Below are 72089 nucleotides of genomic sequence, written 5' to 3'. Positions count from 1 at the left end.
GATCACCCAAACCCTCTTTGCCGCATTTTTTAATTTTTATCAGTAACAAAACAGCATCTAAAGAATGTTACGTTTACTTGAAGTAGTTAAAAAGCCAGTATCAACGGAGATAAATAACCAGTATGAACAAAAAACCAGATGAACCGGAGCACATATTTCACGATCCACCCCAGCAGGGAGCACGTGTTCCACATGTGTATGTCAAGGTTGACTATCAAATAACGAATATCATGGTGGCAAAGTGTGAGATAGAACTGTATTGTCTGCCTGTTGTGCAAGTGGGACACAAGTTGTTTTGTGGTTTCTGATGACTGAGACACGCGACAGGCAACATGAGACATTACTGCACGACTGGTTATCTTGAACGGCCCAGAGTATGTACCAACAGTCATTGAACCAATTAGGTCACGATAGGTTCACATTGCAAAAATGCGGTCACAGTGTTTCACATTGCACCAACCAAGCCACTATGATATTCACATTGCGACAACACGGATTCTGTGTGATTATCATTGCGATAAACATATGTTACATTTATCGCCATGTGAACCGTTCGAGATCTTTCTCGTGTCTCCGTGATTATGCTGTGATGTGGTAACGGATGTTGCAATAGTGTAGTAAGGGAGATCTACACATATATATTTTGTGAGAAATACATATTTCATGGACTATCAGTATCACTGTGTTTTGACGTGGAATTAACAGCAGCTGTAGGCTGGAGATAAACAGAAATGGGGAAATGGACTAACGCTTAGTCTCTAAAAATTTATAATTTTGATGAAAACAAAGTAGTCTCGTGAGAAGGTAGATTCAGAACATGAGGAAATTCTACACTCGTTCATTTAGGGCTTTTGCATTACAGAATGGCTGGGCGCAAGGGAAAATAATATGGTTCAGGGATTGTGATATAGACAGCTGGTGTTCAGCGTTTATTGCAGTGCAGTGAACAGTGGAGAAATGTATTTCGTTGGTCCTGACGCAATTACCTTTGTTGGACGAAGACTTCTAACAATACTTATTGTCCGTAGCCTTAATTCACGATAGGCCAACCACATGGGTGTATCCTATCAGGTGCCTATGCTGACATTGACAAGGTACACACATGTATGCAACACTATGCTGACATTGACAAGGTACACACATGTATGCAACACTATGCTGACATTGACAAGGTACACACATGTATGCAACACTATGCTGACATTGACAAGGTACACACATGTATGCAACACTATGCTGACATTGACAAGGTACACACATGTATGCAACACTATGCTGACATTGACAAGGTACACACATGTATGCAACACTATGCTGACATTGACAAGGTACACACATATATGCAACACTATGCTGACATTGACAAGGTACACACATGTATGCAACACTATGCTGACATTGACAAGGTACACACATGTATGCAACACTATGCTGACATTGACAAGGTACACACATATATGCAACACTATGCTGACATTGACAAGGTACACACATGTATGCAACACTATGCTGACATTGACAAGGTACACACATGTATGCAACACTATGCTGACATTGACAAGGTACACACATGTATGCAACACTATGCTGACATTGACAAGGTACACACATGTATGCAACACTATGCTGACATTGACAAGGTACACACATGTATGCAACACTATGCTGACATTGACAAGGTACACACATGTATGCAACACTATGCTGACATTGACAAGGTACACACATGTATGCAACACTATGCTGACATTGACAAGGTACACACATGTATGCAACACTATGTTGACACTAATAAGTTACACACACGTATGCTACAGTGGTTGAGCAGACACGAGTACACTATGGTTAGTTATAGTGTCCGACTTCAGTTTATATAAATTATAAATTACATTAATGAATGAAACATAATTGCTAAAATCATTGTCTTTAACACAGGTTAATCATCTTTGGTTAATCCTTTAATGATGGAGAATTAATCGTTGCTATTTAAGTACGATTATTGTTTACTTGTATATATATAGCGGCGAAGCATCATTCGTAAGGGAATCTACAAATGTATAGATATACATATGTATTGCTTTAAGCAGCCGTAAAAGCATTTCTATGAGGTCCATATATCTATATCCATATATCTGTACTGTATTAAGCTGTTCTTGAACCTCCGCAGTGGGAAACCCTGGTCGAAATATGGGTGATGCAATGACTGGCGCTATCTGATACATTGTAGCTTCAGGGCGATAGCGTATGTGTTTCTTGCATCATGCATGAGAGATTACCAGATAAAATGAGGTGTGTGTGTGTGTGTGTGTGTGTGTGTAGGTTATACTCCTATTTGTCTCACATCCATTGGTTATACCCCTATTTGTCTCACACCCATTGGTTATACCCCTATTTGTCTCACACCCATTGGTTATACCCCTATTTGTCTCACACCCATTGGTTATACCCCTATTTGTCTCACACCCATTGGTTATACCCCTATTTGTCACACACACATTGGTTATACCCCTATTTGTCACACACCCATTGGTTATACCCCTATTTGTCACACACACATTGGTTATATCCCTATTTGTCTCACACCCACTGGTTATACCCCTATTTGTCACACACCCATTTGTTATACCCCTATTTGTCACACACCCATTGGTTATACCCCTATTTGTCTCACACCCATTGGTTATACCCCTATTTGTCTCACACCAATTGGTTATACCCCTATTTGTCTCACACTCATTGGTTATACCCCTATTTGTCACACAGCCATTGGTTATATCCCTATTTGTCACAAACCCATTGGTTATACCCCTATTTGTCACACACCCATTGGTTATACCCCTATTTGTCACACACCCATTGGTTATACCCCATTTGTCTCACACGCATTGGTTATACCCCTATTTGTCACACAGCCATTGGTTATACCCCTATTTGTCCCACACGCATTGGTTATACCCCTATTTGTCACACACCCATTGGTTATACCCCTATTTGTCTCACACCCATTGGTTATACCCCTATTTGTCACACACCGATTGGTTATATCCCTATTTGTCACACACCCATTGGTTATACCCCTATTTGTCACACAGCCATTGGTTATACCCCATTTGTCTCACACCCATTGGTTATACCCCTATTTGTCACACAGCCATTGGTTATACCACTATTTGTCACACACGCATTGGTTATACCCCTATTTGTCACACACCCATTGGTTATACCCCTATTTGTCTCACGCCCATTTTTTATACCCCTATTTGTCACACACCCATTGGTTATACCCCCATTTGTCTCACACCCATTGGTTATACCCCTATTTGTCTCACACCCATTGGTTATACCCCTATTTGTCTCAAACCCATTGGTTATACCCCTATTTGTCACACACCCATTGATATATACCCTTTTTTGTCACACACCCATTGGTTTTGTCCCTTTTTGTCACACACCCATTGGTTTTGTCCCTTTTTGTCTTACACCCATCGAGCATACCCCTAAAGCCTTGTTTATACCCGCTTCTATATTGGGTCGGCCTGTATATTGCAAGAGGTGGTCAGTTTTCAATTAACACTTGCGGCAGTTGGTTCAGATGACTAATTCCTCCCAGGTTCATAGTCTTGTTTTCAATAATGACTTACCACTTGACACATCCATAGATACAAAGAAGAGATAATCAGATGACGTTGCACAAACCCTTACAGTGCGATATGGAATCCTACAAGGGACATTGTCGCCTTGTCGCACTTTCAAAGTCAAGCAAACGGTTACATATGCACGACAACTTGACCAATTGTAGCTTTGTCGCGATGTCGTGTTTTGGTTAATTGTTTGCGTGATTTTGTAAGGGGGGCAACGCGTCAATGTCCCTTCTAGGGACGTTAGTATGGTGTGACAGAGCAGGGCATAATATATTGTGTCATACAGAGGTCATACACTAGTTGTTTTTGATTCCGGTCTGGTATGTCTGAGCTACAAGACTGATGAATGTTTCCTGCAAGCACTGGACCTCCATCGAGAAGACCTATATCAGAAGACGCACAACAATCACTGACTTTAAACAGAATGCAAGAGAACGCAACCAACCGTCTGTCAAGAAGATCCTGATCAGGCGGGATTTGTCAGTACCATGCAGACCCGTGAAGATCCGTCAGAATAGGTCTTCAGCAACCAATGCTTGCCGTAAGAGGCGACTATGCTTGTCGTAAGAGGCGACTAGCGGGATCGGGTGGTCAGGCTCGCTGACTTGGTTGATGCATGTCAGCATATCCCAATTGATACTCATGATGTCATTCACTGGATTCTCTGTTCCAGACTCGATTATTTACAGACCGCCGTCATACAGCTGGAATATTGCTGAGCACGGCGTAACAATTAACACACAAACAGTAGCATGCATCAGAGGGCGGGAGAAACAGCCCTCCCTACATTCAGTTTGAGGGAGGATCAGGAGGAATGGACCAATACAGGGTATTTATCGTCATTCACAGCATGATCAACACTTTACCACCACACACGACAACTATTTCCTCGACTTACCCACACTCTACAGGATGTGTACAAGGACCATTTTGACTAGCCGGACCAATTTTTCTAATCAATATTAAAAAATCTCGCAACGTTTTCATAAATATTATTTTATTATATATAATGATAACAGCGACTAAAATAAGCGATCTGCGAGTCTCTGATTTAAACAAGCCGACAGCATGCCGAAAGCGAAGTGACCAATCCATAATGACGGATATCGTAGCCCGAATATTAAAATGTTGCATTGGTAAAGGGAAACGAAATTGACATTGAATAAATCTTGCAAGTGCCTTTTCTGTACAGGCAGTTACATTTCAAAATGAAAATCCTGTGTTTGCTTTCAGATTCGAAGTTTGAAAGTAAATATACGAGGTCATTCTTCCAGGAAAATTCATGTACAAGGAAATCAAAAACGGAATTGTCAGACTGAATGATATAGCATCGGCTCCACGTGGAATTCCTGGGCAAACTGATGAAGCTGACTTTTGACTACACTGCATATGTGACGCCTATCTTGTGACTGTATTAACGAAATCATCCATGCGTTACAACATTATATTGCAATTGTGCTTGAGACCTGTCAAACTGCTATGTTTATTACTATACAAATTGCCATCAGAAATTGACGTATATAAACAAACAGCAAACGTTTCTTCTAACAATCAACATGAATCCCTATTCTGCCTGTGCCAGCTGTCCACTACTTACTGGACCGACCCGCGAAGATCCGGGGTAGAAAAGGTCTTCAGCAACCCATTATTGTCGTAAAAGGCGACAGTTCTTGTTGAAAGAGGCGACTAACAGGATCGGGTGGTCAGGCTCGCTGACTTGGTTGATGCATGTCATCGTATCCCAGTTGCATGGATCGATGCTAATGATGTTTATCACTGGATTGTCTGGTCCAGACTCGATTATTTACAGACCGCCGTTATATAGCTGGAATATTGCTGGGTGCGGCGTTAAACAACAAACAAACAAACAAACAATCAGACTTCCTGGAGCAGTCCGTGTACCTGTATGTAGCAGGCCTGGATTAGGCACTACGTGAAGCAGGAACTGGCGTGTGACTAAAGGCAGGGTACCGCCCGTATTCTCATCAAGGAAATGGAACACAGCCAGAACTGCAGAACAAATACAATATAATAACCATTTCCAAAAGATTGCTTATTTGTCCGTTTATTTTTGCAATTTTGATTCCCTGGAAATTAAAGCAAACACGTCTAGCCTAACTACCGGTCAGGGGGGCGGTGGTAGCCTAGTGGTTAAAGCGTTCGCTCGTCACGCCAAGACCCGGGTTCGATTCCCCACATGGGTACAATGTGTGAAGCCCATTTCTGATGTCCCCCTCCGTGACATTGCTGGAATAGTGCTAAAAGCGGCGTAAAACCATACTCACTCACAACTACCGGTCAGAAATTGTGTGCAGAGGCCCCTCCCACCTGGGAATGTTAACCAGGGCCCCGTCCACAAGTCCATCTTATAACGGTACAGTACGACATCATAACTCCATCAGGCCTTAAAACCGCGAAGCATGCTGGTCCAATGTTTGAAAGTGACGTGGAGATTTAAAACCCCAAAACATTGACAAACATTAAAACAGTTTGAATTTTTTTAGGAAAAAATATGTTTATTATTACACATCAAACTTTATTAATATCATTTTAAGTCATGTCCTGTATATTTCCATTATGTTCTTCAATACAAATATACTGTTATGTTTCGGGTACGAAGCGCAGAATTGTTCAGGTTAGCAGGGCGTACATACAATACAAGCTAATGTATTTTTTCCTGTCTTATTTTCAGTCCAAAGATTTGCAGTTTTACGGCTTCAACTCGTCTACGTTGTTGTCGACAGTGATGCAGTCAAGTTCGTATGCATCCAGTAGGTCTTCGTCGAAGATGTCGCCACACAAACATGCCCTGGTTTTCTTGACGGATGCGTTGACAGCAAACACCGTCTCGTACAAGACGCCAGCTGCGAGAGCGCCCAGGATGGGTCCCAACCAGAAAACCTGCAATGGCAAGGTCAGGTTACATCACGGTTCGAGGTGAGGTGAAATGGGGTTTAACGTCGCGTCCAATATTATTGCACTTATATAGTGACGTGCATGTACGTTTGTGTGTTTGTGTGGCTGCTTGTACTAGTCCGGACTGATGCCGATTTATAGTGCTAGCTCACTGAGATACGATGCCGCAGTTTAACATGAATACCCCACTCAGACACAGTATACTGACTCCGAGCCGACCAGTCCTTGTTTTAGCCCCTTAATGCCGAGCGCCAGACAGGGTAACAACAAGTACCATCTTTTAACGTCTTTTGGTCGTAATTTAAACTCTACTACTTGATGGTGACAAGTTCATAACACTTCTACCAACACATTGGTCAACCTCTCTATTGCTGACAATAACAATCTTTCAAAAGCGTTCAAACCGTTTTTATAGCATGCGTGTGGAGGAATCTCCAAATTTGACGCATCAGTGAATAAATTTATGTCAATGCAATTCCCTATTTTCATTTGTACCATATATTCCCGTGCTTTTTCAGGTGAACACTTGACTTGCCTGTGCATGCTTTTGCGACGGGTGCCACTGGTGGGGCAGGATACACACACCTATTCACAAAGTCCTACTGTCGTCACTATTTAATAGTGATTCATTAACACATATTCAAGATATAGTGCAACGGGTTCTGCTTTCAGAACTTTCTCAAAATAATGGAAATGTTTTTGTCGCGGTTATATATTATAGCTTGAATGTTCCGAATGGCCGTAGATTGAATGTTTTAACGTTTCGACATTTCAAAGACATTAGTGGTATGCAGAAAGCTCAATCGATGATGGTCGTCTTGTCTCGACAGGAGAGGGGGTGCCCAGTCGTTTCAAATTAACTGTACGTGTGCATAGTTGCGTCCCTTAGACGTGCCAGAATCCGATGATCGTTGTACAGAATCCTGAGTATGACCCTGTTGGTTGATTGCGTTCACCAAAGTGGTAACGATAAGATCTACATCGATTTGGGCTTTCTCTCACATTAAACTGACGTGCCGTGATTACTGATATTCAAAACGGCGTTTAAACTCACTCACTCACTCACACCACAGGTCAAAGGTTAATGAGAAGGACGAGGCACCATGATCCACGTTGTGCTGCCTACGTCAAGTGAACGTCGAGACCTTAGAAACTGGGATACTGTCTATATATGTCATAAGCGTGGTCACAGTGATGAGTGAGTGAGTGAGTATGGTTTTACGCCGCTTTTAGCAATATTCCAGCAATATCACGGCGGGGGACACCAGAAATGGGCTTCACACATTGTACCCATGTCGGGAATCGAACCCGGGTCTTCGGCGTGACGAGCGAACGTTTAACCACTAGGCTACCCGACCGCCCCTACAGTAGATGAAGATGCAGATGAACAAGGATTAGCTATTCGGTGGATGTGCAGTATTAGTTGAGTTCTAATCCTATACGTGGATTTAAACCTTCGGTATGTTCATCGTGGAGTTCGCATGAACCACTCACCCAATGGTGATCCCAAACTCCCATGACAACCACGGGTCCCAAACTCCTTGCAGGGTTCATGCTCGCCCCAGTGTACTGGATCTACAATAGAAAAAGCGCCAACACACTGCTCATAGTTGAAAACGGATTCCAAATAGGGAATACTAGAAACTGCAGAGGCGTAACTGTTGGCTGCATGATAACCCGATACAGGTATCCAGTAGACAGGCGCCCAGTTAACCAGTAACCCCACTGTCTGGCTTAGTAATTAACAATACATGTGTAACAGGGAGTGGCATCCCACAGACGACATCCTTACCTTGTCAGTTTGCTGTCAGGGTTAACCTCTTTGGTCATGTGGACAAGGCGTCCGACCTCGGATCAGAAGGTCCGTGGTTCGAATCCTATCACGGGAATCGGAAATTTCATGGCCGGTACATTGGCGCCAACATGGGCTGAGCATGTTCATAATAAATTTGAGCAAAATAAGCCTCAGTACCCTACTATGCGGCCCGGGACGTGCCTTCTGTTGATGGAGGAGTATGTAGCAGGGCGTGGAGTCATCCCATAGATGACATCCTTACCTTGTCAGCTTGCTGACGGGGATATCTTAACCCATTGTTATGTATTTTAATGACTTATGTATGTTGTACATAAGGCTAGACAAATGACCTGTCTGCCTGAAGGCGCGGGGCAATGTCACTCGGAATGACACAATGCCTCTACACAGAAACTACCTGTCAAAGGGAATTCAGTATAAGTGGGAGTTGTGGTGACAACTTTCCCCCTTGATCACCCATGATGACCCACTACCCGATTAAAAAGATGGGTCATTTTTGTTGACCAAGCTCGAACAATACAGGGAGTTGTCTCCCTTCGTGAGCCATCCGGTGGCTCCCCTGTCAGTCTACTACATCTTTGACTAACGCTTGGGTACGCCAGAAACCTATGATTGTGGGTTCGAATCCCGGTTCGCCCCGATTATGTTTCTAGGTTTGTCAGCACCATACCCGTGCTCGTGGGTTTCACCGAAGTGGTAAACGTCTGAGACCTGCATTACTTCGGGCTTTCCTCCCACATTAAGCTGACACGCCGTGATATAACTGGAATACTGTTAAAAGGGGCGTTAAACCCAACTCACTAACTATAGTCTCTGAAAAAATATCATTTTGATAGAAACAGATAACTTCCTTCAGATAGGGCTTCTGCATTACAGTCACTGTCACAGTGACTGTGAGACAGATTATCTACACTCAGTGGTGTATACACGGTCGTTCCAATACATGAACGCAAGTAATGTGGCACTGTAGTACAGCTGGATGTCTTTACCTTGACCCTTATCCTGGATATACATATACCGACGTCACAGTACTTTAGGTATTGTATTATACCTCAATTGGGCCCTAACCATGGATACTGTATACATATATTCTTTTACTCACTCGTTGTGGTTGATTAATGTCCTACGATGTTAATTGTACAGTTTGTGATTAAATTTTGTGGCAGAAATAACATTCTAAGGATAATGGCTGCAGCTGGACGAGAACACCCAGCATTACTTACAGGCTGTTCAGTGCACAGTGCATGGTGACCTCCTTTGAATTCTTGCAATGTGAAACAAAATGTGAAGCACGGTTAACTGGAGAGACTGATCAATTTTAACCAGATCAATTTTAACGGTTTATGACGATCTGTACCACAATCTCTCCAAGTTTATATTTCATTTTTGCATATAAACTCTGTGAAAACTTCTGTGATTGAGAAACGTGAAACACTGCCTCTGCAATGTGAATCACTCGCCATGATGTAGTAACCCACATGTGCAAACCGTAACAACAGGAATGACACTAATCTCTGAAGACAGTTATTTCATATTTTGAAATGAATACAAATAAAAGCAACATACTCACCGCCCAAGGAATGTCCATGGTCACCACAAAACCGATACTCAGGGCCTTGGAGCCGGGATGGTCAGTTATACGGGAGTCTATCGTAGCATAGATGGCAAGGACTAACATAAAGGTAGCGAGGATCTCCACCCCCACTCCTTGCCACAGGCTGATCCTTGGGGACACCAGGGTGATTCCTAGCATGCCACGCCGGTCTTGGGGGGTCAGTCCATAGAGAATGTAGGCGCCCACTATAGCACCGACACACTGTATAGCACAATAGAACATGCACTTCATCAACGTCATCTTCCTGGTCAAGCATAGTGTCAGGGTCACACACGGGTTGATCTGGGCACCACTAACGTGACCAAGTGACCAGATGATCGTTGCGACTGTCAGGCCGAACGCGATGGCTATTGACGGTACCGTCGGTGCTAACTGGGGTTCCAGCGTTACGGCGGAGCCGCAACCGAAGATTACCAACAGGGCGGACCCGAGGAACTCTGCGGTCAGTTCTTGAAAGAATTTGGACCTCTTCATATCTTCCGTACTGAACAAACTCCTGACACGACCTGAACACGATCGCCGGTAGTCTGTACTCCTCTGTGTTAACGCGCTGATCACGTGTTGAACTTCACGTTTTTCCATGGTAACGTATTAGTATATCTGTTGGTAAAGTTTGACACGCCACCCGAAATTGCCAGCATATACATGTGTGAATGCCCACATCGGGGTTTTATACTGTGGTGTTGCACACGACCCTACCCGCCAGGTGCGTGAAGGGGTGTGAGTGTCGGGTAACCCCACCCGTGAATAGTGGACAGGGATAATTAGTGAATATGTGCGTTAATAAATATACAGAGTAACATTATACAAGTATCATATTCTTACTTCAAGTTGATATCTTTGGGTTATGTACACCGTGGAATGAGTGACTCGCTGGACTTAAAGATTCACGCATCAATGAGTAGCAGATCGAGATGAATGAATCACTCGTGTTTCACTTGTTTTCAGTTCCTGATTCACATGGCAGTGACGTCAGTGGCGGACAGTCACGAGTGGTTCTCCTCAGTTTGTCCACAAAACTAAGCTGTTTCGCTGATATGGGGAAATAGTTATAACGTATCCATTTTCTACAGTCATCATTTGGAAGAGAAGTGAGGTGGGGTGAGGTGAGTTTAGTTCGGTGAAATAGGGATTAACGTCGCGTTCAGCATTATTGCACTTATATAGCGATGTAAGTGTGTGTTTGTGTGTGTGTGCCTCTGTGTTTGTGTGCGTAGGTGTGTGTGCGTACGTGTGTGTGTGTGTGTATGTGTGCGCGTGCGTGCGTGCTTGCGTGTGTGTGTGTGTGTGTGTGTGTGTGTGTGTGCTTGCTCTAATCCACTAAATCTAATTAAGTATCATGTTTTAACGATCGAACCCCAACCTTACGCCTTCCGGGTGGACGCTCTACCACGTGACCTGATGCTCATGCAGTGGAAGGGGTGTATTTGAACGTTAAGATGTCATTAAGTGACCATACATTTAGTGTCAGTATTTCCAATACCCTCCGTGTATCTCAAGAAGAGTCTATATACATTTACCATATCCCATACGTATTTTGAACTGTATAGTTGATTAGTGTTAATAAACCTTGGCTAAAGCTGGGGACCCGTCAGTTCTGGTATCTATGACAACATGTACTGGTGACATGTATTGGTTTGGCCCAATCTCATTAAATCGGATCTTACTTCTCTCTGTCGCTAATCTGATCCGATTTTAATGAGATTGTGGTTTGGCTACGTGTTGACTTGGACGATAAAGGCTTCATCCATACGTCAGGTCGGTAAGATGGCCCTTTGACAACACTGCTTTGTTTCGCTCAAACATCTGCCAGTCGTGGATGTTAAAGTAGCTCGTGAAGATCCGGGGTAGAATAGGTCTTCAGCAACCCATGCTTGCCGTAACAGGTTACTATGCTTGTGGTAAGGGGCGACTAACGGGATCGGGATCGTTATATAACTGGAATATTGCTGAGGGCGGCGTTAAGCAACGAACAAACAAAACTAAAGTAGCTGAGTGGTTAAACGCTGGTTCGTCCAAGCCGAGCACACACACACACACACACACACACACACACACACACACACACACACACACACACACACACACACACACACACACACACACACACACACACACACACACACACACACACACACACACACACACACACACACACACACACACACACACACACAACACACACACACACACACACACACACACACACACTCGCAACCATAGCATCGTTTTGGAAGTGGCCTCACCACCCGATCACTCCTATCTGTCACTTATCACAGAACTACACCCCAAGAGAGAGTTGGGGGGCACGGGTGACCCAGTCGTCTAAAGCGCCGCGATTCGCTGTGCAGAGTTGCGTCCCTTGGGCACGCCAGAAACCTATGATTGTGGGTTCGAATCCCGGTTCGCCCCGATTATGTTTCCAGGTTTGTCAGCTCGTCGGTTTCACCGAAGTGGTAAACGTCTGAGACCTACATCACTTCGGGCTTTCCTCCCACATTAAGCTGACACGCCGCGATATAATTGGAATACCGTTAAAAGCGGCGTTAAACCCAACTCACTCACTCACCCCAGAGAGAGTAGTTTGATTGAATGGCTGTTTTTAGCATCGTGCTGTTCGAATCGGATTCACAACATAGCGATTGGATCCAGGGTTCTTATTTCAATATTCACTTACTCACTGACTGGGACACAGGTGGCCCAGGTGTCTAAGACGCCGCAATTAGCTGTGCAGAGTTGCGTCCCTTGGACACGCCAGAAACATATGATCGGTTTGTCGGCACCGTACCTGTGCTCGTGGGTTTCATCAGAGTGGTAAACGTCCGAGGCTATCACTTGCGGATTTCTTCCCACATTAAGCTGTCACTGGACATAACTGGAATACTGTTGAAAGCAGTGTTAAACGCAACTCACCCACTGGCTTGTTTTCTCTGCTGTTGTGTAGCGCATCGATAACGCTGTGTGGCCATTTCTTGTTTTAATATAACATTAAAAACCGTGAAACCATATCGAGAGAGAGACACAATGTAACAGTGAGTGAGTGAGTGAGTTAAAATTTAAAGTCACAGCGGCATTATTTCAGCCATATCGTGACTTGAGCAAGTTATGTATTTATATAATATATTAAGACCTGTCGTCGAAGGACAGTACAACAACTAGCAAAATATCACAGATTATAATTGTAAAACTAGTTAGAGAATAATAAAATAATCAGATTATAACAGACACAATATAAAAAAGGGGCTGTAGATCGCCAGCAACCAAAGTTAGGCCACCATACTAGGGACCATGGGGACTTACGGTACTTCTGCTACCTACATGGTACCCCAGCAGGATTTACACCATCCCTCTGGCCACTGGCGATGATCAGAAAGATTAGCCAAAGAGGTAAAATCAACAAAAATACTACGATTAAAATCACAGAGAAATGAAATGATACGTTGAAGGATACCGGACTTACGTACCTTCCCAGGGGGACACAATGTAACAGACGAGTGAGTGAGTGAGTGAGTGAGTGAGTGAGTGAGTGAGTAAGTGAGTGAGTGAGCATGGTTTAACGCCGCATTTGTTTAGCAATATTCCAGCAATATCACGGCAGGGGACACCAGGCTTCACACATTGTACCCATGTGGATAATCGAACCTGGGCTCTCGGCGTGACGAGCGAACGCTCAAACCACAAGGCTACCCCACCGCCCCATGTAACAGACGAACGTAATACAGAACAAACGCATGGGAGGTTTCTGTGAGATTTATTGATAATCCTATGACGTATATGGTCACACATAGAAACGGTGATCTCGACCCTACAAGGTAGCACTAACTACAGGCGGTTCCTATAGTAACACAGATTGTTAGGAGGAACATAATACGTTGCTATGGTAACATTATACTGGATAAATAAGGTTGCTATGGCAACACTAGCGCTTACCGTATAACTTTGGTTTGTACAAAGTGTTTAAAAGTTATTGCACCAAACACAATATGCACCGTATTCAGCATAGTCTAGGAAACGCATGCCTTATATTGACGAGGCTAGCACTACACTGCGATTGTCATAGTACCACAGTAACAAAAGCTGTGTCTTTTCAGTAAACTCTTAAAAATCCGGGGCCCCGTTCCACAAAGCGGTCTTAGCACTAAGACGATCTTGAGTCCAATACGTTAACATGACAACCGTAGCGGTAAGATCGCTAGCCAACAGGGCCAACTTCCGCGCCCTTAAGGAGCAATACAGGTAGTTGGCAAGCTTGCACAGGTGCAGTATGAAATTTCTTCAAGTGCTGTTCGTTTGTCATTCGAGAGATTTCATGTGTCTAACGACTTGATCATTGCACTTAATGCCTGAATATTTACTATTCGGAAGCTTCTATAAAGCCTACAAAAATCAAATTCATCAACAACAAAAAAGAAAACTTTTAATTGTTCAGTAACTCGGCCAATATATATTAAAATAAATGCACCCTTCATACAAAAAATGGGATATAATATGAATATAGACATATCGAGTAGAGACCATAATTGTCAGAAGACGTAAATGTGTCATTGTTAATACTTCCATGTTGCATACTGATTTCGTGATGTCCCTAATAAGACGGGGAACAAATAAGGCCGTTCGAGTTATGTCCCTTTGTCCATGGCCCGCAAAAAATCCCCCCCCCCCCCCCCCCATACACTTCTCCATTTCACCCAGCAAGCTCTTTTGTGAACACAGAAATGAGTAAGCGGTGGTTCAAAACATGACACACTGATGCGGAGTGGCATTTCTTTTCTGTAAAACATATTCCAGTTACAAACATATTCATTCTTGATTTAGACCGGACGCGTCATGCTTGCGCGATGTATAGTGTAGACTGGCTGGCTGTACAATGGTATCTACGTACTGTTCCGCTCTTACCATCGTACTGATTTTATTCAAGACAACAAGAAAGTTATTGCGACTTGCCACCCCCCCCCCCCCCCCCCCCCACACACACACACACACACACACCCACCCCCCTCCTGCAGCAGTATTCTAAATATAGTATATGAATTGCGACTCGTTCGTGTTTATAGCCAACACTTAGCAAATACATTTCAATCAAAATATTCTGGTATACTTCAATGTCATTTTGGAATTTTGGAGAGATATGGGAGTCTGATTGAAATGAAATCCGTATTCGTATCAGCATTGGACATGAGAGTGAGCTACACTTTTACATCACATCGGCCATAATGCAGTCATGTGAACTCAAACGTAACTCACTGACTGATAGTACGTTCCTGTAAAATGGATACGTAACAATTTCCTACCTGTAAATTTCGGAAAGTGTAAACGGGGCAGTACGTAGCTACAAAAGTAGCAGTTAAGGTTAGACGTGAGAGAACGCCGGGATGTGGCGGCACGACCGACAGTCTGTTCTACACCTCCACCGGGGGGTCGTCGTGGTTCGACTTACCCCCCTCACCCTCCCCCGCACCCGCCTCCGCGTCCTTCAGGTTAATCGTCTCCACGTCATCCTCCTCCAGGATACGGATCTTCAGCTTCTGGGCCTCGTACTTCTCGTCATCGTAGGAGCTCGACAACATGCATGCCTTTGCTTTCGTCATCGAAGCGTTGACGGCGAACACGTGCTCGTAGATGAGACCGGCTGCCACGCCCCCTATGATGGGCCCCACCCAGTACACCTGAGGGAGAAAGAAATGTAAATGCTCATTTGAGCAGTGGAGAAAGTGTTAAACATTTGAACTCGAATTTGATTGTCTCAAAATAATGGCTGCCACGCCCCCTATGAGGGACCCACCTACTACCCCCGCCGAAGTAAAATGTGTAAATGTTCATATACGATCATATAACCGATGTACGTTTCGTTAAACCTTTAAAGTTGAGCTTGATTATTAATGTAATGGCTGCCACGCCCCTATGACGGACCCCCTCAGTGCACCTGGCGAAAAAAGTTTTGTAAATACTCGAACAAGGAGTTCACATTCAGTTAAACATTGTCACTTCATTATCACGATATAACGTTGATAGAAGACGGATTCGATAAAAAAAAGTGTTCACTCGGCCTTTCGAATAATGTCACAAGGACTTTGAGTTAACGAAGCTTCATTGCGTTGTGACTGCTCTGGATGGCACTATAGATGTGTTGTTTCAGCGACCATTTGATCAAAGATGCCACAAGTCACTGTTCATTGTTACGTCCCCTAGCCACACCAGGATCTGCTGCTGATCGTTAACTTGGCTTAACAACGGTAAGCACAGCACACGCCAGGCTTTTCTACCACATAAATCCGACACGCCTCATATGACTGACATACTGGTCAGAGCAGCGTTAAATTCCACTCACTCACTCACTCACTCACTCACTCACACATAAACCCATCAACCCGAATCCCACCAACCGACTCACTCAGTGACCTACCCAGTGGTGCGTCCACTCCCACATCACTACGGCCGGACCAAAGCTCCGCGCAGTGTTCATGCTTGAGCCAGTGAAGGGAATCTGCAACATAAGCGATTAATCACATTATTTACATGCAAAGTCAAGCGTTTACTCCACAAGCGCACGTAAAATTTTTAATACGATGCCGTGTGGTTAGGCGATTACAAGGCGGGAGGGAGTATAGTTTTACCTCGCCTTTAGTGATAATTCAGCAATATTACGGCGATAGACACCAGAAATAGGCTTCACACATTGTACCCATGTGGGGAATGGGACCCGGCTCTTCGGCGTGACGAGCGAACGCTTCAACCACTAGGCTACCTCATCGCCCGCGATTACAACGAAGTGTCGGTTAAAAATAATAATGCGTCACCAAATAGTTTATCAAAGCGCCACATGTGAAATACATTTCAATACAATGCATATAAAGTATACAAACAATAATTGTGGACACAGATTAAACATTATAACATGATAACCACCCATCTTCCTTCAAAATCATATCATAATTGTAATGAGGTAGGTAAGTAGATAGTGCTGTCTCCTCACGCAGAGCCGTGGTTCTGTCCCCAGAATGGGTACAAGGGATTATGACGTATTGCAGCCGAAGGCTATCAGTCAAAATAACCAAAAGGGTGATTTCCCATTACATTAGCTATCTTTTTATACAAACATAGATAGCCCTGATGAACACTCTGACTACAGATCGCTACGAATGTCACTTTTCTTAATGCATCCCGTTAAGATAAGGCTAAAGGATTTGCTAAGTCAGCAAGAAAACCTATGTGGTAATACACGTAAAAGTGAAGCTCTCAGAAATGAGGCCGCAGTTAGGGTCAGAAGGCATTATAACTTAAATGCTATGAAAGATTCTTTTCATTTGAGAAACGTAATTTATGAAAAATAGGATTTTATTTATTTAGAAGAAGCTAATGTTCACTATCAGATGGAAAGGCGCGCAGCTGTTTCTTCTTAATATCGTATATCGGTTGTCGGGTTATCTCACTACCGAGGGTCTCCTATAGCGGTCAAGGTTGAAACAAACATGGGGATGATATGTTTCTGTATATACCTTCTGCGTTTGCATATTTTTGATAAAAACTAAATATATGTCTAACTTAACGCTAAATACAAAGCTTTATTCATTCGCGCGTTCATCGGCTAAAATGGCCATGTTATCATCTGGACACGTGATTTATTAATCTCAGCACAGCGACATCTCGTTCCTTGTGCATAGAAGCTAATAATGAATGTGTCACGCGCTGCAGTAGAGCCCGATAGAAGAGGAATCTGTTTGAGATTTAATTCGATAAATGTATTTTCATATTTTTTAATTCAAAACTGTTGCCTGCAATAAATCCCGTAATGTCGTGTTTTCAGCTACATGTATGTATGCTAATCGACTACAGCAGGAGTAGCCTTGAGGTCAAGGTGTTTGCTCGTGACGCGGATTTCCTGTGTTCGTATCTCTCTCACATTTTCTCAGGGTCTTCTGGCCTCGAAGGCGATATCCCCTCCCTAGCCCCCTAAAATGTAATAATGTTCAAAAGTCACCAGACTTCTGTTGAGTCGCATGCTTTTATTTATTTCAGTGCATGTGGTGATCCGGCAACGTACCTCGACGGAGAGAGACATTGCTCATGATATCACTCACTGGTTTGTCTGGTCTTCTCGACTACTTACAAACTCCTTCATATAGCTGCAATACTGCCGAGTGCGGCGTTAATCAACAAACAAATGACCCAGCGTTTATGCAAGGATTTACGGTACAACATAAGACGTGCATGTCATTCACAGTTTATCAAAGACCTGCACTCGTGATATGCCCCGACCCATCCCAGATTGGGACACAGTCCCATGTGTGTGTAGTAGTAGCATGTCAGGAGGTGTTGCAGCTAATTGACCAGGTTGACGTTCTCGACTACTTACAGACTCCTTTATATAGCTGCAATACTGCCGAGTGCGGCGTTAATCAACAAACAAATGACCGGCGTTTATCCAAGGATTTACGGTGCAACATATGACGTGCATGTCATTCACAGTTTATCAAAGACCTGCACTCGTGATATGCCCCGACCAATCCCAGATTGGGACACAGTCCCGTGTGTGTGTAGTAGTAGCATGTCAGGAGGTGTTGCAGCTAATTGACCAGGTTGACGTTCTCGACTACTTACAAACTCCTTTATATAGCTGCAATACTGCCGAGTGCGGCGTTAATCAACAAACAAATGACCGGCGTTTATCCAAGGATTTACGGTGCAACATATGACGTGCATGTCATTCACAGTTTATCAAAGACCTGCACTCGTGATATGCACCCTTCCCAGATTGGGACACAGTCCCATGTGTGTTTAGTAGTAGCATGTCAGGAGGTGTTGCAGCTAATTGACCAGGTTGACGGTGTGTACAGACCCCCTCCCCCCCCCCCCCCCCCCCTCACTGACTGCAACATTGTCTGATTGATACGCAGGGACGACCACCGCCACACACGGCGTCCTTGTTATCTGGGGGAGAGGGATAGTGTGTTGCTGACAGCGTCATGTAATATTTCAACCCACACAGAACAATACACCATGTATCAACACTTGCCTGTTAGAGGGCGAGGGAAATACACAAACACCACGTAGTCATCTAATGAACATTATCAACTTACAACAGTTTCTGTAATGTAAACTCTCATGGGTGGTATTATTTACAGAAGAGGGACGGGGGAGATTGGGGTTACGAGGGGGGCGTTTCAGTAGATCCAATGAGGATAATATGTGTGCTTAATAATATTGATGGTATTTTGTTTTGTATCAATACTTACACCGAAGTGGATCTGGATGTATAAAACATGTGTTTTTATTATTCTACCAAGAGCCTACGACAGAAACACAACCAAACGCCAAGAACCTAAAGGGGTAGTTTATAACTGTAACTGTGGCCTATCCTACGTAGGTGAAACATGCCGCCCCATCAACACTAGATTCAAAGAGCACAAAACTTCTACCATCAAATCAGACAGTAAATCAGCCACCCCAGACCATATCAGCAACTGCCCCAATCACATCAACTGGGAAAACGTCCAAATCCTCGCCAACAACCTCCATGACTTCACTAAAAGAAAATTAACAGCAGCAGTCCACTTTCGCCGCCCCAAGACATCAATCAACAGAGATCAAGGCTATTTCATCCCACCCGCCTACTATGAACTCAGTAAGCAATAATCACCCCACCTATGTACACTGAATCCTGTTCAATTGGCTTTCTGTCCCATTGGCTTCCTCATCATGCGTTCTCTGTCCATCATGGTGTTCCAGGTTTTACCGTTCTATTGCCATTGTTTAATCTACTCACGTTAATCTCTCTGATGTACGTAGCTGTTGTTACTGCTAATCCTCCACAACTATATATATTCTATACCATGCTCATGATTCAGTCTTGCTTGACAACGGATCTATACCGAAACGTCGCCTTTATGTATTTACATGATGCTGTTTGATACGCAATGAGACTAACAGTTCTCATCAATTCTCACCGAGGAGACCGCCTCCGTGGTCTAGTGGTAGAGCGTCCGCCCGGAGAGCGGAAGGTCCGGGATTCAATCCCCGGCCGCGTCATACCAAAATACGTTTTAGTGCAGTAATCATGGTCGCGACGTTAAACCCCATTTCACCTCACCTTTTACCATCTCACCGAGGTCTTCAACTGTACAATGCTACTTTCAGATGATGGTGATATATTAACTAAATTCACAGAAAGCTACTTTTGTGTAATGCTAAGTAAAACTGTAAAGGGTGTGCTATGCTAAGGGTCGCATTACAATAACACGTTTCAAAGTACAGAAACGGTTTCAGACATTATCACACAACTTCCGACCTTCTGGAGACAAATCTAACCGTGATCAGTGTAAGTCGGTGACCGTATATCTTGAGAAGATCATCTTGCACCAAAGACTTGTACAGAACATAAATACACTTGAAACATGAACATGAAAAATACGGGCCTTTTGGCATATTATAGACGAAACAGTCAAAAACACCCAACTGTCAAAAATATGCTTAGTTGTTGACATAGGAAAAGTTCGATCACATTATCTACGATTCAAAATGTTTTATAATTAATATCTAACAGCTCCAGTGGACTAAAATGTGTCACATTTGGTCCTTTACGTTGAGACAGGCACAGCGGATGGTGACGGTATACGTTTGGACCCATGACCACTGAGATAAGATTTGTCCCCCTAAGACGCGGATCACTAAACACTGGTGGACTGTTTTGGCTCTGAACCGTTCCCAAAAGCACGTCGGGTGTGTCTAACTGAATTCACCCCTCTCTCCCAGAACGTCAGGCGTGTCTAACCAAACTCACCCCTCTCCCCAAGAACGTCGGATGTGTCTAACCACAATCACCCCCTCCCTCAGAACGTCGGGTGTGTCGAACCGCACTCACCCCTCTTTCTCAGAACATCGGGCTTGTCTAACCACACTCACCCCTCTCTCCCAGAACGTCATGCGTGTCTAACCAAACTCCCCCCCCCCCCCCCTTCTCCCCTAGAACGTCGGGCGTGTCTAACCACAATCTCTACCTCCCCTAGAACGTTGGGTGTGTCTAACCAAACTCACCACTCTCCCCCCAGAACGTCGGATGTGTCTAACCAAACTCATCCCTCTCCCCCCCCCCCCCCAGAACGTCGGGTGTGTCTGACCACCCTCACCCCTCTCCCAGAACGTCGTATGGGTCTGACCACCCTCACCCCTCTCCCAGAACGTCGGGTGTGTCTGACCACCCTCACCCCTCTCCCAGAACGTCGGGTGTGTCTGACCACCCTCACCCCTCTCCCAGAACGTCGGGTGTGTCCGACCACCCTCACCCCTCTCCCAGAACGTCGGGTGTGTCCGACCACCCTCACCCCTCTACCAGAACGTCGGGTGTGTCCGACCACCCTCACCCCTCTCCCAGAACGTCGGGTGTGTCCGACCACCCTCACCCCTCTACCAGAACGTCGGGTGTGTCCGACCACCCTCACCCCTCTCCCAGAACGTCGGGTGTGTTTGACGACCCTCACCCCTCTCCCAGAACGTCGGGTGTGTCTGACCACCATCACCCCTCTCCCAGAACGTCGGGTGTGTCTGACCACCCTCACCCCTCTCCCAGAACGTCGGGTGTGTCTAACCAAACTCCCCCCCCCCCCCCCCCCCCCCCCCCCCTCCCCTAGAACGTCGGGCGTGTCTAACCACAATCTCTACCTCCCCTAGAACGTTGGGTGTGTCTAACCAAACTCACCACTCTCCCCCCAGAACGTCGGATGTGTCTAACCAAACTCATCCCTCTCCCCCCCCCCCCAGAACGTCGGGTGTGTCTGACCACCCTCACCCCTCTCCCAGAACGTCGTATGGGTCTGACCACCCTCATCCCTCCCCCAGAACGTCGGGTGTGTCTGACCACCCTCATCCCTCTCCCAGAACGTCGTATGTGTCTGACCACCCTCACCCCTCTCCCAGAACGTCGGGTGTGACCACCCTCACCCCTCTCCCAGAATGTCGGGTGTGTCTGACCACCCTCACCCCTCTCCCAGAACGTCGGGTGTGTCTGACCACCCTCACCCCTCTCCCAGAACGTCGGGTGTGTCCGACCACCCTCACCCCTCTCCCAGAACGTCGGGTGTGTCCGACCACCCTCACCCCTCTACCAGAACGTCGGGTGTTTCCGACCACCCTCACCCCTCTCCCAGAACGTCGGGTGTGTCCGACCACCCTCACCCCTCTACCAGAACGTCGGGTGTGTCCGACCACCCTCACCCCTCTCCCAGAACGTCGGGTGTGTTTGACGACCCTCACCCCTCTCCCAGAACGTCGGGTGTGTCTGACCACCATCACCCCTCTCCCAGAACGTCGGGTGTGTCTGACCACCCTCACCCCTCTCCCAGAACGTCGGGTGTGTCTGACCACCCTCACCCCTCTCCCAGAACGTCGGGTGTGTCCGACCACCCTCACCCCTCTCCCAGAACGTCGGGTGTGTCCGACCACCCTCACCCCTCTCCCAGAACGTCGGGTGTGTCTGACCACCCTCACCCCTCTCCCAGAACGTCGGGTGTGTCCGACCACCCTCACCCCTCTCCCAGAACGTCGGGTGTGTTTGACGACCCTCACCCCTCTCCCAGAACGTCGGGTGTGTCTGACCACCCTCACCCCTCTCCCAGAACGTCGGGTGTGTCTGACCACCCTCACCCCTCTCCCAGAACGTCGGGTGTGTCCGACCACCCTCACCCCTCTCCCAGAACGTCGGGTGTGTCCGACCACCCTCACCCCTCTCCCAGAACGTCGGGTGTGTCTGACCACCCTCACCCCTCTCCCAGAACGTCGGGTGTGTCTGACCACCCTCACCCCTCTCCCAGAACGTCGGGTGTGTCTGACCACCCTCACCCCTCTCCCAGAACGTCGGGTGTGTCTGACCACCCTCACCCCTCTACCAGAACGTCGGGTGTGTCTGACCACCCTCACCCCTCTCCCAGAACGCGGGTGTGTCTGACCACCCTCACCCCTCTCCCAGAACGCCGGGTGTATCTAGCCACCTACCCCTGCCACCCAAGAACGTCGTTAATATCTGGTGTACAACCTGGAAACAAGCCATACTAACTACATAAAGTCACCAATTACACTGTCAGACGTACACTGATTACCGTGAACATATTAGATTCAAAACTAGCATGGAATATTGGCTTCAGTTAAATATGCTTGTGAGCATTTTTTTTATCCCCACAGAGAGAATAATTTCCCCGCCATTTAATGTCGAAATGAATAGCGTAACATTTGCCCCGTGACACAATCACCGTGACATACAAGGCTATTGCTGACTGCTTCCTATATAACAGCACTCCACCAGGGGACACAGTCGGTACAGGTCGTGACGTGTTGACACAGGGCATTCATTCCGTGGCAGGGGATATGCCAGGTGTCAGCGAACCCGTGTGGTGTACACAGCGACACGTGGTTGGCATACCAACATGGACGTGGACGGTATACCTCGTCTTGTGCTGTGCTGGAAATACACCTACTAGAATGAGGTTGACTCCTAGCAGTATTGTAGCAATAGCGAGGTAGACCAGAAATAGGCTTCTCGCATGCGGAGAATAGAACCCGAGCCGTGTGAATGCATTACCCACTAGGCTACCGCACCGCCTCAGGTACCCTAGTGCAAACAGCTGGGGCAAATGCCCTTTTATGGCAGGGGGAGTTTATGACCCAAGGTTTGTTTGGATTATTTTTATTATTATTATTTTTTATTTTTTTTAATACACCCGACGTTTTGGGCGAGAGGGGTTAGGGTGGTAAAGCACACCCGACGTTATGGGGTAAGCGAGTAGCAGTTGTCAGAAACACCCGACGTCCTGGGGGAGGGCAGCGAGGGTGGTCAGACACACCCGACGTTTTGGGGTAGGGGAGTAGCAGTTGTCAGAAACACCCGACGTCCTGGGGGAGGGCAGCGTGTGTTGTCAGACACCCGACGCTTTGGGGTAGGGGAGTAGCAGTTGTCAGAAACACCCGACGTCCTGGGGGAGGGCAGCGAGGGTGGTCAGACACACCCGACGTTTTGGGGTAGGGGAGTAGCAGTTGTCAGAAACACCCGACGTCCTGGGGGAGGGCAGTGAGGGTAGTCAGACACACCCGACGTTTTGAGAAGCAGTTGTCACACACCCGACGTTCTGAGGGAGGGCAGCGAGGGTAGTCAGACACACCCGACGTTTTGAGAAGCAGTTGTCACACACCCGACGTTCTGAGGGAGGGCAGCGAGGGTAGTCAGACACACCCGACGGTTTGGGGTAGGGGAGAAGCAGTTGTCAGACACACCCGACGTCCTGGGGGAGGGCAGCGAGGGTGGTCAGACACACCCGACGTTGTGGGGGAGGGCAGCGAGGGTGGTCAGACACACCCGACGTTGTGGGGGAGGGCAGCGAGGGTGGTCAGACACACCCGACGTTGTGGGGGAGGGCAGCGAGGGTAGTCAGACACACCCGACGTCCTGGGGGAGGGCAGCGAGGGTGGTCAGACACACCCGACGTCCTGGGGGAGGGCAGCGAGGGTAGTCAGACACACCCGACGTCCTGGGGGAGGGCAGCGAGGGTGGTCAGACACACCCGACGTCCTGGGGGAGGGGAGTGAGGGTGGTCAGACACCCGACGTTTTGAGAAGCAGTTGTCACACACCCGACGTTCTGAGGGAGGGCAGCGAGGGTAGTCAGACACACCCGACGGTTTGGGGTAGGGGAGAAGCAGTTGTCAGACACACCCGACGTCCTGGGGGAGGGCAGCGAGAGTGGTCAGACACACCCGACGTTCTGGAGGACGGGGGAGAGGGTGGTCAGTCAACCGACGTCCTGGGGGAGAACAGTTAGGGTGTATAATTCACCGTAAAGCATCTTCATCCAAGACAACAACCCATTGTTGCACACCATATATTTTAAGTGGGCTTGTCGTGCCTGATACCGCATGCAACACACAGCGTCTGTGACGTGAAGGGGCCGAAATGGCTTATCTGACAGAATTCAGTCAAACTGTCAGATGCTCGCACGATAATCTGCATATTCATACATTCCTTGTCTATTGTCTCATATCGCACCTCCAGTTGTGTGTCAGGCACAGTGCTCGGACAGGGAGTACTGTGGGAGTACGACACCGTATATCGCTGTAGGCTGTATAACACTTAATTCTTTTACGAACAACGCATAACTCGACATACATTTGATGGATACGACGAGGGTTCACTGTATATAACATCAATTCAGTAGTGAAGAAACTTGAAGTATTGTCAACAACACAAATTAAGAACCTGCGGTGGGGTAGCCTAGACCGAAGGCCCGGGTTCCATTGTCTTAAGCCCATTTCTAGTGTCCCCCGCCTGAATATTGCTGGAATATTGCTAAAAGCGCCGTAAAACCCAACTCACTCACCCACCCGCTAAACACACCCGGGGCGGTCGGGTAGCCTAGTGGTTGAAGCGTTAGCTCGTCACGCTGAAGACCCGGGTTCGATTCCCGACATGGGTACAATGTGTGAAGCCCATTTCTGGTATTCCCCGCCGTGATGTTGCTGGAATATTGCTAAAAGCGGCGTAAAACCATACTCACTCACTCACTCACTCACTCTAAACACACCTACAATCTAGGGAACGTTGTGTTCCACAGCATATCAAGTGTTTTTGTTTAGGTATGAATGACTCGATGACTGATTGGATCCTAACTGTATTGGATCCTAATGAACAACGCACTCGCGGATCGGAACTATATACCATTTTGTATGTATCTGAATATCAAGTTTCGACATCTTATCATCAATGTTTATAGTTAGTATCACTCAATAAACATAACGTAATCATTATATATAAACATATAAAATCAATATATATCCATTATAGAAACGTATAAACAATTGCTCCCATGAATAACCGTGTTGTAACTTCGAGATATCCGGATATTCGAGATAGCGAGGCATTGCAGCCAGGCAGATCAAGTAACACTATTACAGGTCCATAGCAATGTTATTGCAAATTAAGAACACTACACGTGTATGCGATAAGAAATTGTAATGTATTTCGAGGACAATTATCAATAGCAATTGTGACAAATTATGTACAGTGTACATGTATTACATGGAGAGCTGACAAAACAAAAACAATCCCGACCTAGTTAGTTACAAAGGAAATGTGTTTCACAATATCTAACGTTAAATTAGGCATTCCAGAAATTCACTGTTTGAATACATGATCAAATCATGGTGTGCAAGCGCAATCCACATAATCCGAATATTGATAGTGATATTGAAGTGCATAGTACGTTTACAGCGACGTTAATTGTGTGAGGATTAGTACTCATTTACGAGTATCTTGGAGAACTGCTTACCGCTACGCGAAATGCTTATTTGCGCTTCTCGACCCGTGACGATCCGGGGTAGAATAGGTCTTCAGCAACCCATGCTTGCCGTAAAAGGCGACTATGCTTGTCGTAAGAGGCGCCTAACCGGATCGGGTGGACAGGCTCGCTGACTTGGTTGATGCATGTCATCGATCCCAACTGCGTGGATCAATGCTCATATTGTCCGTCACTGGATTGTCTGGTCCAGACTCGATTATTTACAGACCGCCGCCATATAGCTGGAATATTGCTGAATGCGGCGGTAAACAACAAACAAACAAACAAACAAACAAACAAGCAAACACCGATACGCGAAATGCTTATTTGCGCTTCTCAAAACTGTTAATGTGGCAAATGCCAACTCAGAGATAAAGTTACAAAATTCTATAGTGAAGTCAAAGCTGGGACCGTGTCCAAGATTCAAGACAGCGCTACGTATTTTCTATACGTAAATGTATATGTATTAATACATAGAGGCGGTTGGGACCAGAGAATAGGTTCGACATAATTATGGGTACGACTGTAGTTACATCCCCTTTTCGGCTTATCAGTGACCTTAATGCACACTTAATACCATGTAATACCAAGGTCATAGCAGATCCTGTAACTGTGAGTGAGTTGGTGAGTTGGGTTTAACGCCGATTTTAACATTATTCCAGTTATATCACGGCGTGTCAGCTTAATTTTGGAGGAAAGCCCGAAGTGATGCAGGTCTCAGACGTTTACCACTTCGGTGAAACCCAAGAGCGCGGGTATGGTACCTAGAAACATAATCGGGGCGAACCGGGATTCGAACCCACAATCATAGATTTCTGGCGTGCCCAAGGGACGCAACTCTGCAAAGCGAATCGCGGCGCCTTAGACGACTGGGCCACCCGTGCCCCCTGTAACTGTGATATACTATCAGAGTTACAACTGATTGTAGAAGAATTAGGCTGAGAGTCCATTATTGTACCCCGTGTGTAAAGCAGCTACATGTACAAATCATAACACAGAGTACCAAAAGACGTTAAAAGATGGTACTTGTTGTTACCTTGTCTTGCGCTCGGCATTAAGGGGCTAAAACAAGGACTGGTCGGCTCGGAGTCAGTATACTGTATCTGAGTGGGGTATTCATGTTAAACTGCGGCATGGTATCTCAGTGAGCTAGCACTATAAATCGGCATCATTCCGGACTAGTACAATCAGCCACACAAACACACACACGTACATGCACGTCGCTATATAAGTGCAATAATCTTTGACGCGACGTTAAACCCCATTTCACCTCACCTCACCTAACACAGACATCTGTGTCAACATCAAGCACATTAACCAGAGGATCTGATGGTGCTATTATGAGGAACAAGCTCCTTGTATTCAGCCACGTCTGACACCCCCCGGAGATGTTATATTCCCACAACACAGTCAGGGCCCACAAGACTGGATGCACAAATCTCCACACAATGTTAGAACAGTTTCCCAGTTGGGACTCTTAATGAATTAAAACCTCTGACACTGCATTGCCCTGAAGGGACGTACAACAAAGGTGTGTGTATCGTACCATCAGACATAATTATTTCGTAGGCAGAATTATTGCCAAAGGAAATGGGTCAGAAGCACATTTCATAATAAGCATGTGAATAATAATTCCCCTGTGTGAATATTGCAGATCGCCTACCAACCGAGTAAACGAAAGTGAAGCGAGGAGCACCGAGAATACACCAGGGAAACATGATTTCCTTCTATTAATTTGTTTTTACATCTTGTATACAACCCGTATGTCTTGTCTAGTGGGTCCCGAACAACTCTTTCCTCTTGTCTAGTGGGTCCCACACTAACTGTATGTCTTGTCTAGTGGGTCCCACACAAACTGTATGTCTTGTCTAGTGGGTCCCACACGAACCGCATGTGTTGTCTTGAGGGTCTTACACAAACCGTATGTCTTGTCTAGTGGGTCCCACACAAACCAAATGTCTTGTCTAGAGGGTCCCACACAAACCAAATGTCTTGTCTAGAGGGTCCCACACAAACCGTATGTCCTGTCTAGAGGGTCCCACACAAACCGTATGTCTTGTCCAATGGGTCCCACACAAACCGTATGTCTTGTCTAGTGGGTCCCACACAAACCGTATGTCTTGTCTAGAGGGTCCCACACAAACCGCATGTGTTGTCTAGTGGGTCCCACATAAACTGTATGTCTTGTCCAGTGGGTCCCACACAAACCGTATGTCTTGTCTAGTGGGTCCCACACAAACCGTATGTCTTGTCTAGAGGGTCCCACACAAACCGTATGTCTTGTCTAGTGGGTCCCAAACAACTCTTTCCTCTTATCTAGTGGGTCCCACACGAACCGAATGTGTTGTTTTGGGGGTCCCACACGAACCGCATGTGTTGTCTAGTGGGTCCCACATAAACTGTATGTCTTGTCCAGTGGGTCCTACACAAACCGTATGTCTTGTCTAGTGGGTCCCACACAAACTGTATGTCTTGTCTAGTGGGTCCCACACAAACCGTATGTCTTGTCTAGTGGGTCCCACACAAACAGTATGTCTTGTCTAGTGGGTCCTACACAAACCGTATGTCTTGTCTAGTGGGTCCTACACAAACTGTATGTCTTTTCTCGTGGGTTCCACCCAAACTGTATGTCTTGTCTAGTGGGTCCTACATAAACTGTATGTCTTGTCTAGAGGATCCTGCACAAACCGTATGTCTTTTCTCGTGGGTTCCACCCAAACTGTATGTCTTGTCTAGTGGGTCCCACACAAACTGTATATCTTGTCTAGTGGGTCCTACACAAACCCTATGTCTTGTCTAGTGGGTCCTACATAAACTGTATGTCTTGTCTAGAGGGTCCGGAACAAACTGGATGTCTTGTCTAGTGGGTCCCACACAAACCGTATGTCTTGTCTAGGGGGTCCCACACAAACCGTATGTCTTGTCTAGGGGGTCCCACACAAACCGTATGTCTTGTCTAGTGGGTCCCACACAAACCGTATGTCTTGTCAAGTGGTTCCTATACAACTCTTTCCTCTTGTCTAGAGGGTCCCACACAAACCGTATGTCTTGTCAAGTGGTTCCTATACAACTCTTTCCTCTTGTCTAGAGGGTACCCCACAAACCGTATGTCTTGTCTAGTGGTTCCCACACAAACTGTATGTCTTGTCTAGTGGGTCCTACAGAAACCGTATGTCTTGTCTACAGGGTCCCACACAAACCGTATGTCTTGTCTAGAGGATCCCACACAAACCGTATGTCTTGTCTAGAGGATCCCACACAAACCGTATGTCTTGTCTAGAGGATCCCACACAAACCGTATGTCTTGTCTAGTGGGTCCCACACAAACCGTATGTCTTGTCTAGTGGGTCCCACACAAACCGTATGTCTTTTCTAGTGGGTCCCACACAAACCGTATGTCTTTTCTCGTGGGTCCCACACAAACCGTATGTCTTGTCTAGTGGGTCCTACACAAACCGTATGTCTTGTCTAGAGGGTCCCACACAAACCGTATGTTTTGTCTAGAGGGTCCCACACAAACCGTATGTCTTTTCTCGTGGGTCCCACACAAACCGTATGTCTTGTCTAGTGGGTCCTACACAAACCGTATGTCTTGTCTAGTGGGTCCCACACAAACCGTATGTCTTGTCTAGAGGGTCCCACACAAACTGTATGTCTTGTCTAGTGGGTCCCACACAAACTGTATGTCTTGTCTAGAGGGTCCTACACAAACTGTATGTCTTGTCTAGTGTGTCCCACACAAACTGTATGTCTTGTCTAGAGGGTCCCACACAAACCGTATGTCTTGTCTAGAGGGTCCCATACAAACTGTATGTCTTATCTAGTGGGTCCCACACAAACTGTATGTCTTGTCTAGAGTGTCCTACACAAACTGTATGTCTTGTCTAGAGGGTGCTACACAAACTGTATGTCCTGTCTAGTGGGTCCCACACAAACCGTATGTCTTGTCTAGAGGGTGCTACACAAACTGTATGTCTTGTCTAGTGGGGCCCACACAAACTGTATGTCTTGTCTAGAGGGTCCTACACAAACTGTATGTCTTGTCTAGTGGGTCCCACACAAACTGTATGTCTTGTCTAGTGGGTCCCACACAAACTGTATGTCTTGTCTACAGGGTCCCACACAAACCGTATGTCTTTTCTCGTGGGTCCCACACAAACCGTATGTCTTGTCTAGTGGGTCCTACACAAACCGTATGTCTTGTCTAGAGGGTCCTACACAAACTGTATGTCCTGTCTAGTGGGTCCCACACAAACCGTATGTCTTGTCTAGAGGGTCCCATACAAACTGTATGTCTTGTCTAGGGGGTCCTACACAAACTGTATGTCTTGTCTAGAGGGTCCCACACAAACCGTATGTCTTGTCTAGTGGGTCCTACACAAACTGTATGTCCTGTCTAGTGGGTCCCACACAAACCGTATGTCTTGTCTAGAGGGTCCCATACAAACTGTATGTCTTGTCTAGGGGGTCCTACACAAACTGTATGTCTTGTCTAGGGGGTCCCACACAAACCGTATGTCTTGTCTAGGGGGTCCCACACAAACTGTATGTCTTTTCTAGTGGGTCCCACACTAACTGTATGTCTTGTCTAGTGGGTCCCACACAAACTGTATGTCTTGTCTAGTGGGTCCCACACAAACCGTTTGTCTTGTCTAGGGGGTCCCACACAAACCGTATGTCTTTTCTAGTGGGTCCCACACTAACTGTATGTCTTGTCTAGTGGGTCCCACACAAACTGTATGTCTTGTCTAGTGGGTCCCACACAAACTGTATGTCTTGTCTAGTGGGTCCCACACAAACCGTATGTCTTGTCTAGAGGGTCCCACACAAACTGTATGTCTTGTCTAGAGGGTCCTACACAAACTGTTTGTCTTGTCTAGTGGGTCCCACACAAACTGTATGTCTTGTCTGGTGGGTCCTACACAAACCGTATGTCTTTTCTCGTGGGTCCCACACAAACTGTATGACTTGTCTAGTGGGTCCTACACAAACCGTATGTCTTGTCTAGTGGGTCCCACACAAACCGTATGTCTTGTCTAGAGGGTCCTACACAAACCGTATGTCTTGTCTAGAGGGTCCCACACAAACCGTATGCCTTGTCTAGGGGGTCCCACACAAACCGTATGTCTTTTCTAGTCGGTCCCACACAAACCGTATGTCTTGTCTAGAGGGTCCCACACAAACTGTATGTCTTTTCTCGTGGGTCCCACACAAACCGTATGTCTTGTCTAGTGGGTCCCACACAAACCGTATGTCTTGTCTAGTGGGTCCCACACAAACCGTATGTCTTGTCTAGAGGGTCCCACACAAACCGTATGTCTTGTCTAGTCGGTCCCACACAAACCGTATGTCTTGTCTAGTGGGTCCTACACAAACCGTATGTCTTGTCAAGTGGTTCCTACACAACTCTTTCCTCTTGTCTAGAGGGTCCCACACAAACCGTATGTCTTGTCTAGTCGGTCCCACACAAACCGTATGTCTTGTCTAGTGGGTCCTACACAAACCGTATGTCTTGTCAAGTGGTTCCTACACAACTCTTTCCTCTTGTCTAGAGGGTCCCACACAAACTGTATGTCTTGTCTAGTTGGTCTTACTGTAAGAAGTGGACTGTCAACTAGGACATAGTCCGTATTACTACAGCGTTCACTGCGTCCACGTGTTTCAAGGTACACATACAAACACTCGACTCCAGGTTCTTTATCACAAGACATTTTTCTCACGCGAAAATCATAAACCTACGAATAGATTCAATTCTTTCTGTTTCCTCGGGTACAAAAATCTATTACTAAACTACACAACATTTCGAAATGTTAAGATTTGAAGGCAGAATAAAAAAAAATAAAATGGAAGTATAATTTACAAAGAGTGCAATTGACGAAGTGAGGCTATCCATAATGTGATCATATGTGATCCTTGTGTATAAATATAACCGTTCCAAACGTTTCTGATTATCATAAGTTCTGTATGTTTGAGATAAATATACTGGGCGGCAAAAGAAAGTATAGGTCGAGTTCCATGATCGATTAAAACATAACAAGAAGAGGTTTTGTTGTGAATTATAATATAATCTAGGGAGGGGTAACAAATGATTGATCAACCACAGTTTGAATGAAATTGTGCAATCACAGGTAATTGAAGCTCAAGGTAAAAATTGGTGGGGTAAGAATTTTTATTTTCAAAAGTTGTCTGAAATGTCACAAAATATTTTTCAGACACAGTACAAGTTCATTGTCGACACAGTTGCCTTCAATAGCGCGTATGACCTCCAGCTACCTCAATGCATGCTGTGATACGCCGCCTCATCGATGACGTCAGTCTTCTGATGACGTGGACTGGAATCCGTTGCCACTCGTCTCTCAGGGCCTACTGCAATTCTTGTCTGTTGTCTGTCAAGATGGTCCCACAGATGTTCAATAGGATTCATATCGGGTGAGTGGGCAGGCCAGGGCAAAACGCCAACGTTCTGCTGGTTTAGAAAGTTCCGAGTCAGTCTTGCAGTATGGGGCCTGGCATTGTCGTGTTGAAACAATGTCCCCTGCCGTTGGTTTTGTAAGAACGGAAGCACAACTGGCTGCAACACTTGGTCTCTGTACTGCACAGCGTTCAGGTTTCCCTGTATAATCACCAAATCAGTCTTCTGATCTCCACAAATACCGCCCCACACAATGACACCTCCCCCGCCGAATGGATGGACCTCTCGAATACACGCCGGAGCCAAACGTTTCCCTCTGCGTCGATAAACTCGTTCTCTGCCGTCATTTCGAAACAAGTTAAACCGACTTTCATCAGTAAACAGCACTCGACGCCAATTTCTCACTTGCCAGCGTCGAACCTGCCTCGCCCATCGTAGTCTCAGGCGTCGATGTTGAGTAGTCAGTACCATTCCTCGGAAAGGACGATACGCTCGGATTCCAGCAGCACGAATTCCTCGTAGTACTGTACGTTGGCTAATTGGATGTCCCAACGCTGTTGCTGCCGTCGCCGTCGCCGTTACGAATCTGTTTCGCAGGTGAATGAGCCGTATCTGACCGTCTTCCAATGGTGTTGTCACTCGGGATCGTCCGGTTTTAGGCATGTCCTGTGTCCTCCCTGTCTGCCTGTACCGTTGAATCAGCCTGGCTACTGTCAATAGTGTACAACCAAACCTTCTGGCAATTTGGACCTGTGTTGCCCCCATTTCGGCCATACCGATGGCTCTCTCTCTCTGCTCCTGTGACAGTCGTGGCATTTCTTTAATGTGCTTTCATCACGTGTGGTTATACCCTGCAGACGAACGTATTTATACAGCTAACATGCACATGCAGTTTATGCCATAGGCGGGAAACCTGTTTCACCTTTTTTTGTCACCGCACGAGCGCCGTCAAAGGTGGCGCGTTCGGGTGAGGTGTTTTTGGGTACCTGTTCCTGGGCAGTCATATTCCCAATACCCACTTTCCACTAGTTATCGCTGTTTTTAGGAAAATTACAAATTGCCAACCTATACTTTCCATTGCCGCTTAGTTTAATTAGGAAGCCACTTTTACATATTTCCCCTGATGCCAAATGTACAATTACGTCGCTAACAACCCATTCTTTCCAACCCTCGCGATAGATTGTATTAATGTCACTAAATACCGTCCTTACACCATGGCTATTAGGGGCCGAGCATTTGATATTCTGATACATAAATATAAAACGCAAATGCTAGAGAATAATCACGTTTGGATTATCTGCCGAAACAGACATACACATGGCTGTAATATAAATTGGATTGACCAAAAAGTCGAACGTTACCAAAACGTTACGAGGCTGAAAAAAGTCACTGCAAACTTAAATTCAACACACAACTATGATACCCGTATCAAATACATCACCATCGAATAACCATTTCTTGTTTGTTTCAATTTAGACACCATCAAATATTGGCGTACTTTGTTTTTCCCGGGATTGTAATCAGAATCGTACTTTCGACTCATATTTTAGCAGAAATTTCTTATGATTATGGAAAGGTTTTTGTCGCTTTTATTTATTTAAAGAGTGCAAGAGACGGTTTCAGCCTAGGAAAGTTAGTGAGTGAGTATGGTTTTACGCCGCTTTTAGCAACATTCCAGCAATATCACGGCGGGGGACACCAGAAAGGGTCTTCGGCGTGACGAGCGAACGCTTTAACCACTAGGCTACCCGACCGCCCCCCTAGGAAAGTGTGTGATGATGGACTAATGTAAATGGACCTCGGCTGCTGAGAATGAAAAAGACATGACAGCTTAATGTTCAGATTACCCGCCTGTCTGCATAATGAGACACATTGTCACGACGAAACAACGCAGTTCAAAAGAAGAGGTCAACCCAAATGAGGACGACCGGCTCTCCTGACAGAAGTAGATAGATAGGTTTCAGTCACCACATCGTCAGCGACCTCGACCTCGGCCTCGGCTGGTATTTCCACATGTCCTGTAATGACAGTCATCACTCCCGATTACATTCGGTGAACGAGAACCCTCCTTACTGCCGGTAATGGGAACTGATCAAGTGATACGGTGTATGGCGTCCCTGGCGGTATGGTGGCCGGTTTCTGTAGATGGCATGGGGGAGATCGTAACACTGTTACATATACACGAATGTGATCTGAAGCAAGCCTCTCACACATCTCTTCTTCCCGAAAAGAGAACCACCTGGTGACAAACGTCTCTCTGCTGTCTAAACTTTCTGGCCGTATATACCCGTGCTTGATGGTGGCTTAGGAAACAAACAAATGATGGTTATTCGATGGTGATTAATTTGATACGGGTATCATAGTTGTATTTGGAGCTTTGGTGTTTCGGCGACTGTTTTCAGCCTAGTAACGGTTGGTTTGGTATTTTTGGTAATTCCAACTTCAAATGCATACTTTCCTTTTCCCAGCAGTGTATTCCTGAAAGGAGCACTACTTGGTGATAATTGCCAAAAAGCTGTGTTGGGTTGGTCATCTGTTACTGATGGGGATATGGTCATTGAACGTGTACGACTATACACGTAGTCAGGACGATTTCAAATAAAAACCTGACACGTGGTCAGAAACACTCGACATGTGCGCTACCATATTTATGTATGATTCTATGATCTTGTACACTTGGCTGATGGCCCCTTGATCGGACAAAAACATTCATTCACAAACATTTAATTTAGACAACTCGAGACGTGGTCAGAAACATCCATGAAGACAACTCGACACATGGTCAGGTACATTTCATTAAAATAACTCGACACTTGGTCAGGTACATTTCATTAAGACAACTCGACACGTGGTCAGGTACATTTCATTGAGACAACTCGACACGTGGTCAGGTACATTTCATTGAGACAACTCGACACGTGGTCAGGTACATTTCATTAAAACAACTCGACACTTGGTCAGGTACATTTCATTAAGACAACTCGACACGTGGTCAGAAATATCCATGAAGACAACTCGACACGTTGTCAGACACATTCAATGAAGACAACTCGACACGTGGTCAGGTACATTTCACGAAGACAACTCGACACATGGTCAGACACATTCCATGAAGACAACTCGACACGTGGTCAGGTACATTTCACGAAGACAACTCGACACATGGTCAGACACATTCCATGAAGACAACTCGACACGTGGACAGGTACATTTCATGAAGACAACTCGACACGTGGACAGGTACATTCCATGAAGACAACTCGACACGTGGACAGGTACATTCCATGAAGACAACTCGACACATGGTCAGACACATTCCATGAAGACAACTCGACACGTGGTCAGGTACATTTCATTAAGACAACTCGACACGTGGTCAGGTACATTTCATTAAGACAACTCGACACGTGGTCAGGTACATTTCATTAAGACAACTCGACACGTGGTCAGAAACATCCATGAAGACAACTCGACACGTGGACAGACACATTCCATGAAGACAACTCGACACGTGGACAGGTACATTCCATGAAGACAACTCGACACATGGTCAGACACATTCCATGAAGACAACTCGACCCATGGTCAGACACATTCCATGAAGACATATGCGTTCAGCATTTAACATGCGTGTTCAAGTCTGATGTAAGTAGATGTATAAGGTATATTTTTGTGTTTATGTCAAAAGTCAAGTTTATTTTAGTGTGAACACCAACATTAAACGTGGAAACACTCAAAACAAAAATTGTTCAGGAAGCAGCGCACCCACAAGCAAGTTTTTACGACAATCTAAGCTTGTTAAGTTTGTTTTGTTATTTATGTATCCAATATATTTCACGAATTAACCAAGGACTTATAATTAAATACAATATCAAGCTATTAGTATTTAGATTAGGAAATTATTTCTTTTATCTATCTAGATCAATAATTCTTTTCAAAATTTAAAAGTGACGAATAATTTACCAGTATTTATCCGTTGACCCTATACGTTTACGATGGTATTGTCTGAATGGTCTCAAGTATATCTATATCTTATTTTAAACATAAAACGGGATGATGTAGACTTAAATATTAAAAAGACCAAACTATTTTAAAAGCGGTCAAATTGAATGCAAAGATTATTGTGTTGAAAATGTGTAATTTATATTGATCAGTCAATTTCATTCAAAAAACATTTTTTCTACGAACATATATTGGAAAGTGAATTTTGGACAATGTGCAAACTATGCTCCATTTTGACGAGAACCCGAACGAGCATGGGAACCCATTTTTATTTGATTTGTCGATATGTTATGCTGAGTCACCACTGCGACGGAGTGTGTAGCCATATCTGTGCTTGTAGACCTCTGCGGCTTGAAACCTTCTCCACAAATTAAAATAGTTGGATTTGACGGAAATATGTTTGAATTGTTACCTTGTTTCGTTTTGTCGCCGTTGTGTACATCTGAGTACACTTCTTATCGTTATGACAGGACAGACCGACTGTCAACAACGTCTGACCGTGGCCGTGACGTCTCATAGACTAGGGTTAGAGTAGCTTCCCTTTGACAAAGGGCAGTTACTCTAGCGGACAGACCGATGGATTGCCGCGAAAGGCAATTAAAAACAATTGTTGTTTTGCGTATATGTTGCTTCGCCACTGTATAAGAAACAGATTCTAGTTGGAACTATATTGGCTACTGTCACTGTCCGACTGACACATCACTTACTCTGTGACGTAATAAATATTAATGCGCGCATTCCAGGAAAACTCGCAATGTTTCGGTAATGTTTGTGAGAGAGGGAAAGCGATTTTGAAGCACAGAATTAAAGAATGACATTATATGATAAAGAGGTTATCACGCTTGTGTGTTTGGGGATGGTAAATATCCTGTATTAGGAATAAACACTATGTATTTAGCTCGCCAAGGCTCGTAAAATACAATTTTTATTCCTAATGCAGGATATTTACCATCCCCAAACACACTCGCGTGATAACCTCTATATCTTAGATTTAAGACAAACTTAAGATATCTTAGGGCTACGATAGTTTCGAATATATGCTACGATAGCCTACGATTTCCTTACGATAAATTTACGATACTTTTAGGGCTACGATCGTTTCGAAAATCTAGGCCCTGGTGTTCGCGAAAAGGGGAGTATGGGTGTGTTTGCCTCATTCTGATTAATCAAAAACTTTGATAAATTACTGTTTACATTCTCCAAAATCGTAAACCTCTCAACAACGCCAATATTGTTTTTGTCTATTGTCCATTGTCTGTCTATGCCTAGATTTTCCTTTGTAATGAGACATGCTTCTGTGTCATTAGGATACCTGTTAACTGCTGGACGGATACACGTCTTAAAATTGGAGAAGACAAAGAAAGTACTGTGAGAACGACTTGTTGCCAAGTTGTGGGCACTGTCGATTTGCTCGAGCCTAGTCCGCCTTAAGCTGGTGGTGTTACAGTGGGTGCCCCAACACTGAAGTGTTCCGGGTGCTGTCACACTGTTGCTATGTTACTGCTGACACACATGCGCAGAAGCAACCACGGGCTTGCAGGTGATAATCTCAACAGGATACATGTGAAATATGTGACCCCCATGAGCTGAGGGACCAAATGGGGAAAAAATCACATTTTGACTTCTCATAATATTTTAAAACTACAGCATCTTAGAAACACAAAAATACAATTCACAAGCTTCAATTTATCTATATTACAGAGATATATGACATGCACGTTTTAGATAGAATGTCTGATTAATTGACGTAGACGTGTATGCTGAAATGTTTTGAAACAATGTTTTTATTACATTACGAACTAACCAGAGAAAATAATTTTACTGAAGTAAGTTGACGTCAAGCGACCCTCTTTATGACATCACAGCACAATTGTTTTCCAGCACCCATTAAGTCCCCTTTCTCCCGTTGGGTCACATACATCTACTCGCATCATCTGTTTTGCCATGGCACCATGTCAAAATCTGACTAACTACCATCAAGTACAATCAAAATGGATGTTTTAATAAATGTTGCCGGCGTTATTTCTTATCTCTCTGGTGTGGTGGTTTTTATCTCGCTTTGAGAATGTAAGTTTAGAATAGGTCCCCAGCACATTATTGCTTGTGCTCCGTTGGAACAAGGGTCAGAATAGGTCCCCAGCACATTATTGCTTGTGCTCCGTTGGAACAAGGGTCAGAATAGGTCCTTAGCACATTATTGCTTGTGCTCCGTTGGAACAAGGGTTAGAACAGGTCCCCAGCACATTATTGCTTGTCCCCCGTTGGAACAAGGGTTAGAATAGGTCCCCAGCACATTATTGCTTGTCCCCCGTTGGAACAAGGGTTAGAACAGGTCCCCAGCACATTATTGCTGGTCCCCCGTTGGAACAAGGGTTAGAATAGGTCCCCAGCACATTATTGCTTGTGCCCCGTTGGAACAAGGGTAAGAATAGGTCCCCAGCACATTATTGCTTGTCCCCCGTTGGAACAAGGGTTAGAATAGGTCCCCAGAACATTATTGCTTGTCCCCCGTTGGAACAGGGGTTAGAATAAGTCCCCAGCACATTATTGCTTGTCCCCCGTTGGAACAAGGGTTAGAATAGGTCCCCAGCACATTATTGCTGGTCCCTCGTTGGAACAAGGGTTAGAATAAGTCCCCAGCACATTATTGCTTGTCCCCCGTTGGAACAAGGGTTAGAATAGGTCCCCAGCACATTATTGCTTGTCCCCCGTTGGAACAAGGGTTAGAATAGATCCCCAGCACATTATTGCTTGTGCTCCGTTGGAACAAGGGTTAGAATAGGTCCTTAGCACATTATTGCTTGTGCTCCGTTGGAACAAGGGTTAGAACAGGTCCCCAGCACATTATTGCTTGTCCCCAGTTGGAACAAGGGTTAGAACAGGTCCCAAGCACATTATTGCTTGTGCTCCGTTGGAACAAGGGTTAGAATAGGTCCTTAGCACATTATTGCTTGTGCTCCGTTGGAACAAGGGTTAGAATAGGTCCCCAGCACATTATTGCTTGTCCCCCGTTGGAACAAGGGTTAGAATAGGTCCCCAGCACATTATTGCTTGTCCCCCGTTGGAACAAGGGTCAGAATAGGTCCTTAGCACATTATTGCTTGTCCCCCGTTGGAACAAGGGTTAGAATAGGTCCCCAGCACATTAATGCTTGTGCTCGGTTGGAACAAGGGTGAGAATAGGTCCTTAGCACATTATTGCTTGTGCTCCGTTGGAACAAGGGTTAGAACAGGTCCCCAGCACATTATTGCTTGTCCCCGTTGGAACAAGGGTTAGAATAGGTCCCCAGCACATTATTGCTTGTCCCCCGTTGGAACAAGGGTTAGAATAGGTCCCCAGCACATTATTGCTTGTGCTCCGTTGGAACAAGGGTCAGAATAGGTCCCCAGCACATTATTGCTTGTGCTCCGTTGGAACAAGGTTTAGAATAGGTCCCCAGCACATTATTGCTTGTGCTCCGTTGGAACAAGGGTTAGAACAGGTCCCCAGCACATTATTGCTTGTCCCCAGTTGGAACAAGGGTTAGAACAGGTCCCCAGCACATTATTGCTTGTCCCCCGTTGGAACAAGGGTTAGAATAGGTCCCCAGCACATTATTGCTTGTCGCCCGTTGGAACAAGGGTTAGAATAGGTCCCCAGCACATTATTGCTTGTCGCCCGTTGGAACAAGGGTTAGAACAGGTCCCCAGCACATTATTGCTGGTCCCCCGTTGGGACAAGGGTTAAAATAGGTCCCCAGCACATTATTGCTTGTCGCCCGTTGGGACAAGGGTTAGAATAGGTCCCCAGCACATTATTGCTTGTCCCCTGTTGGAACAAGGGTTAGAATAGATCCCCAGCACATTATTGCTTGTCCCCCGTTGGAACAAGGGTTAGAATAGGTCCCCAGCACATTATTGCTTGTCCCCCGTTGGAACAAGGGTCAGAATAAGTCCCCAGCACATTATTGCTTGTCCCCCGTTGGAACAAGGGTTAGAATAGGTCCCCAGCACATAATTGCTTGTCCCCCGTTGGAACACGGGTTAGAATAGGTCCCCCAGCACATTATTGCTTGTCCCCCGTTGGAACAAGGGTTAGAATAGGTCCCCAGCACATTATTGCTTGTCGCCCGTTGGGACAAGGGTTAGAATAGGTCCCCAGCACATTATTGCTTGTCCCCCGTTGGAACAAGGGTTAGCATAGATCCCCAGCACATTATTGCTTGTCCCCCGTTGGAACAAGGGTTAGAATAGGTCCCCAGCACATTATTGCTTGTCCCCCGTTGGAACAAGGGTCAGAATAGGTCCCCAGCACATTATTGCTTGTCCCCCGTTGGAACAAGGGTTAGAATAGGTCCCCAGCACATAATTGCTTGTCCCCCGTTGGAACAAGGGTTAGAATAGGTCCCCCAGCACATTATTGCTTGTCCCCCGTTGGAACAAGGGTTAGAATAGGTCCCCAGCACATTATTGCTGGTCCCTCGTTGGAACAAGGGTTAGAATAGGTCCCCAGCACATTATTGCTTGTCCCCCGTTGGAACAAGGGTTAGAATAGGTCCCCAGCAAATTATTGCTTGTCCCCCGTTGGAACAAGGGTTAGAATAGATCCCCAGCAATTTCACATACATTTTGTGTCAGTCAGTATGTTTAGTGGCATAATGTAATCTCGCACATTCCACATAAATCAATATGTTGCAATACACTAAGATGAGTTATTATCCCCACCAAAACTCATCAGAAATGATTTCATGCATCATTTACAAACAAATGAAGGTATGTGATGTTATATAATTTCTGGTTGGAAATGGTAAATTTCATATACAAATCCTTATACAGTTCACAGTGTTGACCGCAATGTTTACAGACCTTGACAGCATGTTCATAGACCTGGGCCCCGTTCCTCAAAGCGATCTTAGCGCTACGATTACTGTAAGCCTATGTTAAAGTATGGGACTTGCGATCACCTTAGCGCTGAGATCGCTTTGAGGAACGGAGCCAAGCAAGGTGAGAGACGAAGACGGCAGACCCGTGAAGATCTGGGGTAAAATAGGTCTTCAGCAGACCTATGCTTGCCGTTAAAGGCGACTATGCTTGTCGTGAGAGGCGAGTAACGGGATCGGGTAGTCACGCCTGCTCACTTGGTTGATGCATGTCATCATATCCCAAATGCGTGGATCGATGCTCATGATATCAAACACTGGATTGCCTAGTCCAGATTCGATTTTTTTACAGACCGCCGTCATATAGTTGCAATATTGCTGAGTGCGGCGTTAAACAACAAGCAAACACACAATACAAACGGAGACAGCATATTGGAGTGAATATATCTCAGTATAACGTACACATATTTTTTATAAATTAATTTATTTCGCGTTTTCAATTGAGTGAACTTCTAATTTTACCTTTATATGCAGTTAACCTCATATAATACAATACATATGTTTCTTGTATTTATATTTTATTACACACTTGGGATGTCTTCCTGGTAAATAGAAGAAACTGGTCTGGAGTTTCTTCAAACGGTTCACTGCGTGAAATACCAATACTTATCCAGTCGTTCTCATTACCATATTTGAAATTGTGGCTTTCGGCATGCTGACATAAACACCGTAGTCCTAATCGATGTTAAGTCACTCGGGACAGATAATCGTAATTCTTAATACCTCGTAAGTTACGAAATAGTTTTAGGTTTTTTTCCGCATTCCATTCTTCTTCTTACAGTTTTGTTGTCGTGGCAGCATATGACGTCATCCATTAATGACATCTATAATCTGTGAAAGCTTACAGATGACCTCTCAGTGACCACATACCTACTGAGTTGCCACGCCCTCCGCGCATTGTAGGTGTCCCTACCTGAGAGGGCTACACCTAATTACTTGTCCCCCTCTTTGACCGGACTCTGTGTGCTGGCTACCCCGCCTCTGCTTCATGTCTCACCCGGTAGGGGTCGGGTAACCTTGTGGTCAGGGTTGGCATTTGCTCATATTGCTAAAAACGGCGTAAAACCATACTCACTCACTCACTATTAATATAACTACATCCATGTTGATAAGACCTTGTGAATGGCAATCCCTGCTATCTTTGTTCTGTGATATACAAGGTTATCATCGCGGACATATGTTTGTGTCATCATCACACGGTGGCTAACATTGTGTACCGATGTTTCAGTGCGCGAGATACACGACCTGCAACAAGGAATGTCCCGGGACTCACGGAGAACCGTACTATCAGTTAAGCGTAGGTTAAACGAGTCGCCGTACAGCAAAGGTCACCGTCATGTTAAGTTCGCTGTCACTATTATGTTTCCTTGTACAACCTTTCTTATAGTTTTGATATCTTTCAATCTCATTAAAATCAGACATTAGTTCTCGCTAGCGGTAGCGAGAACTAAAATCTGATTTTAATGAGATTGGATATTTTTTAGTCACTTGTTGACTAAGCATAACTAAACATGAATGTCAAAATTAGGTTGAGATTCCAAAAATAATCACCGACATACCCGGGTGGAGCAGTCAATTTGTGCTAATCATAATCTAAGTTGTGGGTCAATGCGACATGACACTTCGTCATTATCACCATAGTTGACATTTTCTGAATAATTGTTGCTGCTCCGTTAGGACCGACGGGAAACCGTGTGAACACCGCTCCACTCGATGCGGTGCTTTATGAATTACTGCTGCCATTGTCTGACGAGGTTGTAAGTGAGTGAATGTTGTTTGACGCCGGAGTGAGACATTCCGGCAATATCACGACGTCATGTACATAATCGAGCTTGGGTGTGGCTAACCAGTGGTTGATAGCATGAGCAACCGCCCTGGCCGTCGTGGCATGATTATATTAAACAGTTACGGTCATCTAACTGACCGCCCCATCATAATACATTGGGTACTGGACTATAGTGTCACAGAATACCCCTTGGTTTGAAGAGAGAGACGGCGAACATCTAGACAGTGGTTTATGTTGAACTGAAACATCTAGACAGTGGTTTATGTTGAACTGAAACATCTCGACAGTGGTTTATGTTGAACTGAAACATCTAGATAGAGGTTTATGTTGAACTGAAACATCTAGATAGTGGTTTATGTTGAACTGAAACATCTAGATAGTGGTTTATGTTGAACTGAAACATCTAGATAGTGGTTTATGTTGTACTGAAACATCTAGACAGTGATTTATGTTAAAAGAAACATCTAGACAGCGGTTCATATTGAGCTGAAACATCTAGACAGTGGTTCATATTGAACTGAAACATCTAGATCTAGACAGTTATCGATATTGTACGGAAACACGCGATCTCCACTGTACTGAACCATCTAGACATGTGACGTAGTTTTAGCCAGTATTGATGCATTTCACCGAACTGTTTACAAACAATGGGTACCGTCCACATTTCCCTAAAGCCATTACATTTGGAGTGTTAATTACATGCTAAATATTAGGCACCTTCCTACTATCTCTAATAACTGATGTCTCCATATTTTGCATCCAAAAAGAAGGATTTATTGAATCAAATATTTTGAAAATGTTCCGAGTGGGATTTTTCCATATGTCAAAGCCAATTTTTAAAATTTATTTGTCAAACATTTAACGTCAAATGTAACATTGCTCTTGTTAAATTTAAAGATGGAGTTATCATGACACCAAGGAACTTATATTCTGACACAACTTCTACAACTACATTACAATAATACCGATTATCACATTGTTTAACAATTCCACCTTTACGGAAATCAAATTATTTTTGTTTTCGACTGGGTAACATTGAACTTCCAAGCTGAACAATAATCATCTAGAATATTCAGTTGCTCTTTTGCCCACTTCCTCGATCAGAAATTCACGATATGGCTGAAATATTGCCGATATGACGTTAAATTGAGACTCACTCACTCGATCAAAAATAAAAATAACATCATCAGCAAACGTCAATAGGAACAATTCACGTAAGTCGGGGAATAATTGTACTCCTTTTCGACATGTATCAAGAATTTCAGCAGCCAACTACTTAAATAAAGTGAAAATAAAATTGGGCTTAATACACAGCCCTGTTTTACTCCAATAGGACAGTCTAAACACTCAGTAAAACCAGCGTTACACCGTACGCATGCTGTAACAGACGAATACATCGACTGAAAAGTATTCAACTTTTTAACAGGCAGTCACATTTGTGGTGAACATACATAATCTTTTCTTCTGTCTGCAGAACCAAATGTGGTTTTTTAGTCTCTAAGGCAATAAAAATCCACCTCTGATTAAATTCGATATTTTTGTATACAAGCAGTAAGTGTGACCAATTTATCCGCTGTTGCAAATCCGGGTCTGAAACATGCTCGTTCCATAAATATTTTGTTATCATTTTCGGCTCATGTTTATAATCTACAGTCAATAATTGCTGCAAATATCTTTCCGAAAACACTATTTAAACATATAGCCATGTAAATATTAAGATCATCTCTTTGGTCATTCTTTTAAATTGACACTAGTATACTTCACTCCATGCACGATGGAAAATTGACCGTTGGAAACATCATATTAAATAAAGTATGAATGTGTGGCATAATTATTTTACATGATGATTTGAACATTTCCGCTAATAACATATCTACACCTGATGATTTACCGTTCTTTAATGATTGAATACCAATTTGTTTCTCTTGTTTAGTAATTGTGGACTCTAGTTCATAGTGAAATGCTGCTACACCAACGGCATCATAAACATCCTGTGTAGGTCTAAACTCATCTTTGTTCAAAGCTGAAACTTGAAACAAATCTTTTAAATATTCGCTACAACTCTTGTAGAACCGGACTAATTTATACAACGGTGCCCGATTAAGCTAACTGGGTCACTAAGTACTTGTTGTCAAGCAAGAATGTGCCTCGTTGTTACTTATATAGACCACGTACCGTATCACCAAGCACTGGTACCACAACGGCAAACACAGAAACAGGTCAGGAACATAGAATGTGAAAAACAATAACCACTCTTCTCTTTTCCCGTTCCACATAGATTTGGGAATAAAAAACGTTGATGGCGTAAGCATATGCGAGGCGTTAGAACTAGATGAGTTGATGCGTCTTCTTTGACTGGTGGAGTTCATGGCCAGGGAGTAACATATTTGTGGGAAAGGAGAGATGTTTAAATGGGTCTCACGTTGTCATAAACCACTCAGTTTCAACAGTTGGGCGTCTTGGGTGAAGGTGTTCGTTCATGTACAGAGTCAACGTAAAAATGTGTTAATTTATAATTCGGCGTTCCGCAGCATCCACTCTGATGTTAACATCTTGGATATAAAGGATCTCCATTCTTAAGGTGCTCTAGATAAAGCAACATGAACAAACAAACAACTAACTTGAGGTTTACTTAAGCAGGACAGACATGACTAGAGCCTAACAGTGTTGTTTGTCTCAACGTCTTAAACTGGGTCCATTATCTACATGTAAGTATATATTTTCTCCAGTATTGAAATCGACACGGATATGAGGCCAGTCATTTCTTCATGGGCTTTATTTAGTTGACGATAGGAAATGGTGATGAGGTACTGACTTACGATTACAGTGAAAGTGCGAGGCCATTACACAGTGCACGTTAAGCGGGTCGGTGAAAATACAGAGCGTTCACCCTACATCTGACAAACAGGGGAACTAATTATAGCAAGAGAACTGAAACACGAATTGTAAGTCAGAATATTCCCCATAGTATCTTTGTGTGAGATTCCCGCGACCGTCGACAATCTGACCCACGCCAGTTCTTTAACTGGTGTTGAAGGGGTTCTGGTTTCATGTACTATGTACTCCATGTATTATGTCCCCTTGCATCGGCATTAAAGTCACATGTGAAGAGGGCGGTGATATACGTGGCTGATCAGGTCGGTGGGGTACTTGGTAGGGTATTAACTGCTACTACTTCCACTGTCCCTGCTGTTGCAACTGCTACGACAACAACTACTACTTCCACTGTCCCTGCTGTTGCAACTGCTACGACAACAACTACTACTTCCACTGTCCCTGCTGTTGCAACTGCTACGACAACAACTACTACTTCCACTGTCCCTGCTGTTGCAACTGCTACGACAACAACTACTACTTCCACTGTCCCTGCTGTTGCAACTGCTACGACAACAACTACTACTTCCACTGTCCCTGCTGTTGCAACTGCTACGACAACAACTACTACTTCCACTCTCCCTGCTGTTGCAACTGCTACGACAACAACTACTACTTCCACTGTCCCTGCTGTTGCAACTGCTACGACAACGACTACTACTTCTACTGTCCCTTCTGTTGCAACTGTTATGATCACTTCTGCTACTACGTCTACTGTCCCTGTTGTTGCAACTGCTACGACCACTACTGTACCGCCTGTTGCAAAGTCTACAACCACTACTGTTACTACGTCTACTGTCCCTTCTGTTGCAACCGCTGGGGCGGTCGGGTAGCCTTGTGGTTAAAGCGTTCGCTCGTCACGCCGAAGACCCGGGTTCGATTCCCGACATGGGTACAATGTGTGAAGCCCATTTCTGGTGTCCCCCGCCGTGATATTGCTGGAATATTGCTAAAAGCGGCGTAAAACCATACTCACTCACTCACTCTGTTGCAACCGCTACGACAATGACTACTACTTTTACTGTCCCTTCTGTTGCAACCGCTACGACAACGACTACTACTTTTACTGTCCCTTCTGTTGCAACCGCTACGACAACGACTACTACTTCTACTGTCCCTGCTGTTGCAACTGCTATGATCACTTCTGCTACTACGTCTACTGTCCCTGCAACTGCTACGACCACTACTGTACCGCCTGTTGCAAAATCGACAACCACTACTTTTCCTACGTATGCTGTTCCTTCTGTTGCAACCGCTACGACAATGACTACTACTTCTAATGTCCCTGCTGTTGCAACTGCTACGACCACTACTGCTACTACTTGTACTGTCCTGTCTGTTGCAACATCTACGACCACTACTGCTGATACGACCAGTCTCTGCTGTTGCAACTGCTACCTGTTTTATTGCTACAGGGGCGGTTGGGTAGCCTAGTGGTCAAAGCGTTCGCTCGTCACGCCAAATCCACGGGTTCGGTAGCTTTTTAATGCATTGTCATTGAAACTGCCACCATCTTTACAACTATACGTATAATACAACTGCTAGCCAGGACGTCGCTCATAATATCAATCACTGGTTTATCTGGTCCAGATTAGAGTTATTCACAGGTCTCCGTCATATTGCTGGAATATTGCCGAGTGTGTCTTAAACAAACTACGACTATCCTGACCAGCATGTATTCTTCTTTCTAAATTGATGGAAATGTGTGTATGTCCGTGAAAAGAGAAAGAGTGATAGATATAGAAGGGGAAATGTGATTTGTTAGTTTGTTTATTTGTTGTTAAACGCCGCACTCAGCAATATTCTAGCTATATGACGGCGGTCTGTAAATAATCGAGTCTTGACCGGACAATCTAGTGAATGACATCATGAGCATCAATTTACACAATTGGGATACGATGACATGCATCAATCAAGTCAGCCGGCCTGACCACCCAAACCCGTTAGTCGCCTTTGGGAAATATGCACATCAGTGGGAAAGCAAAAGGGTGATATATTATTAAAAATATGCATATCCGCAGGAAGACAAAGGGTGAAAACTGTTGGAAATGTGCACATCAGTCGAAAGTCAAAGGGTGATAGCTAACGGAAATATGCAGATCAGTCATGTGACAAAGGTTGATAACTGGCGCACATATGCATAATTTATCCGTGGAACGACAAAGGATGATAATTGTTGGAAATATGCATATCCGTGGAAAGCAAACAGCAAGACACTGCACGAACGATCAAGGAACCATGGCAACGTGCACGTGCTGAAGCCAAGTGTGATGTAAAGAGATATAATCACAGTAGATTGCCTCCATTTAGTATTGTAAATATATCTTGCGTAAATCTGACATTTTTAGACAACGAGGACTAGTGTTCTCCGGGGTCGTTCATTGGGCGTTAATGCATCCTCTTTCATATATATACAGGAAGAACGAGTTGTTAACGTCATTAGTTCACGCAAATGATACCTCCCTTAAGGTCAAGTGTCATAACTTCCGGTCGCGAATTTCCGACCCATCTAATTAACAAATTACAAATAGATTTTCTCTGCGGTTGACCGCAACTAACCTCAAATCACTCAAACCGGTGAAAGTATGCTGCAAAATAACACATTGAAGACTCAGTTATTTCCAAACTGAAATATTGCTTAGAGCGGCTGTAGCTGCCATGGTTGTAAATGTGAAGATCACGTGACATTTACGATAAAGTCACAATCATGTTAGTATCTGTAAAATTACGGGGGATTACAGCCGCAACCACTCGCAAAACGTAGTGCCTCGGTAGAGGTCGCATCAGTGTCACTGTGGTCGCCAATAGTCGCCCCGGACGTAGCAACTGACGCTTTGACAAAATGGTAATGAATTCTTAAAAGAACAAGATCTTTTAGTCAATATGTGCGTGGGAAGACATCTTGAACATGTTCATCTTCCAAATGCACAGGAGTTAACTGACTATAAAAGTCCAGTTTCAACCTTTGCCGAACTAGGCTGGAATGATATTTCGGCTGGACTATCGAGTCTATGCATAGTCCAATCAAAATCCCGTAACAAATTCGCAATCCGGTTCGTAAACTGGCTTGTAGATTTCGGTCGACTGCAAGATTTGCAAAGCATGTTTACCGACAACTTAGCGTCAACCGATATTTTCCAAATGTTTTTATGTTTTTAATCAAGGTGCTCAGGTGATCTGATGCACTTCGCGAAGTAAGACCCGTTTTATTGCAAAATATATCTTCATTATCGATCAAATCGTCTTCACCGGGCGACGCCATTTTATTTGAAGCAAGTGGAAGTGATATGAGGGGTGGAATCTGATTGATCAATAGGAGGGACATAGAAGGGGCATAACTCGCAATAGCCACTGTTGGCGCTACGATCGAGACCAGAAATTCCAGCCAAGTTTGGCAAGGGTGGAAACTGGACTTTTACAGTCAGTTACCTCTCTTTCCTCGGGAAGATGGAACATGTTAGGATAAGTTCCATTTTTCGCAAACACCTGGTGTTATCACTATTTGATTGTGATAAATACACACATTTAATAAATATTAAACATTAATAAAACAAAGTTCTTTAATGGAAACGGTTTTGTGCTTTTAATTTACTTTCTGATTCAGAAACAAACACAGTGAATCATTCAGTCATGTTTGAACTTGTTTTAACGGGACAATAATATGAACTATGAAAACTCTCATTTCCAAAAGTTAAACTTGACAACGTGATAATCAGTACATGTTCAGAGTGTCAATAGAACATCATAAACAGGTTTTAGTTCGGTTCCAGAAACACATCACAATGTGCGAATGAACGAAGCTCGTTTCTAGATCCCAAGGTGGCACGGGTGACCCAGTCGTCTAACGCGCCGCGATTCGATGTGCAGACTTGCGTCCCTTGAGCACACCAGAAACCTTTGATTGCGGGCTCGAATCCCGGTTTGCCCGAAATTATGTTTCTAGGTTAGTCAGCACCATACCCGTGCTCGTGGGTTTCACCGAAGTGGTAAACGTCTGAGACCTGCATCACTTCGGGCTTTCCTCTCACATTAAGCTGACACGCCGTGATGTAACTGGAATACTGTTAAAAGCAGCGTTAAACCCAACTCACTCTAGAATAAAGTTTTAAGTTTCGGTTTCATCAATAAAGCGATTACCAAAACAGTCATTCGAAAAAGATCATCTCATTACGATGAAAGAACACGTTTCCTAATGACTTGCAGTATCCCTCACTGTCAGCTCTGAAGTGTTGTGTCGGCCATGTTTAACGGTACCTAATGGATTCCCCGCAGTAAGTAAACAAGGCTGTTATAGTAACAATTAGTTTTCATTAGAACCTCTTTGTTCTGTTTTTATGTTTTCATGTGAAAGTACATCAGTGGAGTAGATGATGACGTATTACATGCATCGTGCGACGGATAAGGGGGGAACACACAGCGCAGTGACATCGGAGTAACCATATCGAAAAGCCCAGTGTGTCTGAGACGGAGTTACTTCCCTTAGCCGTGTCACGATCTGTCTCGGTCGTGGTTTTGAATCCTAGATTACAAGTGTTCAAGGTATTTTGTGTACCGCAACACACCCATGGATTTCACCTACAAGGAGACCCGTGAAGATCCGGGTTAGAATACGTCTTCAGCAACCCATATATATATATCATGTTCATCTGTGATCTAGATGTATGTAGGCATTGTCCGGTACGTATGTTGCGTATAGTACGTAGTCATACCACGACATGTACTTTGGACCCTTGAAGATCCGGGGTAGAATAGGTCTTCAGCAACCCATGCTTGACGTAAAAGGCGACTATGCTTGTCGTAAGAGGCGACTAACGGAATCGGGTGGTCAGGCTCGCTGACTTGGTAGATGTGTTATCATATACCAATTGCGTGGATCGATGCTCATTATATTGCTGAATGCGGCGTTAAACAACAACCAAACAACCAACCAAACAAACAAACAAATCACCTACAAGGACAATGTGACAAGCGTGAAGTCCTGTGACACATTAAGCTAGCAGTCCGTGATATAACTGAAATATTGTACAAAGCGACATTAAACGTCACAACCTCACTTACTCAACCGTTCATTCATAACTCATTCAGGTTGTCTCACACAGTGGTCTTAGAGCGAAAGAAACAGAGGTGAAACGACATGCAACGCTCTTGTCGCGCTTTGGTAAAATAAAAAAGATTACTCAAAGCGCGACATTACCACAATGCGACAAATGGCTAAAACGTCGCGGTGTCGTATTGTCGCAATGTTGCGCTTTGGCTAACTTTAACACTTTTTGCTTGTTTTTGCAAGGGCGACAATGCGACAATGCGACAAATTGCTAAAACGTCGCGTTGTTGTATTGTCGCAATGTTGCGCTTTAGCTAACTTTAACACTTTTTGCTTGTTTTTGCAAGGGCGACAATGCGACAATGCGACAAATGGCTAAAACGTCGCGTTGTCGTATTGTCGCAATGTTGCGCTTTGGCTAATTTTAACACTTTTTGCTTGTTTTTGCAAGGGTGACAATGCGACAATGCGTCAAATGGCTAAAATGTCGCGTTGTTGTATTGTCGCAATGTTGCGCTTTAGCTAACTTTAACACTTTTTGCTTGTTTTTGCAAGGGCGACAATGCGACAATGCAACAACGCGACAATGTCCCTTGTAGTATTCCATAGTAATTTCAGAAATATTACATACAAAATTGCCTGAGTGTGAATCGTGCCAGATTGTCCATTTAACAAACGAACGCATCAAAAACTACCGAACCGCGATGTCCTTCATATTTCACAAAACAACAACAATTGCATAGTTCAAATTAGGTTATTAAGTATTGATGTTTTATAAAACCTTATCTATATGTACCGTATATACTCCTGTAATACAACACATCATACCCTAAATTATTAATACGGAACATAAATTAAGCTGAAAACGTATTTTATGGTATACACACCCCAACAAGTCCCACTTGGATATATTGTATACCACAAAGAAGGCCCATGCGTGTCTCACACACTGTATACGGTAGAGACATACTATTCCGGTATACGGTGCACACACATATGTACATGAGTTGATACATGCAGTTGATGATAACTCACTGTACTGAAAAAGAATGTATAAAAATAACATAAAATATCTTATACTTTTATTGTATGTGATATTAGCTGGCCATCACCGTGATCTCAAATAATTATTAATATATTATTCATTTATATACCGCACTTATCAAGATACAAGTATCTTGCGTTTTTTGTACCCCGACCAGTGGATCCTTTGGGATTCCATCCATCATTCTCAACTCCCTGGTGAGTATACAACCCAGCCATCATTCTCAACTCCCTGGTGAGTATACAACCCAAGGTACCTACACTAGAGGGTTTCTCCATCCACCTCACATATCGGGTCCCCATTCCCTGATTGGTGAACAAAGGCACCTTTGAAGAAAGACACTTGTCTAGGATGACACCACACGTTTTGACACTTGTGTTTCGGGTGTATGGACGTATTCGTGTTTCCACCATCTGGTCGTCTACCATAGGATAAGTGGGTTCTTTTGAACGTGAGGGTGAATGTACTGCACGGGAGTACACTAAATTAGGGGTAGTGACAACACTGTAAGACCTGTAAACATTCTTTGTCCACTGGCGCAATAGCAGCCTGGTCAGAAGCGAGATACCATCTCAGCACCTGGCGCTTAAGACGCCTGTCCACTCCCCTCGCCGCAGATTAACATCATGCCTCATCATGATCGGCGTGTAATGGCTAGTAATTCACCACGCCCTGTCTATCACCTAATAAGGTCCTTGTAAGTTTACAATTAAATGAATACCCTTTTTGTGTGGAGTGAGTGAGTGAGTGAGTGAGTATGGTTTTACGCCGCTTTTAGCAATATTCCAGCAATATCACGGCGGGGCACACCAGAAATGGGCTTCACACATTGTACCCATGTCGGGAATCGAACCCGGGTCTTCGGCGTGACGAGCGAACGCTTTAACAACTAGGCTACCCGACCGTCCCTTTTTGTGTGGAAAGAATAGAAGAAATATATGTGAGTTCAAGACAGGAAACGTGGCATATTAGTTATGCATCACTATTATCAGGCAGTATGAGCTATGTTGTAGTGGGCACAGGTGGTCCAATCGTTTTTGTACTGATTTGCGTCCCTTGGGCACGCCAGAATCCTATGATTCTGGGTTTGAATCCCTGTTCTCCCCGCTTATGTTTCTAGGGTTGTCAGCACCACACCAAAGTAGTCAACGTCTGAGACCTGCATCACTTCGGGCTTTCCCCCGCGTGTCGTGATATAAATGGAATAATGTTCAAAGCGGGGTTGAACCCAACTCACTCACTTACTCTATGGTGTACGAACATTGACCGCCCCAGGGACGCCGGTGGTAACAGCAGGTTATGGTGACTGTCTACATCAGTGCTTCTTGTCATTGATGGAAAAAGACATGTTCACTGAGCTTGAAATTACGATATAATAAGATTTGCTGTGTCCTTGAAACTATTTACAACAGTAAATAACGTTGTCGTTGTAGTCGCACTAAGGGTAGGGAACCATGGCGGTTGTTGATGTGGCGGTAGAGGTAGGGGTATTCTTATTAGATGTAGACAGATTGGTAGACTTAGCTACAGAAATAATAATATGTTTAGAGTGTGTGAGTTTCATGCCATTTTTACGAATATTCCACCAATATTACAGAAATGGGCTTCACACATCGTACCCACGTAGGGAATCGAACCCGGGCCTTTGTCGTGACGAGCGAACGCTTTTAACCACTTAGCTACCCAACCATCCCGGTAGACGTAGATATAGACGTGGTTGTAAACGTAGACGTAGAAGTCGGAAAAAAAACCCTTATGATGCAACGCCAATAACAGCTACATTTATGACTGCCACACTTGATGCGACTTCATGTTACACTCGCATCCCTAAATGTTGGTGAAAAACGCATAGTCAGCTATTCAGCTATTGCCTAGCTGCCCCCCCCCCCCCCCTTCCTCCCCTTCCCCCTTAGGATTTGAAAAAGAGCAGGTAGAACGCTACATACTTGACATATGTTGATAAATCGTCACATGGTGCAACTACATACGACAAATCGTTTGGAAGAAGCTATGCAGGGTGTCAGCTTGCTGTTGTTGCTTTGCGATGCCTGCAGTCACAATTGTTGACAGATACATGGCGTTTGTTTTGTTTATGGCAGGATCGTGGTTGCTCAACAACTGAATGATTCATATTTGACTGTCATCCTGCTCTGATATGTTCCTAAACCTGATTATCTTGAGAGGGTGATGGACAATACTTGTTATTGCTGACGGAAGCAAAACACTGATATGAGGTATCTTTGTGAACATGTAGCACCGAGCCACCTGTCGCAGTTTTGTGTCACCATGTGTCATGTGGACTGCATTTACACAGAGTAAAAAATCATTATAACTCGACCCAGTTTCCGTGACCTGAAACACAGAGATACCAGGGAAGGGACCCAGTCGTCCTGCCGGGAACGTACTTTACCACGGGGATGTCAAGACTGCAACGTACAGGGAGAACCTGGCGTCCGTGACGACAGTCGTGGAGAATCGTCCACCCCAACACACGCACGCACGCACGCACGCACGCACACACACACACACGCGAAATTAAGAAAAAAGGTTCAGAAAAGTAAATAGAATGTTGTTATTGGCTTGTATATGTCGTCGTCCTGGGTTATGTTTGTTTGTTGTTTTACGGCTATCCTGACCAACATGTATTCTTCTTTCTCAATTGATTGAAATGTGTGTATGTCCGTGAAAAGACAAAGAGCGATAGAAGGGGAAATGTGATTTGTTTGTTTGTTTGTTTATTTGTTGTTTAACGCCACACTCAGCAATATTCCAGCAGTATTAGACGGCGGTCTGTAAATAATCGAGTCTCAACCAGACAATCCAGTGATTGACATCATGAGCATCGATAACCGAAATTGGGATGCGATGACATCTTCCAAGTCAGCGAGCCTGACCACCCGATCCCGTGAGTCGCCTCTTACGACAAGCGTAGTCGCATTTTACGGCAAGGATGGGTTGCTGAAGACCTATTCTACCCCGGATCTCCACGGGTTCTCCGATACTTATGAATAAAATAAAGATTATTCGTTTATTCGAGTCGGGTGTGTCCACCATACACAACATGTGGTACACAATAAATGTGTCTGAAATAAGCAGTATGGCGTGGTGGTATAACTGCCATATACAAAGTACATGTGGTGGTATGGGTACGTACTACTACACACAACATACGTGCTGGACAGTGCCTACAGTCATCTAGATCACTGATGGTCATCAGAGAAAAATGCCAGATTTATTGACATGGAATTGGGTGTTGCGACTGGTTTCTGCCTTAGCCTCCTAAACACCACGCATCTTGCACATACTAACGAAGTGTCCCCAACGACTGTGCGCATGATCTCACTATAGCATGTTCAGAATCAGCAATGACTCGTCAGTTTGGTTATCAGTAATCTCGGCCCATTTCGAGGTGATCCCTTTCTGAATGTCTGCGCTCGTTTGTGTCATAACGTGACAGTGGTGATTTATAGCATGTGCAGATGCATATTAACTACCACTTTCTCTGAATCCGCCTGTCAATGCACTGACTGAGCGATTTGGGTTTAGCTTTTAAGCAATATTGCAGCATTATACATAAAGGACTTAATGAATAGATTTTCTTGGCACCTGTACCTATGTGTGGAATTGAACTCAACGCATTCAACCCCTAGGTTAGCCCAACGTAGACAGGAGATAGGAAAAAAGGTTTAGAAGAGACAATGGAAAGTTTGTTATTGGTTTGTATTGTCGAGGAGTTGTCGGGTAGCCTAGTGGTTGAACGTTCACTCGTCACGCCGAAGACCTGGGTTCGATTTCCGACATGGGTACAATGTGTGAAGCCCATTTCTGGTTTCCCCCGCCGTAATATTGCTGGAATATTGCTAAGAGCGGCGTAAAACCTCACTCACTCACTCACTCAATTGAATATGTCGACCTGGTTTTGTTTGTTGTTTAACGCCGCACTCAGCAATATTCAAGCTACATGACAGCGTCTGTAAATAATCGAGTCAAGACCTGACAATTCAGTGATTGACATCATGAGCATCGATCCACGCAATTGGGACGCGATGACATGCATCAACTCCCCCATCCCTTTAGTCGCCTATTATGACTAGCATGGGTTGCTGAAGACCAATTCTAAGATGTCATATGACGTGATTGTATCTTTACGCCGTGACCAGCAATATTTCAGCTGTAACGTGACTGGCTGTAGCAATCGAAACTGGGTCAGGGAAACCAGAGATTGACATCATGAGCCACGCCGTCGGGATACGATGACTCACTCATCTAGGTGACGCATAGCCTCCGCTCCTCACCAGTAGGTCCTTACGGCAAAACGTGTACATGGAACCCATTCTGCCCCGGGATACCCACGGGACTCCGTTTAAGAGTGAGTGAGTACGGTTTTACACCGTTTCAAGAAATATTCCAGGCGGAGGACAGCAATGGGCTCACACATTGTACCCATGTGGGGAATCGAACCCGGCGTGACGAGCGAACGCTTTAACCACTATGCGACCCAAACCGTCCCCCTCAGTTTAAGAACTAAAGTGATGTCTCTGATAAATGTACAACTTACCGCAAACAGGTGGCACATAGTGACGGAGAGCCCGATGGTGAGAGGCGTGGAGCCATTGAGGTCCTTCCTCTTGGAGTCGACGGAAGCGAACACTGTGAAGACGAGGACCAAGGTAATGAACAATTCTATCCCAACTGCACGTCCTGGGTCGATCTTTTCATTAACTTGGGTGAGCCCAAGACCTTTTCCTCCTGCATCTTTCAGCCCGTACAACAAGCCCGCTCCTACAATGGAACCGAGAAGCTGGAAGATGACGTAGAACACAGCCCTCGCCAGACTGATCTTCCTCGTCGCTAACATCGCCGCCGTCACTGCAGGGTTGATGTGTCCCCCACTGACATGGCAGATCATCCATACGATGGTGGCAACGCTCAGCCCGAAACATAACGCTATGCTTACTATATTGGCTTCTTTGGAAACACATGATCCGCATCCGACGAACACAAGAAGCAATGTTCCCAGGAACTCTGCTGCTATTGCTTTCCAGAAGCGCAGAGACTGGATGTCATCTAGACTGGTCACCATTCTTGCTCTAGACAGACAGGTGTCGTTTGTACGCAAGCCGCTTGACATCTATAGGTCGCAGTCCAAGGTACTGTCTCTTATCAGTTGTGGGATCCCTACAGTCAGGACAACACTGTTACGAGTTGCTGCTGATCTGATTGAGTCGTGGGCCGTGCTGCAGTTTGCTTGTTTGACTTGGGATATAGACCGGGCGAAGTTTTGTTGAAAGTTAAGAATACACTGGGCGTTTGCATTGGTTTGCGACGGCGTTCCTCTGAGTCTTCAAATATGACACGACAGGCTTTCATAATAATTCCACGATGTTTACATTCCGGTTCGAATTGAATTCCGTTTCCATTTACGACCAATTTGTGAGAAGTTTGCCGACTCATTGCCGCAAACAGAGTTTGGTTTCAGAGAAGTTGGGGGAACACTGTGTTGGTTTGGTGCATTCCAACAAATTGACATTGGGTATATTAGTAACATATGTATTTACTATGTGCTTAGGTATGGTGTATCAAGGCATTAATATACTATGTGCTTAGGTACGGCGTATCAAGACATTAATATACTATGTGTATAGGTATGGTGTATCAAGACATTAATATACTATGTGTATAGGTATGGTGTATCAAGACATTAATATACTATGTGTATAGATATGGTGTATCAAGACATTCATATACTATGTGTGTAGGTATGGTATATTAAGACACGTATATACGATGTGTGCAAGTATATTAAAACATGTTAATACGATGTGTGTAAGTATGGTATCTCAAGACATGTATATACTATGTGTGTAAATATGTTATATCAAGACACGTATATACCACACACACACACACACACACACACACACACACACACACACACACACACACACACACACACACACACACACACACACACACACACACTATGTGTACTAGTTTCTCCCGTATATCTTTAGATGTGCCTGTTTAACGTATAGCAATGCCCCAATCAAACCAAACTGATTCAGCACCTGTTAATGACAGGCAGGTGTGGAATGGTGATAAAAGTTAATGTTTCATAAACTGTTGAGAGGATCGCCTATCATCAAATATCCAAAATACTCCCGAGCTGTCTGATTGTAATAATTGTACACTTGGACGCTATGTATATCTTTTCACTACTTAAAGTATGTAGGAACGAGCAAATCAGGCATCCACAAGATTAAGACCTCGTAACCCTGAGTGTACATCAGCCCTGAGGGAGGCCAGGGGGGCATTGGGGGAACTCCGGCAGAATAGGAAAGAGCGTACTGTTGCCTTACGAACATGTATACAGTTATTAATAATAATAATCGCATAAACTTTGATAAAGTTCCTCACTTTGAAACATCACAACAATTCATTCCGGGCTTGGAAGGAAGTAATTAGCATCATCCAAGCAAGACACCAGCCGCTATTTCCAAATGTGAACGGCGTCGTCATTACAGATCAGTATTTTCATAAAAAGCGAGAAATACAAATCTTGCTAGCTTCAGAGGCATCTCATTAACCATTAACCAATAGTTTGGACAGTCATTTACGTCCATTTGTACAAAGGATTTGCTGCTTGTGCAGATATAAAGGACAAAATACCTCATGCAGGATTCGGAGATGGATATTTAACAACATGTCAAGTTTACTCTATCTTTAACTCAACCAGAAAATAGGATATTGCCTTAAGAAATGATTTTCTTAATGGAAAGATGTATGTAATGTTAAGGGGTATTTTTTTCTAATCGCAAGGCCTGTGTGAGATGCAGTGGGGACTTATTGAGAATCATGTCAGTGATTATTTTGTTTGCCCTATTGGAGTTAAGCAAGGGTGTATACTTGTTCCAATCTTGTTTTTGCCTTTCATCTGTGCATTATCATTAATTTAGTAGACATGATGTACAACTTTATCCCGATTTACTTTAAACCCTCATGCTTCTCTTTGTCGATACTAATTTTGGTTTAGAAATCATCTGAGTCTGTCAGATATCTGTACGACCCGTGAAGATCTGGTTAGAATGTCTTCAGCAACCCATACTTGCCGCGACAGGTGACTATGCTTTTCGTAACAGGCGACTTACAGGATCGGGTGGTCAGACTCGCTGACTTGGTTGATGCATGTCATCGTATCCGAATTGCGTAGATAGATGCTCATGATGTCAATCACTGGATTGTCTGGTCCAGACTCGATTATTTACAGACCGCAATCATATAGCTGGTAGTATTGCTGAGTGCGGCGTTAAACAAACAAACAAGATACCTATAACAAATAATTCGAACTTAACTGTAAATATCGATAAAAACAAAAAAAGATTCTTCAGAAGAGGCTGTTCCTCAGAGCCCGCGAGTAGTGTTGTTATAAAGGTAAATGGATTGAGGTGGTAAATGAATAAATTTGTGGGTGTGTTATTTACTCATACGCTCTGTGTGAGTAAGAAGGGCAATGATTTAGCTGTAAAGGGCAAAAGTAGCTCTAGATGATGTTCTTTCTGTAATGTTTAAATTAGAGGTTCTTAAACATGTACCATTTCTAAGTTGTTGTACGAGTCTAAAGTATTGAGCTTCATTCAATAGAACAATGCACCTTTTGCCATGTGGAGGACATCACCAAATGTGACGCGTCAGCGACAATAAAAGCCCTTTCCATATTCATACATGTAAGAAATCTCACATGCAGGTTTCGCGATAAGTGAGTGTATCCTGCCCCACCGGTGGCACCCGTCACAAACACAAATGTTGTCCGATGCAATTCCCTATTTAAACTTGTTCCATATGTTCCCGTTTTTTTTTCATGTGAACAAATGACTTGCCTTTGCATGTGTTCGTGACAGGTGCCAAGGGTGGGCCAGGATACGCACACCTTTTCTCGAATACCTGGCATCATCACAATCTCATTAAAATCAGATCTTAGTTTCGCTACCGTTAAAAAAGATCTGAGGACAGCCCATTACGGGACACGTCAGAACGACCTTTCGCGAACTTTGACCAACCAATGAAATGACTAACAAAAAGTGGACATTAGCCAATCATAAAGCAGCTTTCTCGAGCTATACGGCACAAATTTCTAACTGGCGACTACGCTTTGAAAATATCTTGACAAAGTTCTCTATTCCAAATTTGAAAATTGAACAAAAGTTAATTCTGAAATGTCTGTTAGATGGTCGAGATCGCATGGCAGTACTCCCACAGGCTATGAAAACACTCTTCCGTTTCAAATGCTTATCCAACTGAAGCAAGAGATAAACGCTGATTTTGACGGAATCAGCCGTACAACCCGTAACTGTCGTATGAAATGCCCCGCGTTGACCTTCAGAAGGCTGTGCCCGGCACGTTGCGCTTCCAATGTTAAGTGAGTGAGTGAGTGAGTTGGGTTTAACGCCGCTTTTAACAGTATTCCAGTTATATCGCGGCGTGTCAGCTTAATGTGGGAGGAAAGCCCGAAGTGGTGCAGGTCTCAGACGTTTATCACTTCGGTGAAACCCACGAGCAGGGGTATGGTGCTGACAAACCTAGAAACATAATCGGGGCGAACCGGGATTCGAACCCACAATCATAGGTTTCTGGCGTGCCCAAGGGACGCAACTCTGCACAGCGAATCGCGGCGCCTTAGACGACTGGGCCACCCGAGCCCCCTCCAATGTTAATGGAAAGCCTTTTGTGTCGCTACTTAACTCTCATGCTGTACAAACTCAACATAACCTTGCCATGATGTTTAGGAGTTCTTATAATATGTTTCCAGATAATGTTACGTGACCTTACCCATTTCGCAGGGGCCGGAGGAATAACGTAAACTGCCTGCCAAAAGAAACTATACACTTGAAAATTGTTTGATAGGCATTTCTTTGAAGTCGACGAATAACAAAGTTGGCAAAGGTTTTTGGATAACAAGTTCTTTATTAAACAATGAAAAACAACATCAAATTCAAAGAGCACCAAACTTCAACCATCAAATCAGCCAGCTCGGATCATATCAGCAACTGACCCTATGAAAACCTCATTTGAGAAAAAGATTAAAATCCTCTCCAACAACCGGCAGTTAACAATATATTCATTTTGACTTTGACTAGGTGGGTACGTACGATGGTTTCTATATGTGATCAGGTTTGATAGCATCTTAGCATACACACACAAGCGTGAGTGATCCTCGTTTCATTATGAGTTGCCTTGACCTCTAAACTTAACAAAATTAAAAATGCGATAATATTTCTAGCTGCAAAACAAAGCTGTTATACTTTCTGAAGAAAACAGAATCATTAGTAAATGCCCTTGACGTGGACCTTGCCATTGATTACATCCATGATAAGTAACAAATGTTGACAGATACATTCATAGTATATGTTCATGAACATAAAATACTCTCTTTCTAAATCCATGCAGTTTAACCGAAGGTTTGCACAGTGGGAAGCAATATGACATCTGGTGAGCTTGACATACGGAGGTCACCTCCCACGATTAAGACCCTTGGAAATTCTGCGCACCAAGTTTAGTCAAATTCAAATTATAAAGACTCAAGTTTTGTTGGAATGTTTGTTAGTTGTTGAACGCCGCCGGTGCGACACAATATTCCAGCTATAAGACTATGACGGCGGTCTGTACAAAAACGTAATGATCGAAGTGAAAACTTTAATGTGCATATGCGGAAAATATATTCCCTTATGTACTTGAACAATCACCAAATTCACATCAGCAATGAATGACTTTTACCCGTGTCGAATGAAGAGCGTAACGTGTATTCATAGCATGTTCCTGAGGTCCAGCTTGTGGCATATCATGTTGTGTAGAGTGAGTGAGTGAGTGAGTTGGGTTTAACGCCGCTTTTAACAGTATTCCAGTTATATCGCGGCGTGTCAGCTTAATGTGGGAGGAAAGCCCGAAGTGATGCAGGTCTCAGACGTTTACCACTTCGGTGAAACCCACGGGCACGGGTATGGTGCTGACAAACCTAGAAACATAATCGGGGCGAACCGGGATTCGAACCCACAATCATAGGTTTCTGGCGTGTCCAAGGGACGCAACTCTGTACAGCGAATCGCGGCGCCTTAGACGACTGGGCCACCCGTGCCCCCTGTAGAAATACAGAGGGACACTGTAGTACATAAGTTGGCTAATACAAGGTGTTTCTCACGGCCTTGTAATGTTAATGTCACGGTTTGTTTGATACCAAGCTCTTTTCAAACATAATCTGTCGTTGCAATCCATTGTTAGTTATAGTCGCATTATCAAATGTGGCATTGAAGTGATGTTCACAGTGCACAAAGGCCCTGGTATAAACAACTATGAAAGTGTCACACGCACAACATGTACAATTTAAAATCGATGCACATAAGACTAAAGGTGTCTTGAGTGCGTCCAGCCAGACATGGGCTTTTGAGACACTATATACAATATAACTGACTGAGTATGGTTTTACGCCGCTTTTAGCAATATTCCAGCAATATCACGGCGGGGGACACCAGAAATGGGCTTCACACATTGTACCCATGTCGGGAATCGAACCCGGGTCTTCGGCGTGACGAGCGAACTCTTTAACCACTAGGCTACCCGACCGCCCATATACAATATAAACAACATACATACATAATATATATAATGTGAGAGGTGGGAAATTTAGCTACGAAATGAGAAGTCTCACAGGAAACAATAACAAACTCCTCCATTCAACAACAAAAGAAAGGATCGAGAGAGAGAGAGAGAGAGAAAGAGAGAGAGAGAGAGAGAGAGGGGGGTAATTTAATAATCATGTCGTCTCTTAAACATTTTAAAAAGCGTTGCTGCAAGCAATTTTTGTAAAAAGTAAATGTATTTCTCTTCTTCGCAATCGGTTGTTTTCTTCAGCTGCACAATATAAATACATGTAGCTGCGCATGCACTTGCACACCACTTGATATTTGAATACTGTTCAGAACATGTTTTATGTCTTACCCACTGCACCTGTCACCCACATGCACAGCAGTTAAAGATTGATGTGACGGGACTAAAGAAGAGAATGTGATCATACGACGACCGATATCTCGTAATTAAATACATTTCATCAATGAAGACCTTCAAACATTCACAAAGGACGTTTGCAAGCGGGCACTTTAGTATTCATTGCCCAGGTCAGCCTGTGAGTGTATGGGCAGACCCGTGGGCGACATAGTCTTAATTTTGAGTTTGCGACACATTTTTATTCTTCTTTAATGTGTATCCATGAAAACAGCAATGTAGACTTTCGGAAGTGATTTTGATCGAGACTGGCCACAGCATGAAGCGTTTCTGGACAAATGGGTTTCCAGAATTAAAATATGTTATGTTATGAACCTATATAATATATTTCATCTTTGGATTAACAATATAATGCTTATTGAATATAGTTATAACTTTGTTATAATGTGGAACATTGTTTTCGCCTCAGCCAGGGGCAAAGGAGACAACAGCATTCCAGGAAATACACACGGAAATGTTAGGTATATTGAGGAATACACCAAATACACCAGGGGCTATGAATGATGCAAACGTAAGTGCAGAAACTGTTGTTAAATACTATGAGCTACTAGATCAAGTATCTTTTGATGGTTTCGTGGCTTTAAATTAATGCTAAGAATTGGATTTGTATCTGCACTCAGCCACTGACCGTTAAGTGGGTTGGGGTGTTCCTGGTGTACCACTTTGTGTATTCAATGTGATGCATGATACTGTAATACTATTATAGTTACCACAAGAATTTATGTCTCTGATATTAAAATATATAACAAACACATACAGATATATTATTGTTAGAATACGGATTAAACGTTATCTTAAAAGGAATATGGTCTCTTCAGTTGGATGTATACATTTTTTAAATATCTGCTTTAGATTTTTTTCAGAATTTGTTTTATGCTTCCGGAACCATATAAAACCACATGAATAAAACGTTTTCAAAAGCATTTCTGTAGTATTTTACAGAAACATTTTTGAAACGTTATAACCAAATGTTTCCGAAAAATGTTTCTAAAACGTTTCTGGAACCATACATAACCACGTGAAGAAAACAATTTTAAAATCATTTCCGGAACGTTTCGTAAAATGTTTTAGGGATGTTTTTTATAACATTTTCAGTTAGCTGGGAGGCGACTAACGGGATCGGGTGGTCAGGTTCGCTGACTTTGCTGGTGCATGTCTTCGTATCCCAATTGGATAGATCGATGCTCACGATGTCAATCACTGGATTGTCTTGTCCAGACTCGATTATTTACAGACCGCCGTCATATAGCTTGACTATTGTTGAGTGTGGCGTTAAACAACAAACAAACGAACAATAAAGACTCAAGCGGCCTCAATTATATTTCATGACGTGGAAGTGGGCTTATCGGGTATAAAATATCTAAAGTAATGTGGAAGAGAAAACAAACCGAGGCGGCGGCGATCAAATTCCATCGAACACATTAAGCAGTCGCTGTCACAGGAAGCTGCTTATTTATTCACTGCAACAATAATGGAAATATTTAGTAGATTAGAAGGCGACATCTCGCATCCCCATCAAAGGCGCCTAACGACTGCCATAACTCTAATACTATATTCCTAACAACGACGTGTGGTGGTCCTGCGGTCCTCGTTGCTGCAAGATCCATCTCAAGATGTGTGATTGTTTCATCAAAAGAGCAGAAGAATGCTGTTCACATTTGGCGGGGTGACGGCTGGATTCCATTCTGAATGGCAAACAACGTATTTTTATTTACATAAATCATATCAAACCTGTTCATTGAAAGTTTGATAATCGGAAAATACAAAAACATGACCACTTTCACATACCAGAATTATTTTTTTTAGCAGGGAAGAATGGTCAATGAAAAAGGTGACGTTACTTATTAGCAAAACAAATACTTGACACATTTCTTGAAACATGATAGTCACCGCTCTATATATAACATTCTTTCTCGGCATGGCTGAAGCGTAAAAGGCACGTGAGTTTTAACCGAAGTGCGCCCTGTCGTAACACAGCACGAGAGAGGACAGTGGTTGGTTTGTGTGTGAGGAGTTTGGAAACTTGTGGTTTGTTGTACAAGATAATCCGGGATGTTGGTGATGCGAGGAGTTTGTAATGCGGACACAAAGTCCCGGATAATCGAGTGAGAGGGGCGCTGACATGGTGTGTCCGCTTCTGAATCAGGCGACATCCGTGTGAGGGAATGGAAGCGATTAAGCTCTGCCTGCATCAGTGTAATTCATAACAACAGTCATTAGGCAACCATTTTCTCACATCGCTCGCGAGTTGAAATGAATGGCATACGTAGGGCCAACAGAAATTGTAAAAACAAAAAATGAAAAGAAAAACTGGGTCGACCAAGTTTTCGACTGTTCCTTTGCACTACCATCCATCGTGAATATGTGAAACTGATCAAATTTTAAGTGAAAATAAGAACAAATGAGATGAAATATTTAGTTGTAAAAAAAATTCTCCTGTTCATGTGTGTGCCCCGCGTACTCGTTGATCCTTATTGTCCCTGGCTGGGTTGAACTTTACGACAGACATCAAAAGTTCGGGGAGTTTGTGTTGGTCTTGCTGTCTTAGAACTTTGGAAGAGAAGTTATATTCTTAAGGAGGTGTGATTAAAACTCATCAATGAAGTTTATAGCCAAGAAAATTGATATTTCTTGAAAAGCGCACTTTGCAATGTTTGTCATTACTGTAAATAATATTCCTTGTCGGTGGAATGACTTATTTTCACTTTATAGTGAAGTGAAGTGAAATGGGGTTTAACGTCCAAGATTATTGCACTTATATAGCGACGTGCATGCATGTGTGTGTGTGGCTGCTTGTACTATTCCGGACTGATACCGATTTATAGTGCCAGCACACTGAGATACCATGCCGCAGTTTAACATGAATACCCCCCTCAGACACAGTATACTGACTCCGAGCCGACCAGTCCTTGTTTTAGCCCCTTAATGCCGAGCGCCAGACAGGGTAACAACAAGTACCATCTTTTAACGTCTTTTGGTATAACGCGGCCGGGGATCGAACCCCGCACCTTCCGCTCTTCGGCGACACTCTACCACTACCACGGAAGCGGTGTTCACTTTATAAGTATTAGCACACATGAAGCTGTCTTCGTTAATTGATCATCGCAATATTTCGTGATTCTATTTCCACTGGCGAGGACTATAGGAGTCTCAGTAACAAAGTTCAAATGTCCCGTAAAGTAATGAGTGAGTGAGTGAGTGAGTTGGGTTTAATTTCGCTTTTAACAGTATTCCAGTTATATCGCGGCGTGTCAGCGTAATGTGGGAGGAAAGCCCAAAGTGATGCAGGTCTCAGGCGTTTACCACTTCGGTGAAACCCACGAGCACGGGTATGGTGCTGACAAACCTAGAAACATAATCACAATCATAGGTTTCTGGCGTGCCCAAGGGACGCAACTCTGCACAGCGAATCGCGGCGCCTTGGAAGACTGGGCCACCCGTGCCCCCTTCGTATCTAGAAACGAGCTTCGTTCATTCGCACATTATGATGTGTTTCTGGAACCGAACTAACCACAACCCCCCCCCCCCCCCGTAAAATAATGAAATGGTGTAGTGTACTGTACTGTATAATTTGACAATTACATTTATTACATGACCAAAATAGTTTTTTGTCAAGAATTTGGTACAATGAATGATATTGTGTGCTCTTTGGGGACGCAATATATTTCGGCGTCCTTTCTATACATTCGTGCACATGCGTACTGGACACAGCAATTGCGTGGATCGATGCTTATGACGTCAATCACTGGATTGTCTGGTCCAGACTCTATTTTTGACAGACCGCCGTCATATAGCTGGAATATTACTGAGTGCGGCGTAAACAACAAACCAACCAACTGGACACAGGTTTCTGCGTCGTGTAAAACCCTGACAGCTAGGATATGTGTCATAAAGCAATGGAGGCACAATACGCCTGAAAGTCAAGGATGCTGTGACACAAGAGGTAGGAATGTCCTTTAAGCTGTGTACGCATGTTGACTGTTGCACACGCCTCCTGTTCTGCGACGGTCCTGAAGTTCCATGTGCCAGGAGGAAACAGGTCCGTATGTGCTCGTATGTTTTGCAAAGCGTTGCTGTTGCGTCCGCATCCATCCAGGTCCTCTGGTCATGGCGGCTCACCGTGGTGCCGGACATCCATGACTGGCACCTTTCCCGGAACCGCCCAAGTACATCGAAATGTTGTGTTGTATGTGACGGACATCGGTGCAGCTGTGCCTGGGAAGCCGGGTTACTATATGTAGACACGTTCCGATGTTATTGTATCGTGCTGTGCGTGTGTCGTACGTGGTTTACAAAAACATTTGCTGAAAACCAACAGAAACGGCGTAGATTATGTCTGTTATCAAACTTGCCATTCGGAGAAGACAGCAGAGTGACACATCAGTCACAGTGAGTTGAGAGTGCCATCATAGGCGGATCCAGGGGGTCCGACCCCCCCCCCCCCCCCTTTTGATAACCAAATGTAGTATGTGGTAGGGAGTAAAATTATCTGTCAGGATTTTGATATGCGGGATCCGCCCTTGGGATTGAAATACCGTTTTTGTATTTGCTCCTGTCTTTGAAAACGCCCAGAACAGCGTAGATATGATTATGCTAAGAAACCTTTACTTTTTTTAAATGTCTTTATCGCGTTTTGTACACCACACACACACACACACACACACACACACACACACACACACACACACACACAGAGAGAGAGACAGAGAGACACACACACAGACAGACACCCACCCACAGACAGGCACACACAGACAGACACCCACCCACAGACAGGCACACACAGACAGACACACATCCACAGACACATACACAGACACACACATACACCCACACACACACACACAGACACACAGACAGACACCCACCCACAGACACAACCACAGACACACACACAGACAGACAGACAGACACACACACACAGACACACACACAGAGACAGACACACACACACAGACAGACACACACACACATACAGACACACACACACACTTGAGTGGAGTGAGTGAGTATGGTTTTACGCCGCTTTGAGCAATATTCCAGCAATATCACGGCGGGGGACACCAGAAATGGGCTTCACACATTGTACCCATGTCGGGAATCGAACCCGGGTCTTCGGCGTGACGAGCGAACGCTTTAACCACTAGGCTACCCGACCGCCCCCACACACACACTTGAAACTCATGTTGCAGAAGCCCACTTACACTGAAGAGTAATCCCTGACAAGTCTGATCCTGTACTTGTTTGAACTAACCCGTGAAGATCCAGGGTAGAATAGGTCTTCAGCAACCATGCTTGCCGTATAAATAGGCGACTATGCTTGTCGTAAGAGGCGACTAACGGGATCGGGTGGTCAGGCTGGTTCATTCATGTCAACGTATTCTAACTGCGTGGATCGGGGCTCATGATATCAATCACTGAATTGTCAGGTCGAGACTCGATTATTTAAATACCGCTGTCATATAGGTGGATTAGTGCTGAGTGCGGCGTCTTCTGTAGCGCCGTAATACGCTGTGCAGAGTTGTGTCCCTTTGGCACGCCAGGAACCTATGATTGTTAGTTCGAATCCCGTAATCGCTGTAATACGCTGTGCAGAGTTGCCCGAAGCATATTATCGTCGGTCCCAATGCCAAATTCTCCCTGATGATGTTTCTAAGTTTTTCCTCACCATACCCGTGCTCGTGGCTTTCACCGCGGTGGCAGGACCTGCATTTCTTCCCACAAGACGCTGACACGCTGTGATGTAACTGGAATATTGTTCAAAGCGGGGTTAAACCAAACTCACTCATTTACAAATTAGACATGTGGCCGTTTTCTTCTTGCACAACAAGTTTCTATCCATGTCATGCCATCTTTGAAAAGAAAAGAGAAATTCCTGCGACCTCAGAAAATCCACCGATCACACTTTGATCTCCACACAGAGAGACCAGGGTCCTATAGTAAAACTATGTACAGTGCTTAGGTAGGGAAAGGCAGCGGGGACCAAATGACCCAGTGAACAAGTTGGAGAGACGGCCTGTACAGCTGATTTTACGGCGCTTCTTTCATTTTTCATTGTCACTACAGAGGCAACATTCTCTTCAGGCGTGGTGGCACGTTGTTCATCATCTTTACAGAAATTGCATAGACTGTTAGCAAAGTTATGGTCACTAGACATTCTATATATGTGTATTTTAAAATCGTTTGAACAACATATAAACTTTGTTAAAGATCTTCTTAAATTTACAGTGTTAATCGATGATAGGTATTTTTCAGGTTGTAGTAAGGATTTGTAAGTGTAATATAAATCTAGCTTTGGTGTTTGTTTGTTTGTTTGTTGTTTTACGCCGCACTCAGCAATATTCCAGCTTTATGACGGCGGTCTGTAAATAATCGAGTCTGGGCCAGACAATCCAGTGACTGACATCATGAACATCGATCCACGCAATTGGGACCGATGACATGCATCAACCAAGTCAGCGAGCCAGACCACCCGATCCCGTTAGTCGCCTTTTACGGCAAGCATGGGTTGCTGAAGACCTATTCTACCCCGGATCTTCACGGGTCCTAGCTTTGGTGAATTAGATATACAATCTGACCATTCTTGCATAAACACATCTCTTGTTCTTTCCTTAAATGTATAAATAAAAACATGACAGTCTCCGACATCTTGCATTAACCATACATTACCAAAACCATAACTAAACAATGTATCTTACAAATGAAACCCAATTTTTATAACCTAATTCATCATATTTACATAGTATGAAATAGCAATGCTTTGGATATTTACCCAGAGGCATTCTTAATAGCTTAATCCAATACTTAATTATTCTCACAACACCATGTTCATACATTTTCGTTCTTCCAAGTTCACCTAATACAGCAGCATCTGAAGATTTGTATCCTTTTTTTCAAAGTATTTTTACAATATTTAGTATGTATAATTCCAATGCTTTTTCTTACTTCTGTACATCATATTTCAGCACCATATAGCAAAATGGGTAAAATTTTACAATCAAAGATGTTAAAGTATGTATCAACGTTTACCTCTGGATATTTAACATCATTATTTTTATAGGTACGAGAGTCTTGTTTGCCTGTTTAGCTAAAGTAACACATTCTTGAGTAGACATATTTCTACAAGAAATTAAAATACCAAGATATTTACAGTATGACACCATTTCAAACTGTTAACCTTTAATAAACCATTTTTCATGTTGTGATAGAGGCCCTCCGTTTTTAAATACCATAACTTTACTCTTATTAATGTTTACTGTTGGTCCCCATTTATAGCTGTATCTTTCTAAGCTAGTTATTTTGTTTTGCAGATTTATACTAGAATCAGCAAGTATGGACACATCATCTGCAAATAAGAGCAAAACTATTTCAACAATATCACAATCAATGAAGATACACGAGTGTCATGACTCTTCATAACATTTACTAGTTCGTATATGTACATCAAAAACAGTATCGGTTAAAGCATACATCCTTGTCTAACACCGCGTGAGGTGTCAAATAAATGGTAAAATAAGAAGAAATAAGCTTCACAGAAGCTTAAAGTTGCTATACATATATTTAAGTAAATTAAATACATTTCCACGGATGCATTGTGTCAAGCCTAAATACAATAATTTTGTCTTATCAACCATATCAAAATCAATAAACAAACAGTAAAATTTACCTCCCTTTTTCCTTTTTCTCCTTATATTTATGTGCCAGTGAAAACAGAACAAATATATAATCAATATTTATATGGCATAATTAGTGTGATGTGACGAGTTTCGCATAATTAGTGTGATGTGACAAGAGTGCGGCGTGTTTACTGTCATGTGACAAGCGTTAGGCATGATTACTGTGATGTGACAAGAGTTTGGCGTGTTAACTGTGATGTGACAAGAGTTTGGCGTGTTAACTGTGATGTGACAAGGGTTTGGCATGATTACTGTGATGTGACAAGAGTTTGGCGTGTTAACTGTGATGTGACAAGAGTTTGGCGTGTTAACTGTGATGTGACAAGAGTTTGGCGTGTTAACTGTGATGTGACAAGGGTTTGGCATGATTACTGTGATGTGACAAGAGTTTGGCATGATTACTGTGATGTGACAAGAGTTTGGCATGATTACTGTGATGTGACAAGAGTTAGGCAGATTACTGTGATGTGACAATAGTTTGGCGTGTTAACTGTGATGTGACAAGGGTTTAGCATGATTACTGTGATGTGACAAGAGTTTGGCATGATTACTGTGACGTGAAAAGAGTTAGGCATGATTACTGTGATGAGACAAGAGTTAGGCATGATTACTGTAATGTGACAAGAGTTAGGCATGATTACTGTGATGTGACAAGATTTCGGCATGATTACTGTGATGTGACAAGAGTTAGGCATTATTAATGTGATGTGACAAGAGTTCGGCATGATTACTGTGATGTGACAATAGTTTGGCGTGTTAACTGTGATGTGACAAGGGTTTAGCATGATTACTGTGATGTGACAAGAGTTTGGCATGATTACTGTGATGTGAAAAGAGTTAGGCATGATTACTGTGATGAGACAAGAGTTAGGCATGATTACTGTAATCTGACAAGAGTTAGGCATGATTACTGTGATGTGACAAGATTTCGGCATGATTACTGTGATGTGACAAGAGTTAGGCATTATTAATGTGATGTGACA

General features: G+C 44.0%; 2 protein-coding genes across 2 annotated transcripts; both read right to left on the bottom strand.

The window, feature by feature from the left end:
• Positions 1–6197: 6197 nt before the first annotated feature.
• On the bottom strand, positions 6198–10639 carry LOC124126714 (aquaporin AQPAe.a-like). Its single transcript, XM_046490507.2, has 3 exons — positions 9941–10639; positions 8052–8132; positions 6198–6542 (listed from the first exon to the last, which is right to left on the bottom strand). Exons 1-3 carry the CDS (start codon positions 10565–10567, stop codon positions 6351–6353), a joined length of 900 nt encoding a protein of 299 aa, XP_046346463.2. The 5' UTR covers positions 10568–10639; the 3' UTR covers positions 6198–6350.
• Positions 10640–14952: 4313 nt separating this feature from the next.
• Positions 14953–57650, bottom strand: LOC124125795 (aquaporin-5-like). The gene is made up of 3 exons (XM_046489523.2): positions 56937–57650; positions 16389–16469; positions 14953–15651 (listed from the first exon to the last, which is right to left on the bottom strand). Exons 1-3 carry the CDS (start codon positions 57507–57509, stop codon positions 15385–15387), a joined length of 921 nt encoding a protein of 306 aa, XP_046345479.1. The 5' UTR covers positions 57510–57650; the 3' UTR covers positions 14953–15384.
• Between the last annotated feature and the right edge of the window lie 14439 nt (positions 57651–72089).

The sequence above is a fragment of the Haliotis rufescens genome, unplaced genomic scaffold (assembly GCF_023055435.1).
Source record: "Haliotis rufescens isolate VD_foot unplaced genomic scaffold, xgHalRufe1.0.p SCAF_17, whole genome shotgun sequence".
Lineage (NCBI taxonomy): Eukaryota > Metazoa > Mollusca > Gastropoda > Lepetellida > Haliotidae > Haliotis > Haliotis rufescens.
Note: the sequence above shows the minus strand (reverse complement) of the source record. Positions and strands in the feature narration are given on the sequence as shown.

Bases quoted from the DNA above. Each gene is read 5' to 3' on its own strand.
- LOC124126714 (XM_046490507.2), bottom strand. From the start codon at position 10,567: ATGGAAAAACGTGAAGTTCAACACGTGATCAGCGCGTTAACACAGAGG. The intron at 8,133-9,940 runs GTGAGTATGTTG...TTTCTATTGTAG, and splicing joins CCATGGACATTCCTTGGGCG to ATCCAGTACACTGGGGCGAG. The intron at 6,543-8,051 runs GTGAGTGGTTCA...TTGCCATTGCAG, and splicing joins GAGTTTGGGATCACCATTGG to GTTTTCTGGTTGGGACCCAT.
- LOC124125795 (XM_046489523.2), bottom strand. From the start codon at position 57,509: ATGTCAAGCGGCTTGCGTACAAACGACACCTGTCTGTCTAGAGCAAGA. The intron at 16,470-56,936 runs GTAAGTTGTACA...CTTATGTTGCAG, and splicing joins CTATGTGCCACCTGTTTGCG to ATTCCCTTCACTGGCTCAAG. The intron at 15,652-16,388 runs GTAGGTCACTGA...TTTCTCCCTCAG, and splicing joins GGGAGTGGACGCACCACTGG to GTGTACTGGGTGGGGCCCAT.